The sequence below is a fragment of the Brassica rapa genome, chromosome A09 (assembly GCF_000309985.2).
Source record: "Brassica rapa cultivar Chiifu-401-42 chromosome A09, CAAS_Brap_v3.01, whole genome shotgun sequence".
NCBI lineage: Eukaryota > Viridiplantae > Streptophyta > Magnoliopsida > Brassicales > Brassicaceae > Brassica > Brassica rapa.
The window spans coordinates 26,379,610-26,450,425 of record NC_024803.2 but is presented as its reverse complement, the minus strand read 5'-3'; the positions used below and the strand labels follow the sequence as shown (position 1 = coordinate 26,450,425).

Sequence of the window (70,816 nt, the reverse complement as noted above, 5' to 3'; positions counted from 1 at the left end):
GTTTGGTCTGGTTAATTTGGTTCTAAAAAAATTTCCAACTGAATTTAACCATAATTAGTTAGGTTTGGATCGGTTTCGGTTCTGTTTGTATTCGGCTTGATTTGTGTTTCGGTTTCGTTCAATCGGATTCCCCTAGTTTAGTTCTTTTAAGAGAAATCATGTTTTAAAACATAAACCCATGGTCACGAAATCATCATGTTGGTTACTATGAAAAAAAAAATTATGTAAACTAAATCCAATGTAAAACTAAACAAAAATCTTTTTAAAACCCATAAAGTTTAGAAGAACACAATCAGATCAAAGTTAACTATCATAAATAGAAAATTAAAAAACATTGCTAATAATTTCTCTTAAAAATAAACTATGTAAATTAAATCTAATAGAAAACTGAAACAAAAACCTTAAAAATCATAAAAAGTTGATAAGAACACAATCAAACCAAAGTTAACTAAATTAAATAGAAATTTTTTTTAAATTTTTTTTTAATAAAGTTAACAGTGACTTTAGCTTTAAACCGAACTATTTAATAATAGACTTTGGTTTGGTTTGGATCGGTTTCGGTTCAGTTTGTTCGGTTTTTTTGCCCACCCATCCACGCATGAGCCAATATTTAAACTCTGGATTTAACACATGCCTTCATGTATTTATAGAAATATCTCATTAATTGTATATATATATATATATATATTTATTAAAATCAAATTAGATTTAATTGGTGAAATGTTAGAGTAATATAATGACTACTGTAGAAAATATTTCTATAGATACCCAAAAGTCATGAAGAAAAAGTCAAAAGTAGAAATATAAATAATTATTATTATCGTTTCTCTTTTTTTTTATCAACTATTAGCATTTTTCTCTAATAATGAAGAAGAAAAGTATAGAGTGGGTAAACATGTCACATGAATGCATAGGTATGAACATGTCACCACTCCTCTTTTCTTCCATCATCTTGCTTCTGTCGTTTGACTCTCTCCTCACATTTTTTGGCTTTTCAACATTTTTCCTAGAACTTCAATTGCTCTCTAATTTCAAAATTGAGACTCCAAAAAAAAAATTTGTATTCATCTTTTCTTTTCCATAGATCTCACTCAAAAGTAGTAAGAATAAAGTATTTCTAAGTTTCCCTTTCTCTATAATGACTCTCTTTTTCTCTTAATTTCCCTTTAAGTTTCACCAAAATCTCTGTCTTTGTACAAATAAATACATCGGATCTTAACCTTCAAACATGATCTTCCGGATAAAGCATCTCAACAAAAGCAGTAAGTCACTGAAACGTATGGAAAGAGGTGAGTGACAGAGTTATTGTTAATCCGTGTGATGTCAAACCTGTTAAACGAGAAGGTTGAACCCTCACATATGTTTGGAGGTGTTAAGCATGCGCGTGTTCACAGAGCCGTGGATAAGCTTAGGCTGTTTCTGAAAAACCATAAATTTAATTTGTTCATTGGAATTATCTTCTCCGATGATGAGCAGGTAAACCCAAAAAGTCGGGCTTCAACGGTGTTGGCACAACAACTGGCTTTCAAGTCGGATAACAAAAGGTTCAAGGTGGCTGTTTCAGAGTCTAAGGAGGATTGAGCTTCACGGAGGAACACATCCTTATTTATAGGACGTAGATCTTCATAGGACGACTCTGGTGATGCAGTTAGACGTAGAAGCTAGATATGATATGGTATTTTTGTTCCCCCAAATTTTCAACAAAACTTTGGTGCAAATTTTAGTGAACTAGATTATATTAGATTAATGATAAAGTAAGTTTTTTTTTTTGCTAAATGGTAAATATTCATTAATGAAAATGCTAGTTTCTACAAGCTGCTTAAGCCGCAAAGAAAATGGCAAAAGACTTTTTGGAATATAATGAATGAATATCATTTTCAAGTTGCTTAAGTTTTTTTTTTTTTGGAAACTAAGTTTGTTCATGTGTTTGACTATAACTGTTTAGGAATGGTATATGTAGCAGCCATGAATGTGAATAAGAATGGTTGGTTAATTTTCTTATGTCGAACTAAAATAGTCTTACTGAGCTTTATAAATAAAAGATAAATCTCAATGGCAAAAATTGTTAATTTAATTTGTTATGTTACTAAGGCAATGGTCAAACTATAATTTTTGTACAACATATTTTTATGGAGTAATTATTTTTTAATTGATAGAATAATTTAATGTATTTATAATTTGATAAATATTTTGACTATATGACATGTCTCAGTGACCTTCAATTTAGTTATTTTCATTTTATTGAGAAAGAGTAGGGATATTGAATACGACGTAGTGAAAATATTAGATTTAATGGCGTAACTGAGAAACTTAAATGGTGAATTGAAGTAGCAAATAAATGAAACTGCAGCCGTTATAGAGGAATTGTTCCGAGGCGTCATGATATTGCGGCTCTGCTCAGCATCTCCAACGTCTAAAAGATGGAAACTCTTGGTCCATTATAAAAGCCCAATAACTTACTAAATAGAACACTTGGTCCATTAACATAAACAAAAACTTGAGATGAATAAATAATGAGATGACACGTGTCGCGTTTTGGAACCCCCTTCGCTGAGGTGGCTTCATGAGAAATGAGACTTGTCAACTTTATTGTAATAAATATGCTTTGAATCTCCTAGTAGTCTAGTGGGCTAATTTCAATCATCACATCCACTTCACTATATGCATTATCTTTTAGATTATTATATTTTTTAGCTAGTGGGTTTTCCGGGATACACCAGGTTTTTTTAATATAAATTTTAATTTTCTTAATCTATTATACTTTTTTTTAATATAGATAATGCGCATTTATCTATTTTTACAAAATATAGTAATAAAATGAAGTTTAAATTACTAAAGTGAAAACGCTAATAATATTGAAAATATATATTATATGACTTAAAATGAAGTTTCAATTAATTCTTTTTTACTATTGCGATATTTTTATTGTTTAGAACTATTTTTTAATAAAACTAAATATTTTTATTGGTTCAAATTTTTTTGTGTATATAGATTGTAATTTTTTTTTTGTCGCCACTATTTTGTTGTGAATAGAGAAAAAAGTGGTTTAATAGATGATAAAACTAAATGTTTAAAAACAATGTATGATGTTTTAATTTTTGATTTTCATTACAAAGAATAATAATTAAGTTGAAAAACAAAGCCCAAATAAAAAAAAAACCCTTCAACAAATGATAACATGACAAGTGATAGAAGAAGCCTCCTTTGGAGAGAAAAAAACTATACTTTATTAGTAAAGATATCTAAAAAAAGAATATAAGTTTGCGAGTCTTGGAAAAAAAAAGTTTGCGAGTCTGATTTTTTTTTAAATAATAAGTTTGTGAAATAGTTTAAATATTTATACAGAAATTTGAGGATTTTAAAGTAAATTTAAGTAAAAATTTGTTCATAGTTTTCTGAATTATTTTTATAAACATTCTTCAATTTAGAATGTTATTGGTAATATATATAAACATGTTTCACCGAAGTTTGATGAACAAGCCGAGGTAAATTACGTCCAACAAATTAGTGGATAACATATTCTAATTGAGAAATTGTATAAAATATTCTAATTGTCTATAATTTAAAAAATATATTTAATCAAAAATACTCTAATATATGGATTAAAATATTAGTGATTACTACTTAAGGTTTAGTATTTAAGAGATATGATTAGATTTATAAACTTCTATAAATGTTTTATAAATTATTTTTAAACATTTATAAGTGATCAATTAATAAACGGAAAATACACACACACACAAACAAACAAACAAACAAAAAAACAAAAAAAAAACTGTTTATGCAAATGTCCCCAAAATATAGTGAAGTGAATTTTGCCAAGATGTCGATCGAACTTGACAGAAGCCGAACTCAAATTTAGACATCTTCGAACTAATAATAATTTATTTTGGGATAAAATCTCAGAAACTTCCATTTTAATATAAAATTTTACTGTTTTTACACTTTCAATAATATACTAGAACACAATTTTCCATCAATTATTCATTTGACTTAAATAAAATTTTACTGTTTTTACACATTAAACGCAATATTCGTTTGTGTTCTAGTATAATAATTGATCAGATATTTGTATATTAGAACATTAAACGCAATATTTGTTTGTCTTAAAGTTTTTATCTTAGTATAATTTCATTTGTAATTTTAAAATCTTCCATTGATTGTGTTGGTTTTTTTTATACACCAACTTTTAAATAATAATATAATATAGATCTAGAATGTATAATTGAGAGGTGGTAGATGCTGATTGAAGGTATTTGTTTGTCGCCACTATTTTGTTGTGAATAGAGAAAAAAGTGGTTTAATAGATGATAAAACTAAATGTTTAAAAATAATGTATGATGTTTTAATTTTTGATTTTCATTACAAAGAATAATAATTATGTTGAAAAATAAAGCCCAAATCAAAAAACACCCTTCAACAAATGATAACATGACAAGTGATAGAAGAAGCCTCCTTTGGAGAAAAAAAAACTATACTTTATTAGTAAAGATATCTAAAAAAAGAATATAAGTTTGCGAGTCTTGGCAAAAAAAAAAAGTTTGCGAGTCTGATTTTTTTTTAAATAATAAGTTTGTGAGATAGTTTAAATATTTATACAGAAATTTGAGGATTTTAAAGTAAATTTAAGTAAAAATTTGTTCATAGTTTTCTGAATTATTTTTATAAACATTCTTCAATTTAGAATGTTATTGGAAATATATATAAACATGTTTCACCGAAGTTTGATGAACAAGCTGAGGTAAATTACGTCCAAGAAATTAATGGATAACATATTCTAATTGAGAAATTGTATAAAATATTCTAATTGTCTATCATTTAAAAAAAATGTTTAATCAAAAATACTCTACTATATGGATTAAAATATTAGTGATTACTACTTAAGGTTTATTATTTAAGAGATAAGATTAGATTTATAAACTTCTATAAATGTTTTATAAATTATTTTTAAACATTTATAAGTGATCAATTAATAAACGGAAAATACACACACACACAAACAAACAAACAAACAAACAAACAAACAAACAAAAAAACTGTTTATGCAAATGTCCCCAAAATATAGTGAAGTGAATTTTGCCAAGATATCGATCGAACTTGACAGAAGCCGAACTCAAATTTAGACATCTTCGAACTAATAATAATTTATTTTGGGATAAAATCTCGGAAACTTCCATTTTTAATATAAAGTTTTACTGTTTTTACACATTCAATAATATACTATAACACAATTTTCCATCAATTATTCATTTGACTTAAATAAAATTTTACTGTTTTTACACATCACTACAAGAAAACAGCGGTATTCTGACGGACGGTCCGACGGAAAATGAATTCCTCGGAATATACCGAGGCATTTCCGAGGCAATTCCGAGGAAATACAAAATTTTGCTTCCTCGGAATTCCGTCGGAATATTCCGACGGAATTCCGAGGAAAACTCATTTTCGTCGGAATATTCCGACGGAATACCGAGGAAACTAGTATTCCTCGGAAAAAACCGATGAATTCCGAGGAAATATTATAGACGTTAGAGAGCCGTTGGAGAGCCGTTGGGGGATTTTAAAAATTCCGAGGAAATTCCGACGAACTAGCCGTTTGCATCGGAATTCCGTCGGAATTTCCTCGGACCGTCGGCAGGATTTCACCTATAAATACAAGCACCCCTCTTCCTCTTCATTCACACCATATCTTCATCCTCACTCTCACTTTCTTTACACACGAATTTGATTCATAAAAAACATGTCTTCTTCAAATTATTTTCGTTCTTGGATCGATCGACCTCATTTGGATCCGAACACGAGATTGCTTACGGAAGAATACCAACAAGGTATAACCGAATTCATGGGGTTAGTTCACCGACAACCGGAAGCAAAAACAGGTATGTTAAGATGTCCTTGCTCTAATTGTAAAAATAAAAAAGTTATTAAAGAATGGGATGTTTGGACTCATTTATATTTGAGTGGGTTTACACGAAGTTACAAAATTTGGTATCATCATGGAGAAACTGATTATGAACTTGGTAGTACTAGCGAACCTCAGCCAGCGGTTAGATTAGAAGATCCAATTAGAACGGATGTAGATTACGGTGTAGGTACTGAGCAGATGGTAAATGATCATTTTAGAGGGGAAGATTTACCCAATGCCGAAGCTAGGAGATTTTATGATATGTTGGATGCTGGAAAGCAACCATTGTACGAAGGTTGCAGAGATGGTCATTCAGCTTTATCATCTGCTACAAGATTGATGGGCATTAAGACGGATTATAATTTGGCTGAAGACTGTGTGGATGCGATTGCTGATTATGTAAAAGGTATTCTACCTGAAGATAATGTAGCTCCTGGCTCATACTACGAGGTTCAGAAACTCGTAGCTGGTCTTGGTTTATCGTATCAGGTAATAGATGTATGCAGAGACAACTGCATGATTTATTGGAGGGCGGATGAACAGCGGGTTTCATGCAAATTTTGTGGGAAGCCTCGTTATAAAGATACGAGTGGAAGAATTCCAGTACCATATAAAAGGATGTGGTATTTGCCTTTGACGGAAAGGTTGCAGAGGCTGTATCTGTCTGAACGCACAGCGCAACCAATGAGATGGCATGCGGAGCACTCAACAGATGGTGAGATCAGACATCCTTCAGATGCAAAAGCGTGGAAGCATTTCCAATCAAAGTATCCCGACTTTGCGTATGAGAGAAGAAATGTCTACCTTGGATTATGTACTGATGGTTTCAGCCCGTTTGGCAAGAGTGGAAGACAGTATTCTCTATGGCCAGTCATTCTTACACCATACAACCTACCCCCAAACTTGTGCTTGCGACGAGAGTTTTTGTTTCTCTCGATTCTCGTTCCCGGACCAGAGCATCCTAAGAGATCACTTGATGTGTTTCTTCAGCCACTAATATATGATTTGCAACAACTATGGACTCAAGGTGCTGAAACATACGATGTTTCGTATAAAGAAAACTTTCAAATGCGGGCAGTACTAATGTGGACAATAAGTGATTTTCCAGCATATGGTATGTTATCTGGATGGACAACGCATGGAAGGCTATCATGTCCATATTGTCAAGATAACACTGATGCTTTCCAACTAAAACACGGAAGGAAAACGTGTTGGTTTGACTGTCACAGGAGATTTCTACCACCAGATCATCCATATCGTAGAAGTAGGAATTTGTTTACGAAGAACAAGAGGGTGTTTGACAGTCCACCTCCGGAAATTCGTGGGAAAGATTTGAAGACACAACTTAGAGATTTTGGTGCAGAAAGAACGCCAGACGTCGGTGGACATGAGCATTTTCCGGTAGATGGTGTTGGAAACCTACATAACTGGCACAAAAAAAGTATTTTTTGGGATCTGCCATACTGGGAGGATCATCTACTAAGGCATAATTTAGATGTCATGCATATCGAGAAGAACTTTTTTGACAACCTGATGAACACGATCCTTAATGTTCAAGGTAAAACAAAGGATAATTTGAAGTCAAGACTGGATTTAGTCGATATATGTGCTCGTTCAGAACTTCATGTTGATGAGAGTGGTAGGGCTCCTTTTCCCATATACCGACTTGATGCAGCGGGAAAGGATGCGTTCTTTGATTGGATTTCAAACGATGTGGAATTTCCAGACGGTTACGCATCTAATTTGCGTAACTGTATCGACAGAAAGGAAGGAAAGTTTACTGGCTTGAAAAGCCATGATTGCCATGTAATGATGCAGCGTCTCCTTCCGTTTGCCTTCAAGGAACTATTACCACGAAATGTTCATGAAGCAATTGCAGGGATAAGTGGTTTCTTCCGCGATTTATGCACAAGATCAGTGACTCTTGAAGGTATTGAAAATTTGAAGACTAACATAGCTGTGATTCAGTGCAACCTTGAGAAGATATTTCCTCCCTCATTTTTTGATGTTATGGAGCATCTTGTTATTCACCTGGTAAGAGAATTGGAGCTTGGTGGTCCTGTGCAGTATAGATGGATGTATCTGTATGAGCGGTATATGTTCCATTTGAAGAAGATGGTGAAAATTTAAGTAGGGTGGAAGGGTCTATAGTCGCACAGATGATCAATGAAGAAACTTCAAACTTTGCCGAGTACTACTTTCCAGCAGAAGTTCAGACCAAAAACAGAAGACCTGCTCGGCATGATGATAGAGGCGAACGGGCAACATATCATTGGAAGGTTCCAGACATTTTCACAGACGTTGGACGACTTAGCGGAAAACCAAAAGACCGTCGACTTACTGATCAGGAGCGCAGTCATTTGCAAACATATTTACTCACCAACTGCGAAGATGTTCTTCAATATGAAAGGATTTTCATGGCAGAAAAGCGGTTAGAATATAGATACGCCACAGAGGACGAACTAGAAGAAATGAAGCAGAGAGAATTTGGTGGATGGATGTTTACCTATGTGAGTGATGGTTTGGCCAGAGGTGAAACATTTGACGATTGGATACGCGAGATGGTCGTTGGACCAAACTTTGTTGTGAAGTCATATCCGAGATTTTGTACTCGAGGATATGCATTCACAACTCAGAAGAGGAGACGTTCGAGTACGACTTACGATGCTGGTGTTTGTTCTGCATCAGGAGATGATGTATACTACGGACACATAAATGAGATTTTGGAAATCAAGTATTTGGGCATGGTTGGATTGCGCTGTACTGTTTTCTATTGTGACTGGCACGACAACACTCCAGATCGAGGTGTGAGAACAGATGCATTTGGTGTTACATCAGTAAATTCAAGACGGAAGCTGCAATATTATGATCCTTTCATTCTTGCTTCTCAGGCCGATCAGGTTTGTTATATCAAGTACCCCCGGGTAAGGAACAGAGATGATCCATGGGTTACTGTTACAAGACTCAACCCGAGAGGCCGAGTTCAGGGAAGTTCTGAGCTGGAAGACCCACTACAACCAAGCACATCCGGCAACTTAAGTGCAGCAGAAGATTTAGGTGGAGTTGGCCTTGTAGTCGATTTAACTGACTTCGGAGAAGAAGCCGCCGTTCACGTAGAGGATGAACCAGTGATTGGAGAGTTTCACCAAGATCCAGATTCAGATTCATCTGGTGATGACGACTCGGAAGAAGACTAGCGTCGACCTTTTTTTTTTTTTTTTTTTTAAGGAAAATTTCGAGGAAATTCCGAGGACAGATAGGTTTTCCTCGGAATTTCCTCGGAATAGATCTTCTCGATTGAAAACCCCAAGTTCCTCGGAATTCCCTCGGAAAATTCCGAGGAAATTCCGAGGAACACTTTATGTTCGTCGGCATTTCCTCGGAAAATTCCGAGGAAATTCCGAGGAGATGGGGATTTGATTATTGATTCTGTTTCCTCGGAATCTCCTCGGTATATTCCGAGGAAATGCCGACGAACATAAGGATTTCCTCGGCATCTCCTCGGTATATTCCGAGGAAATTCCGAGGAACTGGGGGTTTTAAATCGAAAACAACGTTTTACGGATTGAATAACACGTATATAACCTTCATTAAGTGTCATAACCAGATTATGATGTTTGGAACTATGAACTTTGGTGTTTTATCCAATAACAAACACTTTTACGATTGCATGAACGAAAACCACACAACATAAGAGAAACACTTATACACTTTAATAAACGGTAAAGGGAATACTTAGAATTATTTTTGAAATTGTGTTATTTCATGGTTTATGATCATCTATACAAAGAATCCTCAATGGTATGCATTATAATTGTATAAGAAATGAAATACGGCGAAAATAATCGATGTTTTAAAACCCCAAACCCTGGTTCCTCAGAATTTCCTCGGACATTACCGAGGGTATTCCGAGGAATCCGTGTTCGTCGGAATATTTTCATTTAACCGGGTAAACCAAGCCGCCAAATATTTCGGGAAAATTGAATTAAAGATTTCCGAGGAAATTCCGACGGATGCCTTAAATAATTCCGACGAAATTCCGACGGATAGTTTCCGTCGGACGCGTCATTTTATTAGGTCGAACGCGATCTTCTTCCCCATTTCTCTCCGCCTCACTTTCTCTCCCTTGCGATTTCCGCCGACTCCTCTCTTCTCCCTTGCGATTTCCGGCGATTTCTCTCTTCTCCCTCGTGATTTCCACTCCCATAATCATGTAAGAACCCTATCCCACTCTCTTAGGGTAGATTTGTATGGTTTTGAAGTAGATTTGATGATTTTGGAATGAGATTTATAGATTTTTGTTAGGGTGAATGGTAGATTTGTGTAAAATGGAGTTTGATTATGTATTTCACTTGATTTGGATTTTTTTTTTAGTTTTTATCAATTTTGTGGTTATAAAAATCGAATTTGAAATTATATATATATATATTGAAAACGTTTTTTGTAATAAAATCTATTTTTGCATTTTAAATTCATTTATATATTTTAAACATTTTTAAAATCTATAAAACTTTTTTTAAGATTAAAAATCATTTATATAATATTTAAAAACATTTTTTTGTATTTTATATGTAAAATATAAATTTATATATTTATTAAACATTTTTAAAATTTTTAAACTATTTTTTATTTATTAAAACTTTTTTTAAAATTAAAAATCATTTATATATTATTAAACATTTTAAAATCTATAAAACTTTTTTTAAGATTAAAAATCATTTATATAATATTTAAAACATTTTTTTGTATTTTATATGTAAATATAAATTTATATTTTATAAACATTTTTAAAATTTTTAACTATTTTTATTTATTAAAACTTTTTTTTAAGATTAAAAATCATTTATATATTTATTAAACATTTTTAAAATCTATAAAACTTTTTTAAGATTAAAATCATTTATATAATATTTAAAAACATTTTTTTTGTATTTTATATGTAAAATATAATTTATATATTTATTAAACATTTTTAAAATTTTTAAACTATTTTTTATTTATTAAAACTTTTTTATTAATTATTAAACTATTTATATTTTTGTGATTAAAAACTATGTTTTTAAACTATTTTAATTTAAACTGTTTTTTTTAATTAAAATTATTAGAACTAATTTTTAAATATGTTTTTTTTTAATTTACAGGTCTAATGATGATCAGATCCGGCCTCGCCAGCGTCGTAGCCGGGGTGGTATGGGGAGCCAGTCTCGGGGTTCTTCCAGCCATGTTCAGGATTCCGTTTCGCCCCACAGCTCATCCAAACATCTCCCTCTCCATTACTCGCTCCTGCTGCTCCCTCTCCCGCTGCTGCACCCGCTCCTGGTCCCGCTGCTGCACCCGGTCCTCTGGGAGTGATGAGGGTTGCGGAGTTGGTTCGACAGCCCGGTCGTGACCATCTTCCCTATCTCACTGAGTATCCACATGGACATGGTCAAACATGGTAATTTAAACTTTTATTTTTTAAACTATTTTTTATTTAAACTATTTTTTTATTAATAATTTATTTTTTTTGTTAGGTTCAACCGATCCGGGAACGGGATCAGCGCATGGATCAACCGTATGATGTACTCGGCCCTCGACAGCGGACATCCGACTTTCACTCACTTCCCTGTCGAGAAGCAGCATCTGTGGTTTCAGCAGTTTGCGGTAAGTATTCTAATTTTTAAATTATATTTTTTATATTATTAAAACTATTTTTTGTAATTATTAAACTATTTTCTATATTTATTAGACATTTTAAATATTATTAAAACTTATTTTTGTAATTATTAAACTAATTTATGTATTTATTAGACATTTTAATATTATTAAAACTTATTTTTGTAATTATTAAATTATTTTTTTAATTATTAAACTATTTTTTATTTATTAAAACGACGATTTTTGTAATTTTAAACTATTATATTTTTGTGCTTAAAAACTATTTTTAAACTATTTCAGCAAGAATTCAACTGGAATGCCGATGATACGCTCTCTATCTATCACCATTTTGTCCATAAAGTTATGGACAACTATGGGAAGCAGATGTACGAGTGGAAGAAGAAGTGGGAAGTAAACAAGGTAGTTTTTAATTTATTAACAATTTTTAATTTATTAAACTATTTTTAAAATTATTAAACTTTTTTTTTTAAAATTAAAAGGTCCCAAAGTCGATGAACGGCACGGTCTGGAAGGAGTTGTGTGCGCATTGGGATAAAGAAGAGACGAAAGAAACTTCTTCCACCAACTCCAACAACCGCAGGAGCGACCGTAAAGGAAAGGGCATCTACAAGCATAACTTGGGTGCTCAATCTATTGCCACTCTGGCGGATCGCATGGTAAGCTCAACCGCTTTTTCTTCAATTATTTAAGTTTCAGAATTTTATTTTTTTTGCATTTTCAAATTTCTAATGTTTGTCTAATTTATTTTTTTTCAAGGCGGAAGAAAATGAAGGCCACCCAGTTGATGATCTCGCCCTTATGAAAAGGGCGTATACCAACAAGAAGACCGGCCAGATTGATGATGGTCTTGTGAGGGACGTGGTCGACCTGGTCCAAACTCAGGTGTATGACGAAGTGTCTCAGCTTCAAACCGATGATGACGATTCGACGGCCTCGACCAACTTGTCTCGGGTTCGAATCAACGAAATCGTTGAATCGGTAAGTTTTTTTTTTTAAAAGTTCAATTTAATTATTTCTTGATTTTTATTTATCATCAATTTAAATTATCTAAACTTCGTTATTTATATTTCAGTCGGTTCCAAAGAAAAAGGGACATTTGGTCGGTTTGGGTCGTCGCTCCCGGTCGGCTGCTCCTTCTTCTGCACCACATGCGTATGTTGATCCAGAAGTTCTTACGGCTCAGCTGAAGGACAAGGATGATCGGATATCTGCGTTGGAGGCTCAGATGGCAGCTCAACAGGCGGGCTATGAGACCCAGAAGAGACTGAACGAGCAGATGATGGACATGATGAAGAGGATGTACCCGAACGAGACGTTCCCGAACATTCAAGACCCGTAGTTTTTTTTTTTCCAAAAACTCTGAATGTTTTATTTAAATTTGAATATTATCTACTATGTTTTATTTTATGTTTTATTCAATTTTAATTTTAAATTTTAAAAATTTTAATTTTTTTTTTAAAAAATTAATTTTTCAAAAAAATAAATTTTTTAAAAAAGAAATTTTTTCAAAATTCCGAGGGAATGGTGGTCCTCGGAAAATTCCGAGGAACTTTCATCCCTCGGTAAATTCCGACGAACTTTTGGTTCCTCGGAATTTTCTGAGGGAAAGAGTTCCTCGGAATTTTCCGAGAAACTCCACTCCCTCGGAATATTCCGAGGGAAGAAAGTTCCTCGGAAAATTCCGAGGAACATCTGTTCCTCGGAATTTTCCGATAAATATTCCGAGAAATATTTCGTCGAAACTTCCGAGGATTGGACCATCGGAATTCCTTCGGTATTTTCCGAGGAACCTTCCGACGAACTTTGTGTCCTCGGAGTTTCCTCGGAATTTTGTTTCCTCGGAATTCCGTCGGAATTTTCCGACGGAATTCCGAGGAATTATGAATTTCCGAGGAGTTATTTTCGAGGACTTGTTTCGTCGGTATGTCCTCGGAATAACGTTATTCCGACGACATACCGACGATTTTTTCCCTCAGTATCCCGATGTTTTCTTGTAGTGCATTAAACGCGATGTTCGTTTGTGTTCTAGTATAATAATTGATCAGATATTTGTATATTAGAACATTAAACGCAATATTCGTTTGACTTAAAGTTTTTATCTTAGTATAATTTCATTTGTAATTTTAAAATCTTCCATTGATTGTGTTGGTTTTTTTTATACACCAACTCTTAAATAATAATATAATATAGATCTAGAATGTATAATTGAGAGGTGGTAGATGCTGATTGAAGGGCACGGATAATCACGTCATTTATTGATTTGGTTTGCCTAACGAATCTTATTGAGAAACTACTTGTCAACCAAAAAAGACGAGTGAAGATTTTGTTTCCTCACACGTAATATAATCTAATTATCTCTTCAGATTTCAATCATGGGAGACATTAAAACATAATCACGTTTCTATGGACCCAATTATTAAATTATTTACGTAAAAAAACAACAAAAACAAGGCAAATACCATTAATGGAGTTATCATAAACTGGTAGCATTATTATTACTTGTTTATTTGTTTCTTGTAGTTATGATGAAGACAAAAGAGATCTACATATTTACGTAGGTACTGTTGATGTAGTATCACTTTGTAAAATTGATGAAGTTAATACTTTTCAGCAGTGTTTTGAAAACCAGTCGGACTGTGACTCGCTCTTTTAACCGGTTATGAGTTGTACTAAAACTGGATTTGAGTTAAACCGATAGATCTGGTAAAAAATTAGTCAAACTCGGTGAAACCGGTGACCCGATTCAATATTAAAACCCAGTTTTCTCAAATTCAAATTAAAAAAATATATTTAAAATTTTAAAATTTAAGAATCATATTTTCAAAAATATGTTTCTAAATTAAATTAGTTTTCATTATTTTATATTATTTTTAAAGTTTTTATTTTATTGATGTATCAATTTTAGTTAGATTCTTGTAATGATATAAAATTTTATAAAAAGAATTATATATATATATATATTTAATTAATTAATTTAAAATCAGATTGAAATTTAAAATACGGTTGAATCTAACCTGATCCAATAATTAATCCAGTTACAATGTTGAATTGATATCCGGTCCGATTTTCAAAACCTTGTCTTTCAGGTTTTATTTGTAAGAAGATTGCAGGCGTCTTGTAAAATTGGGAATAAAAATGGTTTTATGTACAACTGGAAATGTTCAATTCATATGTAAAACACAAAGACACCGGAGATGACAAATGACAACACATTAGCTCAAGACAAGCCCATCTTCCAACCAATCTTGTCACACCAACATCGATATATTACTACTTTTTAGCGAATCCAATTAATACACTTGTCATCACTAATTAGTATTGTGTACAAATATGCTGTAGCCGTAACATGGTCAGTTTTGTGATTAATAATGATAATCGAAATCGACCGTTATTTTGTGCGTAGAAAATGTGATCAACAATAGTGAATTAATATATTAATTTTATTTTAAAAATTAATATTTCAACTCTAATACAATTCGATCTGAAAACATGCATGTATATCTTAGGCAGAAAAACATGCATGTATATCTCTATAATCTAAATGAAAATGATTGCCCGCTAACTATAGTTTTTTTTTTTACATCGAACTAACTATATAGTTTATTATGTTAGAGAAAACTATAGTTTGTTACTCAAAATGGCCACTACGATATCGATATATCATTTTGATTATCGCTAGAACTATTTTTTTTCGTTAAAGTCGCTAGAACTATTATAACTTTTTAGCCTTAGAACAATTAGAACTTGCGTGTTAATTCTATTTTTGAATATTGAAATATAGTGCTTAAATATGAGTTTTAGTGCGACGAATATAAGTTTTCACCTAGTAATTTATAAATATATATAGGATGTAAGTTGTTTATATATGTGTGAAACATGTTGGATGGATGGTGAGGGTCCTAGGCGAGGGCTAAGGACAAAGAAAGAGGAGATGCAATAAGACAGAAGACGCATGCAACGGAGATTTCGGATTCGGTCGTATCCTTTTCATTTGTCTCAGCCATTAATTCCCAAACCCCATCTTCTCTTCCTCATCCATCCTTATGTTTTGTTTCTTCTAAATATTATTATATATTACACACAATTTAATGATTTCAATGTATACTTCATATATGATACATTGTTCAATTAACATTTTCGATATCTAAATGATTCTTTGACGATCGAAATCCAAAATTCTTTTTGACAAACAGTGATTTTGAGCATAAGATTTGATTAGGTATAGATGTCAAAAAAAAAAGATTTGATTAGGTATACTATTAATTTCATTTTGAATGAGTTCTTTCCTTTTAAAATGTTGATGAATTAGATTGGAAATACTGCAACTATTACAAATCTAGTCATATTTTACAATGTTACTACAAATCTAGTTATAGATTGAAATTAAGTTTTGACATTTAATTATTGTAAATAGCCAACTCATGTAGACATATTTTACAATGTTAAGGTGTTAAAGGTTTCATCATTTAAGCCACTTGTCCACATGGTAGTTAATAAAGAATAACCATATAACAAATTTAATACACATTTGTGGTCCATTTCTTTTGTTGGTAATAATCATCTGTGGTCCATTTATCCAAAACAAGCATCTGTCTAACGTGTATTACTATTTAAATAATATATATGTGTATATAAATGTGTGTGTGGGTGTGAAGATGCTCGATTACGATTACAAGTTGAGACACTTGTCGTCTCTTTTCTTTCCTTTTAATGTTTTGCTCTCTCCTCCCCCTCAAAACCCAACTTCTGATAACTAAAATTATCATTGGATAGCAATTCATATTCTCTGTATCTTCCGTAATTAATTAATAAGTTTCGAGTATATAGCTAGGGTTGATGTGAGATTTGTATATCTAGATGGATCTATTTCTATGTTGGTTTTGGGAGGCTGAAGCTGCCAGCATGATCTGGTAATCGCTACATACGACATATATACATACACATGATAATTTAATTTACTTCCACATATATCAATGTATCTCTCAAATAATATATAATCTTTTTTTTTTTTTTGCTAACATTTGGATCATATATAATCTTAGTGTTAAAAATGTGTTTTCTCCTCTTTTTCATGGATGCATGCATGTATGTGTGTGTATAAGTGTATAGATAGTGGTACCAGATCATCCTGCGGCTTCATTCACTCAAATCACCAACAATGAACTTAAGCTTCTTAAGAAAAACGATTCCAGTCGACTTTTACGACTTCCCTGGGTTATCATTAGAGGTAACAATACATTTGCTTATATCCTTCTACTTCCTTATAAATCGGGATCCCCTTATAAATCGAATCATTCATTCTTTTCTTTTATTTTATTTTTGGACGAGCGTCTTCAATCATTCATGCTTGGTGTATTACATCTTAGTTCTGGAAACTATACGCATATATGTATCTAATTTTATATGATATATATAATTACATATATACAATGACGCAACAGTGATATATGATTTAGTTACTGTTTATATATATGACCATGTCCACAAGCTCATGTTTGTTGGTAGGAACGCGTTTACATGTGACTGTGTTTGCCAAGACCTATGCCAAGCTTTATAATTATATATTCATATAATATATCAAGTGATAATAAAGAAGAAGGTGTATTATTTTGGTGACAAGACGCATTAGTATCCATCTTATTAGTAATTTTTAAGATTCCAGAATCAGAAAAATATGATTGTCAAACTTTCAATTTTTAAGAAGTAAAAAACAAAATATTGTTTTGATTCTAACTTAACAATGTTTAAAACATTGGCAGTTAAGTGTTTATTGTTTATCCAATACATCAGGTCTTATTATTCAACACGTTACTACTTACTACAAACAGCTCAAATAATAGAAAAGTTTGCTACAATATTTTGATTTAAGCGTTGTGTTTGCTATGCAATGAGAACTAATAGAGAAAACTTGCTTGGACGTATTAAGCTGGAGCTTATTTTGAAATAGAAGTTTGGGTCTTATAGTCCCCCATCTAATAAGATAGAAACGATCATTATACTTGGTTTCAGAAACACCTAAGAACAATCTTCCACACTATTACTGTTTTCTTTTTTTCTTGTTTGGCATTTGGAAGATCTTTATTATATATTGGACCAACGGAAATAAACGTCTACAATATCATGCATGTACCATTGACTAAGGATCAAGCCTTCTATAATATAGGTTGTGACACAAGTAACCAGTGGTTGGTATAGATTATCTGCGTTAATCAGCACAAGAACAACTCGCCAACTCCAGCCTTTGTTTCCAAGATCTTTCATTTGGAGCTGGAGAACACATGATCGATATATGGATTGTATTAAGATCATGCATATTAATTTCCTTACTTATACTTGCATCCATTATGTCTTTTGTTCATTCGTAAGGATTTAGTGGTTTGTCGAAACAATAAGTACAACGCCCTTTTATAGTATGTTTTAGAACTTTTTACAAAATTATCTATGCAAACTGTATACTCCTTAATTTTTTTTATGAATGTTTGTAATATGCAGCAGTCTTTTCTATTGCTTGAATTTTTTTGTAGGTATTACTTCACTGTAGAAACTTTATCACGTATGGCTTCATAATTTTAACGCTTTTAACCAAAAAGTCTTAATACAAAAAACATATGCAATTGCTTAACAGAAGAACAACATTGTAATCTGTATCACAATTCACACTATTAGTATATATTTTGTGGGAATATAAGTTCTGATCTCGTAACAATAGTAGACGGACACTACTCGCAGTTTATTGAAAATGATGTTGGTTTGACCTAAGTTTTGGACTTTTAATACAAAGATTTCTAACGCTGATAAAGAAAAATTATGTATCTTTATAGTATTATTTTGAGAAATCAGTTTCCTACGTGTTGCACTCAATTTAGTCTTTATGACAGTTAAATATAGAGATAGAATTTATGAATAAAAATTTCATTTAAACTCCAGACTAATTTTTAATTTAATAATATATTTTAATTAGATTTTTTTAGTTTAGTTTCTGTCTTATTTTTTCTAAGAACATTATAATAATAAAGGAAACATTTAAAAAGCTTAAAAACAAATTTTAAATGAAAATATATTTATATATGATGTGTTTTCATATAAAAAGAAGAAGGAAATTTCACAAAAATAGTCTTAATATTAATACACAAAATAATCTTCCCTTTAACACATAATTTTAAGAAACATAAAATATTTCAATTTGGTCATCTTTGCAATTTCCTATCAATCCTCGCTTTATTTTTTCTAATATTTTTTTTAAAAAATTGTTAATAATATTGCAAAAATATACTTAGATAAATAAAAATAATTAGAATTAACTTTATTATAATCAAAAATAGTTACACTACAATTTGAAGTTAAAATAATATATGTAGTTTAATATACTCACAAAATGAGTAATTCAACTAATTCAGTTTATTATATCCAAAATCAAATATCTAACTAAAATAATAATATACTATTTTATAATAATATTTTCTTTATTTTATAATTTTAATTATCAGATGACTCAAAACATGTTAATAATGAAAAATAAGTTATTAATCAGTTGTTACAATATAAATATATTATTTTTTTTTGTAAAATTTATATATGCATGAGATTTCAAAATACTGTCGTTATATTCATTTAATTTTAAATCAAACACTTTTTTTCTATTTCACTCTCAAAACAATATATATTTTGTTATACATAATCTTACTGAACTATATTTACATATCTGAGACAACAATCAATCAAAATGCAAAATAAATAAAGTAATCAGAATTTTAGTCTATTTAGAACAAAAAATATTATAGTTGAATTCAAAAAAATAAATAACTTTCAATATACCCAAATGATAACCGTACTGACTAGATATTACATATACAAAATCATATGTCTAACTAATACAATATAATACTATTAATTGAAATTATACAAAATAATTATAAATAATTTAAAACGAAAAATAAAATATCAATCTATTATTATAATACATTTATTTTATAAATTATATTCGTGGATGAGTACCGAAAGGATCACCTAGTTAAATATTAATTAACACTGTACAATTACAGAAGTTAGAGAAGTGAGAACTAGTATATTCAACAAAGTCATCCACGACAAACAATAATTTTTTTGAGGAATGAATGGCAAGAAATGTGATTGTATATCAAACATAACGTGACCAGTCACTTAGTAAAACTTTCTTGATCACTAAGTAATGTGCAGGTAAGTAGTCACATCGGTAACCACTTTTCTTAAACAACCTTGAAAAAAAAAAACCTTTTATATGTTGATTAAGGTGTCTAACCACCACATGTAATTGCCTTCAAAATAATAATTAAGAATAGTGATGGAAAACAGAACTGATATACTATTGTTTGGAGGATTTTAGAGATCTTCCTAACAATTATTTTGTTTTTCAACTAATATTAAATTGAACCATTATTTTATTTCACCGAAGATGATCGATTGCGCTTATGTATTCTATTAAAATATACTCATTATTTTTACCTACTATTGACAAGTCATAATAAAATTATTTAAATAATTACTTTAACATAATTGATTATTTACATGAAACAATCAAATATATTACATTTCTAAAATCTTAATATTTTTAATAATGATATTAGTAATAAAACTATAAATTTTAATTTTTTTAGTAGTAACAAAATCGTCTGAGAAACAAAATCTGACAAAAATTCTACTAATATTTTTAAATATGTTTATAAATAATTAATTAATTAATTTCGTGTTAGTAATATAATACTATTATAAATTAATGTTAATTAAAATTTTATAATAAGGCAAAAACAATTCTATGCTATTTGTTAGAAATTTATAACTATAATTTATATTATATTAAAATAGAAGTACTATATGAATTAAATATGAGAGAATATTAAATTGGTAAATTAATTATTAACCTATTATATATTTTTTAAAAATAGTTACATTTAAATAAATTATCATCTATATCTTATTAAAATAAAAGTACAAAGTAAAATTACCCTTTAGATTTGAAACTTATTTACACTTCTATGCCCCTAATATATTTAATGATTCTAAATTTAAGTTTCCTTTGTCCTTTTTCAGTTCAGTTAATGTACTAAAATAATTAATAGCCTACATTTTAGGATTTTTTTTTGTCTTTTTCTATTTAATTAATACATTTTCCTAAATCTAATTTTAACTAAAAATCATGGTAATAATTATTTAAGAAAATCAATTTGTAATTACTATTACTAGAGATTTTCCCGCCCGGGTTTTTTCGTATATATTAAATGAATTATATATAATTTTATCAGAGTATTTGAATATAAAATATTAATTATTTCTTTGTTTATTTTTTCATTTCCAAGTTAAAGTCCAGTAAACCAATGTATATCCGCCAATTTCATTTGCCAAAAACTTCAGCCGAGAGTATTTTTACTGAGTTGGACCACTTCAGCCGAGAGTATTTTTACAGAACATGAAATAGTTCATTCGGAGAGGAATATGAATTTATTTCAATTTTATATCGACTTTTATGTTTACTTCAACAAAGATGTTTTATATTTTATAATTTAGCAATAGTTCACTAATAAATTAAGATGAATAATGTTTGATCTTTTAGGTGTATTAGTTGAATTGGTTATTAATTAACTGAAATTGTTTTAGTTACATTGAAATGATAAAAATTATTTATAAATTTATGTACTTTATTTTATTTAAGTTTAACTATGTTTTCTTGTTAATCTTTTGTCTTTAACGTTTGCATATTTTGGTTTAATTTTTTTCTGTGTAGTGTATTTTTATATATTCATCTAATCGTATTGTGGAAGGTAAATACAATTTCGCAAATTGGTTCAAACTCCAATTTTTCATTTTATTTTTTAAAAAACATTTTTAAACATTTAACATACTATATGAAATCTGTAGGTTGTTGTTTGTCACAGATATTATCTAACAGGATATTTATGATTGATATAGTATCTTAAATTTTGTTTTTCCATTTGAATCTATATTACTCTATCTTTACATGTTTATTTATTTATATTTGGCTTATAGTTAATGGAATATATTTGATGCTTTTTATTTTATTTGGTTAAGCCTTTGTTATTACATGCCCAACTCTGTTTCGTGTCTGCCATAGTTAGACTTAAAATTGTCTCTCCTTGTAATGCTTTCAGGACACATATGTGTACTGTTTATCAATCATGAAGATCGAGTACATTGTATCATCGGACTAAGGAAAACGCAAACCTGAAACGCACTACCTCTCCAGGAAAAGATCTTCAAAGATTATCTATTCGCGATACATAGCTTTGATTATCTCCAGGCCACATATAGAAAAACAGTGAGAAGAGTATACATAAACAACAGAGAAATATTCTCAAAGTAGGAGCTCCCTTTAGTCTGTAGCAACCATTCTCCACAATTCATCCATATCGATCCTTTGATATTGGTTTTGTACACCATATGATGGTAACACATCATCTCTTAAATGTGTGATGCTATCTTTGACAGAAAATGCATAAGATTTGCGCCTTTAACAATGGTGTTGGCGATCTCGAAAAATAAGATTGAGATCTTATTCCATTTAGTCATCGTTGCAGAAAAAATACCCCATATAAAACCCTCGATAACTGCAACATGACAGGAAAAATACATTTTTAGGACAATACCAAAAAACTTATAAACTAATAGTCAAATACATAAGATGGTCTGATGTGAGACACACACTTACCATGTAATCTCCCAACAAAAATGTTAAGATACTAAGCTCCAAACCTTGAGAAGTCATCAACAATAGCATCATAGGAATAAAACCCAGAGTAAAATGTTCTACTATCAAATTGAGTGGCTACCTGAGTTGTATATGATTGTGAGATCTAATTCTGGAGTTGTATATGAGTGGCTACCATCCTATTGTGAGCTCCTTATCAAATCTTCTTCCAAAATAAGATTTTGGGCTCAGCTGAAACCAAAGTAGTTCTTTCAAAACTACCACGCTTTGCAAATGTTATAAGATAATAAATTTTCATTGGACCACTGGTTTTAGCATTTTAAGGTTTTTTGTAGCATTGTGTTCCTTAAACTTGATGGGTTGACAAAAAGGAAACTAGAAGTCAAAAGAACCACCAGTGATAAGCACATACAGCTTTGCATGCTGAGATGGAAGGGTTACTTTAGGCAGCCTCATATATGAGAGACATAAGGATCACTTCGGTACGGTTTGAGACGGACTGCTTGGACTTAGTGGATATGACTACAAACCCGATGGACTGGCCAGCATTCGCGACAGAGATCGAGGTGTTCCAGATGTTACAGGATGACTTCGAAGATGTGAGACTATCTCATATTCCTCGAAGTCGGACTGGCCGGGCAGACATGTTAGCAAACGATGTAAGGACCAGAGGTTATATTTTCTCCCATATAGATCAGACCCGAACAGATGGAGATGCTCCTCGGAGGATCGGCTTGTCTGTTCTCCACTTGATTTAGCCTAGATGGGTAGACGACAAAAAGAAAGCACACACAAAAATACAATCTGAAACTAATGTACTTAAATATTACGCATTTGCACGGATGAAGAATGAATATAATCGAAGGTAACAAAAGGATAACTTACTTGTTCGGAACTATCATAATACTCCTTTCCAGCCAGCATAGTAATGATTGAGAGCTGACGTATTGCTTCCCCTGTATTTCGAAGTATAACATAACACATTAAAACCACAACTAAACCAGTTTTGAAGAAGGTGGAAATTACCCTTTTATGTTAACATAATATATAGTGAGAGAGGATCGATATTGAACAGGCTGGATGATTTTCCTCTGTTATAGTCATGTAGACATTTTGATGAAGCATGGTATGGAAGACAGCAGTTACACCTGAGATTTGGAAAGGCAGTGAAGGTTTAGGGTTACATGGAAAAGGAGAGAGATGAAGCGGCTGGAGGCCTGTAAATCAGACGGAAGCGTAATCCCGAATCCAATGGTTTGGTGAGTTGTCATTGAACTATAGGGAAGCATGAGACTCACCTGAGGTTTGAACAGGTGTGAAGAATCGAAGTAATTTTCTAAAAATGATTTATATAAGAAGAGAAACAAAGGGAGGTAGAAAGATAGATAGCTCACTCATCAAGATAGGAGTTAAGAAAAGATTGAGAATGGATCAGAAACGGAGATTTTCATTAATAATTGGCAACAACGATGGAGAAGTGAAAGAGACAAATGAACGTGAAAGGTTAGTGTAAATTCCAAGTAAGGAAGCCAGTGACGTGGCAAATGAAATACATCTGATTGGGTGATTTAATTTGCTGAGATGGATAGCCTCAATGCTCTGGTTCAATCTCTTTTATATATTGGGATATACATATATTACTTATTCTTCACTTTCAAATATTAAGTCTAGTATCATTGATGTACATAACTTTAACTTAGAACTATCTTTGATATAAACCACAACAATTCAGGGTAATTACACAAATTAATATATTCGTACATATGTATTAGTTTAGTTATTTTGTACCCCAGTCGTTTTTGTAGTATTTCTAAGCAGAAAAAAACAAAAATATAAAAATCCAAACCAGAATATCTTTATTTATCCCTCCATAACGATAATTTATGAGAAATCAAGGGTCAAACACTACAAGAAAACGCATGCATAACGATGACGGTTTTCGTGGTTATTTCGTCGTAAAATAGAGTTTACGACGAAATAACTACAAAAGTCATTTCCTCGTTAATCGTTCGTCGTAACATGTATTTTCTCGCTAATTCGTCGTAAAGTTATGAGGAAAGGTTTAGTCGTAAAGTAGTGTCAATAATTTCATCGTAAAAGCCACGTAAACTATTTCCTCGTAAAAAACACGTAAACATTTTCCTCGTAAAGTACACGTAAATTGTTTCCTTGTAAAGTATACATAAAACGTTTCCTCGTAAATTCCTCGCTAACAATTTTTCAATTTCCTCGTTAATTAGACGTAATTTAGCTACAAATTTTCTTCGATTATTTATTTATTTATTTTAAATATAATCAAATTTATTTTTAAATTTATTTCAAAATTATTAAAAATGTAAATAATAAATCAATATAAAAAATAGTTTATAAATTTAAGTTTCAAATTTATAATACAATAAAAAGAAGAAGGAAAAACTAAGGGTTGTTGTTCTGCATCTCCTGGAAAAGGTCTTGACTCCTCCTCTCTGCTTCTTTCTCATCCTCATGTGTGCGGGGTGGCTCTGGAACGGGATTTTGTCTCCGCATCTCCTGTAAATTTGTTCTTTCTAGCCATCTGAAAAAAAAATTTAATTTTCATTATTAACCATCTGAAAAGAAAACATATAAATAGATTATTAATTAACATTTAAAAATCATCATCCAATATTATCAACAAATTCCATAAACCTATCTACAAATTCCCTACACTAACCACCTAATCAACACTAATTACCCTAAACTAACCACCTAAATTAAACTAGAGCGGAAGTAGAGATGAGTACCTTGCTAGGAGGAGGAGAGGAAGTGACCACGAAATGAGAAGTGAGTTTGTTCGGGTATATATATGGAATTATATTTCGTCGTAAAATCCTCTTGAAATTACAAGGAAGTAACAAGGCCCGCCTTTTCATTTTTAATTTTTGTCAGAAAGACCACGTAAATTTACGAGGAAATAACAAGGCCTGTGTTTTTTTACGAGGAAGTAGCAAGGCCCGTGGTTTCTTTTACGAGTACTTTAAGAGGAATATATGTAAATCCCTAAAACCTGAAACCCGAAACCCCAAACCCCCAATTGCTTTACACAAAATCAAATTATATAATTGATTAAACAAACTAAACACATGCATTTTTAATTTTCATTGTAAAGTCCATGTAAATTTACGAGGAAATAACAAGGCCCACGCTTTATCGTAAAGGCGTTTACGGGTAGTTTACGACAAAGTGTTTTTAAATTTCATCATAAAGGCGTTGTTAATTTACGAAGAAATAACAAAGACCGTTTTTTACGAGAATTTTATGAGGAAGATATGTAAATCCCTATAACACAAAACCCCAAACCCCAAGTTCCTTAACTTATAATCTCAATCTCTTCTTTCCAAACCCCAAACCCCCAATTGCCTTACACAAAATCAAATTATATAATTTAATTATCATGATTAAACAAACTAAACACATGCATTTTTAATTTTCGTCGTAAATTTACGAGGAAATAACAAGGTCCGCGTTTTCTTTTTACAAGTAGTTTAAGACAAAGTGTTTTTAAATTTCGTCGTAAAGATCTCGTTAATTTACGAGAAAATAACAAGGCCCGTGTTTTTCTTACGAGGATTTTACGAGGAAGATATGTAAATCCCTATAACCCGAAACACCAAACCCCAAGTTCCTAAACTTATAATCTCAATCTCTTCTTTCCAAACCCCAAACTCCCAATTGCCTTACACAAAATCAAATTATATAATTTAATTATCATGATTAAACAAACTAAACACATGTATTTTTTAATTTTTGTCGTAAAATCCACGTAAATTTACGAGGAAATAACAAGGCCCACGTTTTCTTTTTATGAGTAGTTTACGACAAAGTGTTTTTAAATTATGTCAAAAAGACCACTTTAATTTACGAGAAAAATAACAAAGCCCGTGTTTTTTTACGAGGATTTTACGAGGAAGATATGTAAATCCCTATAACTCGAAACCCCAAACCCCAAGTTCCTTAACTTACAATCTCAATATCTTCTCTCCAAACCCCAAACCCCCAATTTCCTTACACAAAATCAAATTATGTAATTTAATTTTCATGATTAAACAAATTAAACACATGCATTTTTAATTTTTGTCGTAAAATCCATGTAAATTTAAGAGGAAATAATAAGGTCCGCGTTTTCTTTTTACGAGTAGTTTACGACGAAGTGTTTTTAAATTTTGTCGTAAAGCCCTCGTTAATTTACGAGAAAATAACAAAGGCTGTGATTTTTACGAGGAAGATATGTAAATCCCTATAACCCGAAACCCCAAGTTCCTTAACTTATAATTTCAATCTCTTCTTTCCAAACCCTAAACCCCCAATTGCCTTACACAAACTCAAATTATATAATTTAATTATCATGATTGAACAAACTAAACACATGCATTTTTAATTTCGTCGTAAAATCTATGTAAATTTACGAGGAAATAACAAGGTCCACGTTTTCTTTTTACGAGTAGTTTACGACGAAGTGTTTTTAAAATTCGTCGTAAAGACCTCGTTAATTTACGAGGAAATAACAAGGCCCGTGCTTTTTTACTAAGATTTTACGAGGAAGATATGTTAATCCCTATAACCTGAAATCCCAAGCCCCAAGCCCCAAGCCCCAAGTTCCTTAACTTATAATCTCAATCTCTTCTTTCCAAACCCCAAATCCCCAATTGCCTTACTCAAAATAAAATTATATAATTTAATTTTCATGATTAAACAAATTAAACACATGCATCAAGTCTGAAAGTAAATCATATTTAAAAAAATACATCACCATTCAGATACATCATTGATATTCTCGTCATCACTAGAAACATCATCATTTTCATTAAACTCGTCTTCAACAGCTTCATTCGTAGTATCGATTATGCGGATCAATGAAAAGGATGTCATCAGTTTGTTGTTCAGGTTCCTCGACTCATTGATGTGTTCTTCTTGCAAATGTTGTTCTTCTCCACCAATAATTCGTCCACGAGGTGTAACTTTGATGAAGGCTTACCAATTTATTCCCGATTCTCTCATCCGAGGGTATGGAAGGAAATATAGTTAGTTAGCCGAAACAAAAAACGTGTTTACAACTAAAAAGTTGGTGCTGTCAAGATATCGATGCTAAATAGACGTAAAAAAGTGGGAGATCTTGCTCCTTAATTAGTTTAATTACGGTGTTCCATCACAGAAATGTTATATTTCGCCGTAAAGTCCTCGTTTTATTTACGTCTACTTTACGACGAAACCTTGTTTCCTCGTAAAAACCACGTTAAATTGCGTCGTTTTTATGACGAAACTTTATTGTCGTTATTTTACGACGAAATTACGTTGATTTGTTTTTTCCTCGTAAGATACTAGTAAAGACGATGTAATTTTACGAGAACTTTTTTCCTCGTTATTTTTCGTTGTTAAAGTTGTGTTTTCTTGTAGTGAAAAAACAAAATAAATTACTCGATATAAAGTATAAAATTACCGTGTTTAGAAATTTCATATTAAACTTTATGGATTTCTGTCCCTTTTTTTGTTCTCGGTCCAATATTTGTTCTCGAAAGTCTGAGTTTCAATGTACAACCCATTGGAGGTGAGGTGAGATACTCAATGAATGGGGTGGTAGATTCTGGTGCAGTGTCAATTGAGAAAGCAATTGTGACTCTCACCTTCTTATAGGCTGCTGGTCTTAAAGTGTCACTAACGGAATGAAAAGAGGAGTAATGCTTCCTAGTCGTTTCTCTCTCCAGGAATGCCTTACAGTCGAGCTCGCGAAGAGGAATTTCCTTTTTAAATATGTACATTTAAAAATTATATATTACTTTATATACAAAATAAATATTTATTTATAAAAAAAGTAAAAATCAAACTAGGGCGGGTGGCCGGGAAAAGCCCTAGTTCACCATTAAAATGGGTTAAAATTCGTAAAATTAGTTAAATATTTCTACAAAAATTGAAATAAAAATATTTGAAAAATATTATTCACAAAATATGCTATTAGAAAACTTTGAAATTTAATTAATTCAATAAAGATATTAATGATAAATCAATTTTAATTATAAACTTAATATTTATCTAAATTATAACAAAAATCTGTTAAGAAAAATATAAAAATCTTACGAAAATTTAAAATATTTTTTATAAAGTAATGAATCCCCTATATATTAATCTTGGAGCATTACAACATATTTTCGTAGCCACATGTTATTACGAGAATGATTCTCTTGTACACTTCAGATATTTTGGGTTGGGTTCGGATATTTAAATTTTGAAGAAAAAATAAATAAATTATTCATTGTTTAAATTTTTTGTATTTAAATTATATTTTAACTTAGCTGGTTTTCTAATTTTTAAAAGACTAAACTAGTAATAGGTTAGAAAGACAATAATTTGGTTGTTGTTTTGAAATTTTAGATTCAAGTTTTGTTAATACACGAAGCAAGAGCTTGATATGTATTTTAAGTGAGTAGCAAATGATTTTGTCCATAATTATATGTATATTATCTAATTTTGATCAATAAGCATCATTAATATAAATATTTTGAATAAAATGAGAGAAGTAAACTAGAAATATATGGTTAAGTATACTTATGCTTGATTATCTTCGGTTATCCATTCGGATTTGGATATTATCCGTTCGGATTCAGATATTACCCGGACTGGTGAAATAAGTAATTTGTTTTGTTGTTTTTGAATTAGATGATTTTTAGACCGAGCTGGTGAATATATACTTGACAAATATTTATATTTTGAGTCTGCAGTTATATTCTATAACAACTTGATATATTAGATTTGAACATTAACCTGTTAATATAGTTTTTCAGTGATTTTTTTTTCAAACTTTTGAGTCTTAGATATGTCTCTGAAGTGAAACAAATTTTTATAGATGTCTATTTTTTTATAATTGACACTTATATAATTCACTGAATTCATAGAATAAGTTAAAAAAAAAGAAAAGAAACTTAACTCATATCAATGAAACAAAGACGGAAACGAAAACACAATTTTATAGAGGTAGATAATGAAATCACTTATGGAAAGTCAATAGTAAACAAATCGAGAGCAGAAAACCTAATTCTCTTTTTCGTTATTATACAATCGATGTTGCCTATTTGGTTTTGGTGAGTTGTTTCAGCTGCAAAACTTAATTTTCTTTTGTGTATATGAAGTCTTAATAATAACTAAAATGAGATGTAACATGTTAACTATTTAACAACAATGATATATTTAAGAGACCAACATTTGTATTCGTCATTATATAATCGATAAAAATTATAGTGTTGCAAAATGTTAAAACCACTTAATAAATAAATATCTATACTATACTAAAAGTTGCATATCCTCAATAGAGAGAGTGTCCACCTCAGCTAGAAAAATCATCCAATTAGATACTTCTTTTTTGCCATGTCATTCCATCTTTACGCAAAATAGATTAAATTTGAAAATTATGGGCTGCTAAAAAAACAAAACGGCCCATATTCATCTGGCCTTACCCTAATGTTCATTATTATCGCATTGACTCTTCCACTTCGTCTTCATCGTCTCAACGCCGACTCGGTTACAACTCCAATAATAAACACCACCAATTAATTAATTACAAAACGAAATCCCTTCAAATTTCTTTCAGGATTCCACCATCATTACATAAGCCGACTGCAAATTCTTGATAGCATATCCAAGAAATAATTCCGAAGCACTTTCCGATATGAAGGCTCTCCGTTGTAAACAAGTGATGGTCACATGTCTGCTATGCTTTTGGGTGGCCAGGGACCTGAAGAAAAGCGGCGAGCTTATATGGTTTTAGCAGACGGAAAAGGTACGCATAATAAAGCTTAATTCATATTATATGTTGTTATTGCGTACACATTATCAACTTAGAAACATCTTCTTTTGTTTTTTCCCCTTTGATTCAAGGTTTCACTGTCGCTCACACATGCTTAAATAATATTTTAGTTGCTCTATAAATCTCAAAACCATAAAGTTGCATCTTTTACTTTTTATTATGCAGATGGTACTCGGAGAAGCTCGTGAAATGACAGTGGGGTAAAGAAGACCGTGTTTCTGAGTGGAACAATTACATAGACTCTCCCGGTAACTCACTACTCTACTTCTGTCCTTTAGCTCTATTCATGTTTAATCTGATGTTCCTAATCAATTCACAAGTTCTCTCACTGAGTTTCGTTTTTCTCGGTTTTCATGTATTCAAACAGGAGGAGTTATATGGAAAACTTCTCACTCATATTTTGGAGGTTTCTGGTGAACTGAATCCATCCAACTAAACAATCTGATGCAAAAGAATCCAGTTGATACTTGACTCTTAATGTTTCTCAATAACATTTTCTTTGAAACATATCAATTGAGCAACTTTTCATTTATAGGAAAGCATACGGAAATCTATACATAAGAAGGCAATCAAATTACAAGGATAATGTTGTATTCTTTATTTGGGAACCTTCCTCATCTTCCTCAAGCTAGGTATGATCCGTCAAAATATAAAAAAGCTGATGCAGTAAAGTTAAATAGGAATATTTTTTCTTTTATTTCACTAATTTATGGTGATTTTTTCGAAACTTAGATTTGTGAGGTAAATAGCAACGCCACCTGTAGTTGCTGCGGTTGGCACTGATAGCTTCAAGTATGAAGCATCAGTTAAAAAGGAGCTGAAAATAGAAACCATTTTAGACGTTTGGCATCAATTTCTCCAGGAGTGAGATCCTCTGTCTCAAGCAAAATGAAGTAAATAAAGAAGAGAGACAATAGTACTCAAGCTCTTAACAACTCCTGCAGAAAAATACCCGGAGAGCTAAAACATCCAAAACTCATCGTTCGAATGTTCATAGTGTTCTATTGCTCAGAAATAAACTTTACGTATGTTGTCCTATATCAAAATGGGGAGCCTCTGGAGACAAACAGAGGAGAGTCTCGGGGGATCTGTAGTACGGATCCAAGCCATTCAAGTCCAAGAAAGTTCAAGAGGAAGAAGCTCATGCGATCATCTTTTGCTTTTTTTTTCCATTTCCTGAACCTCTCAGTTTAGAAAAACACACGCAAACACACTAAATAACACTTGAATAATTGTAGAGTATTTGTTAATGGTTTGATGCAGTTGAAATATGAGTTAAGAGATATTTGATCAAATGGTGGCTATGTAGATGTCTAACTAAGAGAATTTGGTGGGGAGATGAAGGTTTGAAAATTAAGGTTATGTTAGTCTCATGACGACTACCTCTATAGGTTCTATTGGCTGTACCATTTTGACAACTTAGGAGAAAGAAGTCTTGGTATTAGACTTGCGTAAAGAGTTGAAAATATCTGATGACGAACATCGATAGCTTCTGAGCAAGCTCAAAAATGACGATACTATCCAACTGATAAAGTCAGACTGTTAATATTCACTAATACAAATACAAAGCACTAATTTGTGTAGTATATTTTTTTTTTGCAGTCGTTTTGTATTGCTGTTTATTTTAATATATGTATATATTTGTTTATTGACAACTCTTCCAAATAGACAATATAAATTTTTCCCACAAAAAAAAACTCTCAAAAAGGAAAATCACCAAAATAAATTTTATTAAAGAGCCAAAAGACTATTTTATTTCATGCTTATATATATAAGTAAACTAGGTGTTTTGCCCGCACATGCGGGTCTAATTATTTTACGCATATTTATTAGTTTATATCTTATTAGTTTAAATGTTCTCGAAAGGCTTCAATCAAACATCAAATTATTTCTATATGACAAATTTTTTTATCAAAACATATATACTTATTACTGAGTCAAAACTTTTAAAACATTCACATATTAAAAGTATTTTTAAAAATTTCTTTAAAGAATTTTTTTGATTAATATTTAATTATAAAATATTTTTATCTTAGTACTTAAATTTTTATAATAGAAAAAATATTTTTTTTCAAATAACAACAGTAAATATAAAAGAATTATCTTATAGACAAAAATATAATTTTCAATAAAAAATAATTCCTCCAATATTTTCAAAATATTTAGGAGACCTCTTATGTTTTAAAATATTCATTTTTTCTCTTTGCAAGTTTTTTTCTATATATTTCCCATACGACATGTAATCCAGTATTCATTTGGTAGCACATAAATATGAGCTTTTGTGGTAACACATATTAGCAAAATTTACAATTAGTAGAAAACATATTTTTTTTAAAACTAAACCCTAATAAATTAAAATCATAAATTGTATATGCTATCGATGACCTTATATTAAATTCAAAAATATATAAACTTTTTATTACCAAAAATATAGATACAATCCTTTCATGACATATAAGAAAAGAATATTTTGATATAATATTAATAAGATAATATCAAATAGTTGTGTAAATGATAATTATCATATTTTCTTAAAAATGTTTATTATCTAATAAAATATTATTCAATTATTTATTAAAATAATTGATTCACCTAAAATCAAATAGAAATTTTAATACATTAATAAATAAGATAATATCAAATATTTGCATAGATGAAATATGGTAATTATCATGTTTCCAAAACTGTTTATTATTAAAATATATAAAATTAAGAAAACTGTTCACTTAGCCAAAAATTATAGAAAAAATGACAAATCAGCAATGTGCGGACATAATCATTTTGTAGATGATATCAAATATTCATGTAATCATGAGACTGAAAAAATACATGATAAATGTATTAAAATATTTCATATGGTATTTATTTTGTTATAAGAAAATACAAATATCAATAATTAAACTAATTATTACAAAATGTTAAAATAACTTAAATTTATTAAAACATACTTTATTTTTTATTATAAATATTTTTACTTGCTATTCAATACGTTTTAATAACAGATTAACATTTTATAAATTTTAAAACAAATTATAGAATAAATTTATATACAACATAACTATTTAGCATTAAAAAATTACTGCTATTTATTTAAATTTTAAAATGGTATTATCACATAAATTAATAATATGAAAGTCTTAATTTTGTAAATAACCAACTAAAACTCACTTTGTCAGTTAATGACACTTTTTGTGTTTTAGTTTTTTTTTCTTTTATTCTGCAACTTCTTTTTTATTAGTAAAATATTTGCAGAATCGCGTTTAAGATGTCATTCCACCATTTAGCAAGGTTACCAATCAAAACCTGAGTAAACGGAAAAAGGCACTTTCTAGAATTTGGTGGGAATATGTAGATTTCTATAAGCGAATATTTATATAACTAGGTAAATCTCCGTTGTTGGTGGAAGAAATGTTTATATGAATGTGATCTTTGGTCGGGTTTTTTAAGTATGGAGTTATCGTTATCAAAAACCTCTGCTACCACCAGGGATCTCCCATTTCCACCGGTTATATTAGTCGACTAAATAGGTATATCGGTTCTATCCATAACAACAAGATCATTGTCTCAGATTTTTATTTTTTATTGATAATCTTAAATATTTTGTGTTAAATGTATGACTTTTCTTTAATGGAATGAATAGAACATTGAATAATAGGTTAACACGACTCCGTTTAAACTCAAACTAGCACTAAAATAAATCCTGAACTGCATGTAAACAAATACAAAATACATTTTGTATTATACACACTGCCACCATACACTAAACTAATTTCATAATCTCGCTTCTTTAAAACTAGCGGATCCATTAACCGATCAATAATTTAACTAATAAAAAGAAGTACGTCAACATAGAAAACAACTACAAACGTTGATTTTCGAATTAAAACAAATGAATCTAATGACAAATGCTTTTTGTTAAAAAATACAAATGGCAAGCATCCTGCGCGTAGCACGGACAAACCACTAGTTATTATAAAAATTTACTACGTGCGCGAGTTATCATCTAGTTAGTTTAATAAAATATATAAAATTTAGAGCCTTTATGTTTATGTCGTCGTCATCATCACGCAAGTTTCTCTTTCACTAGTGAGCTGAGCACAAAATTGATGTTAATAAGTGGGCTTGGTTCTAATAATATAGAGATATGGGCTGACACCACAAAAAGCCCAAAACCAACTAATGAGTTGAAAATAAATGAGTTGGGTGAGCGATGAGACGAAAGATTGAAAATCAGAGGAATGAGATCTTCTTCATGCGATCGGTTGCAGGAAGCTTTGTTGCAGTGCCATCGTCGGATGCCGGAAGGGCCGGCGCGGAGGTCTGGATGCAGACATCTGAACAAAGCGTTGGCGGAGTGCGTGGTGGGGGAGGCTTGCCCTGAGGAATATGAGGCGGTGAGGTCGTTCTGCTCAAGCGGGGGAACCAGCTTGAAGCGGAAACAGTGCGAGGAGGCCCAGTTCTCACTATCTCTCTGTCTTTCTCGCCATCAGAGAAACTTTGAGCCTTAGTTAACGAGAGAGAGAGGATGAATTGGCATTGTTGGATCTGGTGAGCTTGGAATTAGGGTTTAGTGAATTTCGATTGAATATTTGATCTCTTCAGCTTTGTGTTTGTGTGTGTTGAGGGAAGCTTTTTACCACATCCAAATGGTAGAGAGTGTGAAGGATAATTTTAAGAGAGGATCAAAAGTTGAGCTGCAAAGTAATCCTTTAGATTGGTTTGAGGTTATATAAATTGGAGGGAAATCAAGAATCTATTGTGGTGGATTGCAATGAAACTTTCAGTCTGCAATGATTGAATCTTGTAACGGTATTCAGCTCTGTAGTTGGGGATGATGTTGCTTTCTGATGGATTTGTATGATTAGAATATTACAAACATTGCTGCTTCTGTCTTGTGTAAGTATTAGAATCAAAGAGCTTTACGCTCGCTCTACTACGAACGTATGATCACAGGTCTATTGTTTAATGTAATACGTTTTGTTCTCCGTTGTTGGGAGAGGATGAAGAAGAAACTTCACACGACACCTTTGTTTTAGTATTTTACACTACAAAAATTCAATATTTTCAGATAAACACATGTTTTTTTTTCCTTTTCTATCAGCTTTTTGTTTACACTATCACTCTCTTCCATCCACTCACTCGGCCACGTTGATATTATTACAAATAAAGCTAAAAGCCACAAAATAGAATTCCATTTTGGAGTGATTCTCCGGCGGCGATAAGCAAAAGAGAGAAATGGGAAGGTTACTAATTTTCTCGGGAAGCATGACAATGAGAGTCTCTCACTTATCCAGATCATCTCTCCCTCTGACAAACCCATTTTCAAGCCGGGCAGTAGTAACCAGAGATTCCCGACATGGGTTGTTGTGTTCAACGATTTCGTCTAACAGCTCCACGACAAGACTCCGAACAAAAGCTGTTCTGTCTGATCAGAAGCAGCATTTCCCCAGAATCGGAGCTAAAACCACCGGACCTATATCCCCGGCACAGCTCCTTCAAGTCGTCGAGGCCGCCGCTAAAACCGGAGCAGAGGTTCGAATTTCATTTCTTTCAACTACAGTTATCCGATTTGTTGTTTGTTTTATTGTAGAACTGATTTGAGAAAAAAAAAAAACCATTGATGAGACTTTTTGGGTTCATGGAATTAACAGAAAAACAAACTTGAAGTGATTAAACTTGACTTATTTTAGTTTGTTGTGATTTGTTTTGTAAGGTGGTAATGGAAGCTGTAAACAAGCCAAGGAATATCACTTATAAAGGCCTTAGTGACCTTGTAACTGAGTAAGGATCTGTGCTTGTGTACATTCAGGAGGTTCTATCTGTGATTACCTGAAGCATTCAAAGTGATTTTTTTTTGGTACAGTACTGATAAAGCAAGCGAGGCTGCTATTTTGGAGGAAGTGAAAAAGAATTTCAGTGATCATCTTATCCTTGGTGAGGAAGGAGGTATCATCGGCGATTCCTCTTCTGATTACCTCTGGTGCATCGACCCTCTAGGTTTTTCCTCTCTCTCTCTCTCTCTCTTCTTCATGTTATGCGTTTTGCTTTAGAGTGAGAATTGAGTTTAAAAAAGTCTCTTCCTTTTTATGCACAATAGATGGAACAACCAATTTTGCTCATGGATATCCCAGTTTTGCTGTCTCTGTTGGTGTTCTCTATCGTGGAAATCCAGCTGCTGCTTCTGTGGTACACATTCCACAAACTAACTCTTTGTTGATGCTTTGGTTAAGTAAGTCAAACAAACAACTCTTCATGATGGTAGGTAGAGTTTGTTGGTGGTCCAATGTGCTGGAACACTCGAACCTTTTCTGCTTCTGCAGGTACAATGTGACAACTTATTTATGCTCATAGGTTATTTATTTAAGATTTGTCTAACTAGTTCACCTCTTAGGCGGTGGAGCTTTGTGTAACGGGCAGAAAATTCATGTCAGTAACACCGATGCTGTAAGTTACTTAATCTGGAAACCCTTTGGTTTGTACATCTTGATCTTCTTACACATGATATTCGTTGGTTTCGAGTGTAGGTGGAGAGAGCACTTCTTATCACAGGGTTTGGATACGAACATGATGATGCATGGAGTACCAACATGGAGCTTTTCAAAGAGTTCACTGATGTGAGCCGAGGAGTGCGAAGGCTCGGTGCTGCAGCAGTCGACATGTGTCACGTGGCTCTCGGGATTGCCGAATCTTACTGGGAGTACCGTTTAAAGCCATGGGATATGGCTGCTGGTGTTCTTGTAATCTTCTTGCTTTTTTCTTCTTCTTACCAAACTAACTACTAATGTTGTTGAGTTTAAATCTATCCATGTCTGAAATTTTTGAACACAGATAGTTGAGGAAGCTGGAGGAGCTGTGACTCGAATGGATGGAGGGAAGTTTACCGTGTTCGATAGGTCCGTTTTGGTGTCCAACGGCGTTCTTCATTCCAAGGTCTTAAAATGCTTTTTTTTTAAATCTGTAATGCTTTAGAGATATTTAGTCTTAACATGTTCTCTGGTTTTATAGCTTCTGGATAGAATCGCACCAGCTACTGAGAATTTGAAGACGAAAGGAATCGATTTCTCCTTATGGTTCAAGCCTGAAGATTATCATACAGAACTTTAAGTCTTTGCTTTTGTTCAAGAAAGGTATCATTTGCTATATGGCTTACCTCTTTTGAGTTACATTATTATATTATATGAATAATCGGTGGAACTTTAGTTACAATAAGATTTGTGTTTCCAACAATGAGCTTACACTTGTTGAAACAAAGGCTTCATGGATCAACAAACCGGTCTTCCATCGTCCGGTCCACACCTCATACAGACCAAACTGAAGCTTGGTGTCTTGGTTATCCGCTGTGGGGCTAACCCAGATTTCGAACTGGCCTTCAGATTCGTCAGGTATATTGACCGGTTCGGACCCGCCTTTGTTCTGGTCAACAGATTTGATTTTTTTCCACACCGTCTTGCCCTTCTTTCCGATTTTAGCAGACATGACGAGTGGGGCTCCGTTCCAACCGGTAGCATCCGGTTTAAAGGAGATTTTGAAACCGATTTGGTATGCTTTCCCGGGTTCAGTCTCCTCAAACGAACCGGTTACTTCTAACCAACTCACCATTTTCAGCTCAGCAGGCACCCTAAAACCAACAGTCAAATGAATCAGTTGAGACTTTTGGTATTAGTTAGTAACCCACAAAGTTTGTTCATCGGTTTAGTCGGTATAAACCGTGGTTCTTTAGGGACAACCCAATATCTTGAGTCACCTCCCCAAACGAAGTTAAGATCACTCGGTTGAAAAATCCATGCTTTTCTATTGGTCTGCACAATTTTAACAGAAAAAGAATCACAAGCAATATCAGCAGCAATTTTAATCGGAATGTAGTTTATTATGTATTACATCGAGTTCCATCTTGGAGTCTGCCTTGTAATGCGAACTCTTTTGTGAGGACATTGGCTTTGAAAAAAGAGAAAACATATCTCTCGAAACGAGACTTATATAGGAAAAGAAAAGAAGAACAAATATAAAAGAAAGATTGTGACAGAAGAAAGAGAATTAGTAATTTACGCAAAATCTTTAGCGATTCTTCGGTTGGACGAGGGACAAAGTAAAATAAAAATGCTTGAACAAACAGCTAATGAAAGGCAAAGCATATATCCACAGCTTGCTGCACTTAATCTCAAATGCGAATCTGAGAAACAAACAATGTACTTTTCTAAAACCACCTGACACTTTGACAGTGTTATTTGTTCTGTTATACATTAATTTCTTCTTCGCATACTCTCTCAATCATCAATCACTTTGTCGCTTCCGGTTGTTTTACCAGCAGCTTTCGAACTAGACTTGTCCCATTCCTTCTGAGCTAGAGGCTCCAACGAAACAGCTTTCTTGGGGTAATCTTCTGTCACCTAGAGTCGTTCATCACAGCAATTGTGTTTTTATTTGTTTTACTTATACAAATATTCTCAAAGAAGTAAGCCAAAATTCAAAAGTTCATCGGATGATTTGTTTTTTCCCTATACACAAAATACATTTCGCACATTCATTTAGAAAAAAAAAACTTTCCAAACGGTCAATAACCAAACTATTACATAACACAGACTTTTAGATAGTGCTAGAATCCGACCGTTGCAACCTCAATTTCAATTAACGGTAATATTATCAGCCATTTTACTTATTTAAGCTAACTTACACTCAAGTTATTTGTCCTAACCCAATTGTCTCTCACTCTTATCTCTCTTTCTAAAATGGAGTCTCAACAACCCAATATCGAAACACCTCTCAAAACTCAATCCGACAACCTGCACGAAGTCACCGTTTTGAACTCACCTCCCAAAACTCAATCCGACCACCACGAAGTCACCGTTTTAAACTCTGAATCGCTGCCTCGGCCGTTCCCTGAAACCGACAAGAATCAAGAATCTCCTCCACGAGCCTCCATCAACGATCTAATGAAGAAAATCGTGACACCGGATCGTCTCAGAGTCCCTGTAGCTTTCAAGCACCCAGAGAGGTAATCTTGATTAAGTGAAATAACCGGTCTGACCCAATTCAAAACCAGACCGATCGGTACAGTGATTTAATTTTATATTTTTTTATTAATTTCTCAGGTATAGAAGTCCAACAGACGCAATGATGTCTCCAATTACGCAAGGTCTTCTCGCAAGAAGCAGAAAGGCTTCCGGTTCTCTTATTCCACCCAGCTTTAATCTATCCAAAGCTTAATTTTTCAATCATATACCAAATCGAAAACCGGTTGCTGAAGATATTGTGAATTTGTAGCTTGAACCGAATAAAGTTTTTGCATGGTTTTGTTGGTTAATGTATTTCTTATGCTCGTGTTAGTTTAAGAGAAATTAATACAAATCCTTTCTCCCCCGCTGATCCTTGTCGAGGGTTTCGACTTCTTAACTAGAGATTTTTTGGCTTAAATTTGTTAAAATTTGTTAAATCTGTTAAAATTTTTAATTTTGATCTAATATGCTAATTTATTTTCAAAAAAGTAGAATTCTAGTATATGTTTTTTCCGGAGTAAGTATGAGTTTATAGACTTTTTTACTGTAAAATAAAAAATTTTATACTCCCTCCATTTCATCATATATGATGTTTTAGAAGAGTAACACAATAAACTGAAGCCCAAAAGCCAAGCAAATATGAAGAAAACATTACAGAATTAAGTAATTAGACCATCTCCAACCACATTTCATTTTCCACTTTTTACTTCATTTTGAAGAAAGTTTTGCTCTAACCCTACTTCATTTCTTGCTACAAAATGAAGAAGTGAACAGTGTTACTTCAAATTTGAAGATTTACCGTACATATCTTCAATTTTTTAAGATGAACTTTTCTAATTACATATTGGTCCTTAACTTTTATTTATTTTTATCTTTTGCCAAAATAAACTACATGCTTTAATATAATCCAATTAATTTCTAATTCCAGTTATTATTTTCATCATACTAATTTAAAATATTAAATATACTTAAAACTTATACTAATAATTGAGGATGAACGTGATCTTAATGCACCAATCGACATTGCCAGAGAAGCTCCACCTACAGAGGTTGATATCAAAGAACATGAGAATATTCGTTTTCAAGAATTTCTTGCTCGATTTTAGAAGAATTAAAGATCAAGAAGCTCATTTCGCACTTTGAAACGATTTAATTGATCACTTGTGGGAAAAACATATGTTTGGTACTACTTTATAAAATCTAATGTTTTTGTTTATTTATTTATGTTTGGTGTAATAATTTTATTATAAGATAATGTTGAACATGTTGGATTATCTTAAAAAAAATAGTTGGGCAAATTTAGTAAAGGTGAGAAACTAGAAGGTGTTATTAATAATTAGTGGTAAAGTGGAGATGTATATTTGAAATATTTATTTTACAAAGAAAAAATGAAGCAAACCATTAGAGTGAATGTTGTTTCATTTTGAAAAAAGTGAACATTTGAAGATAAAAATGAAGCCAACCATTAGATGTTCTTATAATAACATATTGTTTTGTTACGAATAGGTCTTTGTTAGTTGAATAAGTTCCTAAGTTTGAGGGATACTCTAGCTAGTAGTTGTTATTTGAATTAGTCTTTTAGTTGTTCCACTTTGTTAGGAACTTTCAGTTTGCACGTTTTCACGTTTGCTTGTAATCGGCTATATATGAGCCTTAGTTTCCTTTCAATAAAGACACAGCAATTCTCAGAGCTTTGATCACTTTTACATTTGGTATCAGAGCAAAATCACAAAAAAGAGAGAGAGAGAACACTATGGCTACAGAGAGAGAGATGACGCTTAGCATCCCAAAGTTTGATGGAGATTACGAACATTGGGCTATGTTAATGGAGAACCTATTGAGATCAAAAGAGTGGTGGAGTCTCATTGAAGAAGGGTTCGCAGAACCAGCAAGAGGGACAGTACTCAACGGGCAACAACGTTCAGAGTTGGCGGAGCTGAAGCTCAAGGATCTCAAGGTCAAAAACTATCTGTTTGCAGCCATTGACAAGACGATCCTAAAGCAGATCTTGCAGAAGAACAGTTCCAAGGAGTTATGGGACTCGATGAAGGCAAAGTTCCAAGGGAATGAGCGTGTGCAGAGTGCACAGCTCCAGAGGATGCGTAGAGAATTTGAGATTCTCGAAATGAAAAATGGAGAGAGTGTAACCGAGTACTTCTCAAGAGTCATGACGGTGGCCAATGACATGAGAAACCTTGGAGAAGAGATGCCAGACTCAAAGGTGGTGGAAAAGGTGCTAAGAACCTTATCAGATCGCTTCACATACATAATGTGTGCGATAGAAGAGTCCAAAGACATACGGAACCTCTCAATTGACGAACTTCAAAGCTCTTTGCTGGTGCATGAGCAGAAGTTTAAGAAGAAAGAAAACGAGGAGCATGTTCTGAAGGTTGCTGAAGAACAAGGAGATCAACAGAGAGGAGGAAGGTGGAATCGGGGCAGAGGAGGATACCGAGGAGCCTACAGAGGCAGAGGAGGGAGATCAGGAAGAGGATCACCCAATAAGGCTCTGGTTGAATGCTACAAGTGTCACAAACTAGGACATTATCAGTATGAATGTCCTAACTGGGAGAATGGGGCTAACTATGCTGAGTTTGATGAAGCTGAAGAGATGGTGTTGATGGCGTATGCTGAGACCAAGAAGGAAGAGCAGGTGTGGTTTCTCGATTCTGGATGTAGCAATCACATGAGTGGAGAAAAGCAATGGTTCAGCGACTTGGATGAGGAGTACAAACATCATGTTAAGCTTGGTAACAACTCGAAGATGGATGTCATGGGGAGAGGAAATGTCAGAATGCTCATCAAAGGTGATCCACACATCATAACAAATGTGTACTACATTCCTGAGTTGAAGAACAATCTGATTAGCATTGGACAGCTAGCAGAGAAAGGGATCTCATTTGTTATACAAGATGGAGCATGTCGACTCTATCATCCAGCCAAAGGGTTAATCATGGAAACGCAAATGACTTCCAACAAGATGTTTGTAGTCACGGCCAAGATGATGTCTCAAGGACCCAGATGTTTTAAAACTACTACAGAGGACACATCGTACTTGTGGCATTGTCGATATGGTCATCTGAGCTACAAAGGATTGAAGACACTGAAGTCTGGGAGCATGGTACGTGGCTTACCTGAGATAAAGGCACCAAGCAAGCTGTGTGACAACTGCATCACTGGAAAGCAACAGAGAGAAGTCATTCCCAAGAAGAGTAACTGGAGAGCTTCTCAAAAGCTTCAACTGATCCACTCTGATCTGTGTGGACCAATCACTCCTGAGTCCAACAGCCAAAAGAGGTATATCATTACGTTCATTGATGATTTCTCGAGAAAATGTTGGGTTGAGTTTCTCTCTGTTAAATCTGAGGCTATTGATGCATTTAAGAAGTTTAAGGCTCGTGTAGAAAGAGAAAACAGCTTGCAGATTCAGTGCTTGAGGACAGACAGAGGTGGTGAGTACAATTCAAATGAGTTCAAGGAGCTATGTGAGAGCAGTGGCATTCGGAGACAACTCACCACAGCTTACACGCCACAGCAAAACGGCGTTGCTGAGAGAAAGAATAGGACCATTCTCAACATGGTTCGCAGTGTGTTGGTTGGGAAGAAAGTCCCAAAACGGTTCTGGCCAGAAGCAACAAACTGGAGTGTGCACATCTTGAACAGAAGCCCCACCTCTGCCGTACAAGGTATGACACCAGAGGAAGCTTGGAGTGATCAATCACCATCAGTAGAACACTTCAAGCTCTTTGGATGTATTGCTCATGCGCACATTCCTAAGGAGAAGCGCAAGAAGCTTGATGATAAGAGTGTGAAATGTGTCCTGTTTGGCACAAGTGAGGAATCCAAAGCCTACCGGCTGTATGATCCAGTGGAGAAGAAGATCATAACTAGCAGAGATGTTCTGTTTGAAGAAGATGCTGAATGGGATTGGAAAGAGGAGGAAAAGAATGGATCAAATGAGCTTGAAGTGGATGAAGAAGTTGCTGTTGAAGCAGAACACGAAGGAATGCCACGATGTGAAACTGGTGACTGCAGTCGCACCAACGCTGAAGCTTCTGAAGTCACTCAAGAAAGGAGATCAAAAACCGCTCCAACATGGATGACAGACTATGTAACTGGGGAAGGACTATCGGAAGGGGAAGAGGAGCTGGAAGATCTGGTCATGTTCACCGAGACAACTGATCCTGTCCTGTTTGAAGATGCCGTGAGAGAAAAGAAATGGAGAGAAGCGATGAATCGTGAGATCGAGTCTATTGAAGCCAATGAAACATGGGAGCTATGTGAGCTACCTCACGGTTCCAAGACTATTGGAGTCAAGTGGGTTTACAAGACAAAGTTGAATGAAAATGGAGAGATCGACAAATGCAAAGCCAGGTTAGTTGCAAAAGGCTATGCTCAAAAATATGGTATAGATTACACTGAAGTGTTTGCTCCAGTAGCAAGATGGGATACCATTAGAGCTATCCTAGCTATGGCTGCTGAAAAGAATTGGAAGATTCATCAACTTGATGTCAAGAGCGCCTTTCTGCATGGGGAACTAACCGAGACAGTCTATGTTGATCAGCCACAAGGGTATGAGAAGAAAGAGGAAGCAGTTAAAGTATACAAGCTCAAGAAGGCATTGTATGGGCTCAAACAAGCCCCTAGAGCTTGGTACAGTCGCATTGAAGGTTACTTTACAGAGAAAGGATTGGAGAAGTGTCCCTATGAGCCAACACTATTCGGCAAGGTTGATGATGAAGGTAACACTCTGCTTGTTTCTCTGTATGTGGACGATATGATTGTTACAGGAAACAAAGCAAGTGTTATTGAAGAGTTCAAAGAAGCCATGAAGAGTGAATTCGAGATGACTGACTTGGGGCTGATGAGATATTTTCTTGGAGTGGAGATAATTCAAGATGACTCAGGCATATACATGAGTCAAAGAAGATATGCAAGAGAGATTTTGGAGAGGTTCAAGTTGGAAGAATGCAACTCGGTGAGAAATCCCATTGTTCCAGGAACAAAACTGGTGAAAGAAGACGGAAGTGGGAAAGCAGATGGAGTTGTATACAGACAAATGGTGGGATGTCTCATGTACTTGGCGGCCTCAAGACCGGATTTGATGTATGCGATCAGCCTGATCAGTAGATACATGGAGAATCCATCTCAAACTCACATGGGAGCCGTGAAAAGAATTCTCAGGTATGTTAAAGGTACTATCAATCTCGGTGTTCACTATAAGAAGAATGGAGGCAACGTTCTTGAAGCTTATTCAGACAGTGATTATGCGGGAGACTTGGATACCAGAAGAAGCACTTCGGGTTACGTATGTTTCCTAAGTGGTGCTGCCATCTCGTGGTCTTCTAAGAGACAACCAGTGGTCACTCTATCCACAACAGAAGCGGAGTTTGTGGCAGCCGCAAGTTGCGCGTGTCAAGTGGTTTGGCTGAGAAGGATCTTGGAGAGCATTGGAATCGCACAAAGGGAAGAAGAAAGCACAGTCATGTACTGTGATAACATGTCTACCATCAAGCTGTCAAGGAATCCAGTTATGCACAAGAGAAGTAAGCATATTGACGTGAGGTTTCATTTTCTTAGGGATCTGACTAATGATGGAGTCGTGGAGCTAGTTCATTGCAGCACTCATGTGCAGATTGCAGACATTTTGACAAAGCCTTTGAAGATGGACACTTACGAGAAGATGCGAGGCATGTTGGGAGTATGTGATGTTCCTGGAGTAAACTAGAACTGGATGTTTTAGTTTAGGAGAGGCTGTGTTACGAATAGGTCTTTGTTAGTTGAATAAGTTCCTAAGTTTGAGGGATACTCTAGCTAGTAGTTGTTATTTGAATTAGTCTTTTAGTTGTTCCACTTTGTTAGGAACTTTCAGTTTGCACGTTTTCACGTTTGCTTGTAATCGGCTATATATGAGCCTTAGTTTCCTTTCAATAAAGACACAGCAATTCTCAGAGCTTTGATCACTTTTACATGTTTGGCAAGCAGAAGCTCAGTAGCAAAGAAATTGCATATCTGTAATTAGCAAGGAAAGATTTGAAATATCATTAGCGTAATCAACTGGTTAGGATTATAATGAAACAGAACGGTGTGCTATAAATTCTGTTTTCTAAAGACTCATTAATAATCCATGTTGGGAAACTCATTACGCGCTATCCGTGCAGTAAGCATCTCTGGTCCGAAGCCCCCCCCCCCCGCTACATGCAAGTTTATGTATATTTTTTTATAACTTTCATTAAGAGAGGGGCAAAAGCGTAAATAACACTTCGTCTTCTTCAACTTGAAAACCTAATTCCTCTCCACGGCCGCGATAAACTTTTCTGTAACATAATTCATTTTTGGAGTATGCTTTGCTTTATTGATTTTTCACAAATAAACATGACAAATCTATAATAGAAACATTGATTTTAACAAAATCTCAACGGAGCACTGCCGTGGAGCGATTTAACGCCGTAGAATCGGTCAATCCGCCCGAGTTTTAGAACAGAAGCCCCGGCGACTACACCGTCGAACTTAAGATTGTTTCAGAATGGTATCACGGGTTTTGTTCTCAGGCCAACTCACCTTCCCAGCGAAGCCGCCACGAGAAGCCCCGATTGCTCCGTTAACGCCTTCCCGGAACGTTCTCTCCTTCTCCTTGCGAAGTTCTGTAGACCGATTCGCGATGCGGATTGTAAAAGCTGCATCCTTTACTCGGACGGTAGCAAAGGTTGACGAAGAAGCAATAAGTAGGAAGAAGCTTGCTGTCTTTGTGTCGGGAGGTGGTTCGAATTTCAAGAAGATTCACGAGGGATGCCTTGGTGGTTCAGTTCAAGGGGATCTTGTCTTATTGGTCACTAACAAGAAAGGTTTCTTCTTTCTTCTTCTTCACATTGTCAAGTTTGGATTTGTGAAATTTTGGTTACTTCAATACAGATTGTGGAGGTGCTGACTATGCAAGAAGCAATGGGATTCCTGTCTTACTATTCCCAAAACCGAAACGAGAATCATCCGATGGACTCTCTCCTACAGAGCTTGTGGATGTTCTTAGGTCTGTGACTTGTCTCTCTCTCTCTCTATGCTTATTTATATATTAGTCCATGGAGTGAACCATTTGCTTTAATGAACAGGGAGTATGGTGTAGACTTTGTTCTGTTAGCTGGATATTTGAAACTTATACCGGCTGAGCTCGTCAAAGCTTTTCCTAAACGGATTCTGAATATCCATCCTGCTTTACTTCCGGCTTTTGGAGGTAAAGGGCTTTATGGTATGAGAGTGCATAAAGCTGTTCTAGCCTCAGGAGCTAGGTAAGTGTTACAATGTTACGACGGTTTGTGTATTTCTTTCTACTTGGTTTCTTATGGTTTTTTACGTACGTTAGGTATTCAGGTCCAACCATTCACTTTGTGGATGAAGAGTATGACACGGGGAGGATACTTGCTCAAAGTGCTGTCCGTGTGGTTGCTAATGATACACCAGAGGAGTTGGCTAAAAGGGTTCTTGATGAGGTACCCACTACTAAGATAAATACATTTTGAGCATTTAGGTTCAACAATTTCGAAGATTTCATTTGCTTCTTTTGGGGTTAGGAACACAAACTGTATGTGGAGGTGGTTGCTGCCATTTGCGAAGAGCGGATTAAATGGAGAGAAGATGGTGTCCCCCTCATTCAAAGCAAAGACAACCCTGATGACTACTATTAGATCCTCCACAGAATGATCTTTAGGTTAAACTGAATCGTGTCTCAGATTGGTTTGAAAACAGTGTTTCAACCTAGTTTATAGTCTTCGGGAAGTAGAACAAGTTTTTGTCCGAAGTTTCAGATTGAGATATGTTTCTGAAGCTAAATTTTTGTTTCTGTTGGGTTGAAATCATGTGGAAGCAGTGTTTTTGTTGTATAAAACCATCTTTTTATTTTTAATTCCAGCCAAAAGCCCTTATTTCATAGGAGGCTCCGAGGCTAAATGGTTAGAGCCTTGCGCCATGACGTGCTAAAGAGCACCTTACAGTTGTCATCATGATCATTGTAATTGAACACCATATCTCCATCATCACACAACACAAAGAATAGGGCAATTTGTTCTGTTGTTTGCCACGGAAGCCAAGAAGTCAAACAGGGTTAGAGAGATCTTAAAGCTCAATATATTCTCAAGAAATGGCAAAAAGTAGCTAACGCATCAAAACAAGCCAACAACAACAAGAATGGCAACAAAGAAGACAGCAACAACCTCAACAAAACTGGAAGTAGAAACAAAAAACAAGTTTTCGAAGACTGTCTCCACAAATGTAACAGTTGTTCCTAAAGGCTACTTAGCTGTCAGGTGAGGAAGGAGAAGAGATACAAGAAGCTAACAGACTACTGTACCCACCAAGAATCTACAAAGCATCGCCTTGTTGGGCTTACTGCGCCTCGAACTTCAGCCAAAAGTGCACCATGGCAAACACTTTATGGATGTCACCTCGCCATAGAAGCATAAGGCGTTTTGCTCATAGCCATAGTTGCCCATGGCGCAAAACGTGTGCTTTTAAAACCAAGATAAGGATGTTTAATGTTTTATTCCATTGAAGTTTGATTTCTTCTATAAGAATCAAATTCTGAAACGCAGATAACAGATGCTAGCTTATAAGAAACATTGTTTTGATCATTAGATTTGTTCCTAAAAGAAACAAAGCGTGACTTAAGACGGAGCGCCTAGATAGAAAGCAAGGCGGAGAATGTCACTGAAGATTCCACCGGCAGTGACTTGAGCACCAGCACCAGGTCCACGAACAATCAAAGGCTGTTCTTTGTACCGCTTGGTTGTGAAAGCGATGATGTTATCAGCACCCGAGAGCTGAGCAAACGGATGATCTTTCTTGTACCGTTTCAACTCCACTTTTCCCTTTTTTGCTACCGCATCAACAACTCCGACGTACCTCAATACCTATAAAACAGACACAACACAATATATTCGGGAATGAGTTCTTTTCGAGATGGTGCATATTGGTGTTTTAAAATGAGTTTTGCTAGGAGGCACTACTTACCTCTCCTGCTGCTTCAGCCTCTTGTCTTTGTTTGGACAATTCCTCGTCAAACTGAGGTAGCTTTTGCATGAACTCTTCCGCTGATGCACAAGCCTGTGATCAACAATGGAATATTGATTACGTCGAAAGGATTGTCCTTATGGGTTTATTGTGTGATTATACAGAGACTTACTTGTAGAGGCTTTGGCACAAGACTCTGGACTGGAAGGCTGTCAAGATCCAGTTTTAATCCTGATTCTCTTGCAAGAATCGTCACCTGAAGAAGTATCATATACAAGAAAATTCCCTATTATTTAATTGGTCCAACATAGGTGCATTGACTTGATTTGAGGACAAGAAACCCTACTTTTCTGGCGACATCTGTTCCAGATAGATCATCTCGTGGATCTGGCTCTGTGAAACCTGCCTGCTTTGCTTCTGCTACAACATCACTGAAGCTTCTGTTGCCCACAAAATTGTTGAAAAGGTAACTTAAAGTCCCACTGCAGCAAGGCATCAAACCAAGAGTTTAGTTGAAGGTGAAAAAAACGACAAAGCCAGCATATTCTCTTGTATCTAAACAACTTGTTGCGGTACCAAGCCGAACAGGAGATACCTGAAAATTCCCTCAATGCGCAGTATTTTATCCCCTGTCTCGAGAAGACCACGTAAAGTGCTGATAATTGGAAGACCAGCTCCAACGGTTGCTTCATAGAAGTAATGTGTGTACGATTTTCTTTGAAGATCTCTTATCTTTAGATACTGCATTCACAGGGGAGAGTGTTACCAACTAGTCTCTCTGATCATCGAACCATTGAACCTCAACAAGAAAAGATCTGTAGCTTCCTATTGAACAGTGATTTAATCAAATATCTAACACTTACCTGATCAAGTGGTCCTGAGTTAGCCTTCTTGTTCGGGGTGACCACATGAATTCCTCTCAGCAACCAGTCGTAATAACTGCTTGCAATATCAGCATCAGCCGTACAATCAACGATAACAGAGTTTGGAATGAAATGATTTCCCTTCACATATTGGGTGAACTTCTCAATGTTAGCCGACTCTCCCTCTTCCTTCATAAATTCTCTCCATCTTGATAAGTCGATTCCCCTAGAAGATTATGATTGTGTAAGGAAAAAACAGCAAGGCAACTCACCTACAAGCACTCTAACAAGTTCATTGACTTACGATTCACTCAGCAACATTTTACTTGAGCCAGTGATCCCTATAACACGCAAGTCAATCTTAAACTCTTCTTTTAGCACTGCAGCCTGTAAAATTATTTTGAAAGATGAGTTAGCTTGAACCTTGATAAGTATGCCACAATAGTCTCACACAGCTACTCACCTGATCTCTAATCTGATCAAGTAAGGTTCCACCGATTAAACCCGGTCCTACGATTCCCACTGCCAATGTGGTTCTCGAAAGGTAGAATCTTGAGTGCACTGCTCTTAATGCTCTAATGCAATCTTCACGTTTGACGACCACGGTAATGTTGAACTCGGAGCAACCTTGAGCTATAGCACGGATGTTGATATTGGCCTGCAGGTATTAGGGCAAGCATTCTATCAACAAAGCTTCTTAGCAGAGAGATGGATGTTCTACAAACACACTTAATTTACCTTTGCCAGCGCATTGAAAAAGGTGGCAGAAACGCCAGGGGTGCTCGCCATTTTCTGGCCAACTGCTGCTAAGATGCTACAATTAGGGATAATTTCAATCTGAAAAGAAAAGCCACAGTTTGAGAAAATTAGGTGATGCATAAACAAGATCCTGCTGCTTTCTATAGGGCCCTGAACATGCGATCATTTACAACAAAGGTCGAAAGAATAGCAAGTTGCTATCTTCTGAAAACACACAGAGATTTAGGGCACCTGGGAAAGGCGTCCACCAGCTAAAGCTTGACGAAATCGTGAGTTCAATGCTTCAGAAACGGCTTTCACTTCCTTCTCAGGTACAGCAAAGCACACAGAATGCTCGCTACTAGCCTGCACTTATGTAATACTACTAAGAACACACAATTGACAAGCGAAAACAAATCGATAAATCTGCAGAAAAGATAATAAACCATATACCTGTGAAATCATAATCACATTGGCCCCAACTTCCTTGACAGCAGAAAAAATGGCACTGGCAGTACCAGGTACACCAGCCATTCCAGTTCTGCAAAGAGAACACAACGTTGATATAATAAACACTAAGAACCGAGTGTGTAACACAATATCCACAATCAGCTCACCCTTCTACGTTCACAAGAGCCAAATTGTCAATCGTCGCAAACCCTTTGACAGGAGCGTCTAGTTTATATCCATCTTCATCTTCAATCTGCCGACATATCATTGTCCCAGGGGCAGAGAGGTTGAAGATATTCCTTATAACAATTGGAATGTCATATTTCATAACTGGAATGATGGTCCTAGGATGTAAAACGTTAGCTCCAAAGTAAGACTGCACAGGCACATGAACACGCACGTTAGGGAGTAGTAAAATGACTATGGAAAATAAGGCATCAAAAAAAATGTACGAGGTTGCAAATTTACCATTTCCCAGGCCTCTTGATATGAAAGAGTCTTCAGTATAACGGCGTCACTAACTGCATATATAATCATCTTTGTCAGCCTAACAATAGAGAAAAGAAACTGATAAAAATCCCTGTCACGGCTGAAAAACTAGTCCTTATCTTGCAAAATGTAGTTGTTCCACATACCTTTTCTTGGATCTGCACTGTATACACCATCAACATCTGTCCAGATTGTGAGTTGGTGAGATCTAAACAGAGCACCCATTATAGCTGCAGAGAAGTCACTCCCATCCCTCTTGAGAGTCGTTGGAATGTTCTCCGGTGTACTGGCTATGAATCCAGTTGCGATGATAATCTTTGCCGCCGAGTTCTGAGAAAACCACTTTTCCAATCTCTTTTCTGATTCCGCAAAGTCAGGATCAACTTGACTAGAGCTATTAGGAACAACAACAAGGACATCCCTTGCATCCATCCATGTGCAGTCCAATCCACTCTATGATCAAAACAAACACAAGCATATGATGAGAAGATAAATAGAAGTTCATCCCTCTTAGGACTTACAAGCAGCATATCATATATGACACTCATACCTTTCTCACAACAGCAGCTAACATCTGAGCAGACCACAACTCTCCATGACCCACAACGAAGTCCGAGAAAGATTCTGTTGCATGACCAGCTAGAGAGATACAAGAGAAAAACTATTTCAGAAGAACATACACAAAACAAATTCAATTACTTTATACACAGAAGACCATCTGTACCTATGTAAATGGCACGGAGCATAGCTTTGAGATTGTTTATATCATTATGCAACCGAGCCGAGAAACTGGCGAGTTCATCTCCATCAAGCAACTCAAGAGCCGTTGCTCGGTGCTTTTCAAGAACAGCATCCAAAGCAGAGAGGTAAGAATCATCCCGAGACTGTGCTCTGTGGATGAGATCATACATCATATCGGTAACCTTCGCCATTGCAGAAACAACCACCAGCTTCCTCGAGGATCCATCGTTAACTACAACATCAGCAACATCTTTGATCCTCTCAGAGTTGCCAACACAGGTCCCTCCGAACTTGTGTACAGCCCACGAATCTCCCTTGGGAAGGTGACCATTCTCGACGGAATTATCCAACGATAAATCTATAAATACACGAAAGAAAACGCAAATCAACATCGACGTAACAAGAGAATCAAACGTCGGATTTTCGAAAACCTGTGACGGAGCCAAGGACGCGGGGACTCTGCAATTCGCTTCTCACGCGATGACTTACAGAGCTCCGACGCAAGGAGACGCGATTGGACAAGAGTCGTTTCCCGTAAATGCAAGGAACGCGAACGGTGAAATCTCCCGCCGTCACGGCCGGGGAAGCAGCAATCTTAGCAAGAGAAACCACCGGCATGTTGTGTATAAGCTCAGTGAATCGCTACCGGAGGTTTCGGATGAGAATATCCGCCGGGAGAAAATGACACCACCGAGATCGGCGAGTCGAGAACAGTGGCAGTTTCAGTAAATGTTGAGAAGGAAGGCGACTTGTTTTTGTGTATATATGAATCGTAGTGGGGTTAACAAACACACCATCGCCGAGTGGAACGCCACGCGTACGTTCTTTATTGCTTCACTGATGCATCAACGGTTGATATTAGTTTTCATCTTTACATAAATAATGTTAAGAAAAAGACTGCGAAAATGTGTCTATCCATGCCACACTAGAGTCGTCAAGTTGCTTAAAAGCCATTAGAAAAAAAAAAATACTTGAAATTTGGTAAGAAAGAAAACACACATGATATTGCTTTTTTTTTTCCTTTATATACTTGAATTTTCGATCCACCAACCTATGGGTTTATAAAAAAGTTTTCTCTGCAACAGATATAAGTGAAACAAATAACTAAATTGTTTGTTATGATCAACATTTTTTTTTTTTGATAACCGAGTGATCAACATTTGGGTGTGAGGGTATACAATGATGACAACATAATAAGTTAAAAAAGGACAACATAATAAGAACTTGGAACATCAAATTAGTCCAGTTGCCTGTATAAAACTATCTAACTATTATTTTAATCACCTTTTAATAGAACTAGTGAAATATATATGTTGATAGTAACGTCCATCAAATTTCAAATGTATAAAGTAAGCATCTTTTAGATTTTTATGACCAAGTTTAACATTGGCTAACGTCTAAAGATCAATCAAATTCTGCGAGGTTCAATATTCGTTTCCATTGTTTTGAAAAATATAAAAACACAATTCTATCATTTATAGATTTGAAACTTTATATAAAATAAGCTCACAGAGGGAATCAAATAATTTCATATTAATCGTTTATAAACTCAGATAAAGGAGAACCGAGACAACTATAGGCGCAGCTCGTGTGGTATAAACCCATTATATTTTGCACCAATCCTCAATAGGACACGGGTTCGAATCCAACCTTAAGCGACCTTGTTTTGAAATTTTTTTCCCTCACCGGGTAGATGATGTGCTACATATCCCACTGGCCGGCATCAATATCGGCACAGTAGATGTATTCTTCTCCAATTTTCTTCTTAACCTCAAATTCACCTTCTTTATTATCCCGCCACCGTTCCAATCTGGTATTACTTTTACAAGAGCCTCCGCCATTGCTCCAATCTCGTTCCACCTTAAATCTCACACTCGCTCTCCTCAGCGGTAAACGACCGCCGCTTCTACCTCTACAACTCTCAACTCCGGAAGCCTCCGCAAAAGTTTCACGTCCAATAACAGAATCCGGTAAACGATCGGATCTCTCCTTCGCGTATCGTTCGCGGTAAAGGCTAGAGTCCGGGAAAGGCGGAAGCCAAGCTGGAATTGATCTCATCTCCGGTGATGGAGCCGTACGTGTCGAATCTCCTCCGTATGATCCGCTGATTTCTAGCCTGGGTAACGGCTTTGCGAAAGGGATCTCAAAGGCGGATGCGACGAAATCGGAGAGGTTACGGAGAACAGCTGATTTGATCAGGCAGAGCGATTCGGTGTTGTGCAACGTGGATCCGCCGGGAAAACAATCGGAAGTAGATAGAGCGGTATCGTGGAGACCATTGACGATGTCGAAGAGGTTAGCCTCCGTGCGATTAGCTGAGTTTGAGAACGACGCGGCGAGTTCGGCGATGGATTGCAAGAACTTGGTGGTGATTAGGGTCAGAGTGTTGAGGGTGGAGGAGGTATCGGTTGATGTGTATCCAACGGAGAGGCAGATTTGGCTGACGGCGACTCTGGTGAGAGAGAAGGAGAACTCCGCCGCTGATTGGTCGTCGGGTGCTTCAGAGTTTACTCTGGCTTTACGCCGTCTCTTCATTGGAGGTCGAGATCTTTTAGAGGATCGAGACTCGAGAGAGAGAGAGAGAAGGAGGCGAATTGCAATTGTTTAAAGAGGGAATTTTAAAAGAACCCTAAATTCACAAGTTTCGAACCGCCGCCCCTTAGGTTAATAGTTTAAAATCCAGCATGAACGAACCACGAAACCATTAAAAGTTTCTTGTTTACTTTGTAGAAAGAAAAGGCAAGTCAATGGATAAACGCCCCATTAGCTATGGGCATTCCGTTCTCAATTCCGATTTGATTATTTGGTTATATAGGTATAGAATCCATTTCAGTATTTACAAAATTCGGTTCGCTTCCAGTGGTTCAGGTAACAAAGTGAGGAACCAACTAATATCTGAGATGATTTTTTTTATTTTTAGATTAATTCGAGTTAAAAAAAAATTAAAAAATTCAGATTTTTATTAAATATCAGAATTTTTAAGTTTTCAAAAAATAGATAATTCGGATAATTTTAAATATTTTAGATAAAATTATTATGATAAATCGGGTTTTCTGGTTATTTCAGTTTATAAATATTATTTTTTAGTTATTTTAAACTAAATATAATCAATATTTATAAATAAATAAATGTACTATAGAAATTTGGATATTTATTTGTTTTTAGTTTGGTTCTGGTTTCCTAGAACATTTTTAGTTCTGGAGATATAAATTTCGCTTGGATAATTAGTAGGATCTAGACCCAAACTGAACTTCTTTTTGTGATAAATGTGTCTATCCCTATCCCGTACCAAGCACAATCGTTTGAATTTTGAACATCGTTTATCAAAGTTATATCCCATATTCATAAGCCTTTGTGGAGTTACGAGAAGCCCAATACGAGCCGAAGCCTATTTTGATTAAAGTTTTTCTGTAGAGATTTAAGTATTTCTTATAATTATTATAAGAGCATTTTCAACCATGGTATATCTTTTATATAAAAATACTTAAAATAAAAATATAATAATAATTGGGTATATTTAAAATTTATCATATGAAGTCTCAAGAAACTCAAAAAAATACTATGTTAGGAATGCTCTTACCTAGTAGATATAGTAGCATTATCTTGGTAAAAAATATTCTAAAACGTTGTTAATAATCATTTTCTTTGGCATTAAATAAAAGTTCAAATAAACTATCACTTTTCTACTGTAGACATTCTTCAGTGTTCAGTGACATCAACAGTGGAGCTCCCTTGTTTTTTTTTTCCTTGTAAAATTTGTTTGATTAAAGGGCCAAGCTCAGAATATTACAAAACCTAAATCATTCAATTTAGGCCCACATACATACACCAGGCCCACTCAAGGCAGCCCTAGCAACAACACTAAATGCGGCGCCGCCGCTTCGATCCGCGGCCTCAACCCCGCTTCAAGTCACCGCCGGTGAACACCCGACGATTCACCAGGACAAGACAGCACTCACTACCTCCACAAACTCATGATCGCAAACCCTTTCCACCCAAGTGTGTTCAATATAGGAGAGAATCAATCGGTAGACCGAGATCTCATCCGCCTCCATGCATCACCAGAATTGGGAAGAAAACTTCGCCGAGACATCAACCTTAAACACCAGAGGGCTTCAATCGTCCTAAGACGAAGCTCCTCCATCAAATCCAGCCCAAAACCACATAACCTAAGACAAACCCAAGATAAAAAAAACATACCCTAAAACGGAACTAGGGAACCCAGAGCCGGCGACGCAAGGCAAGGAACGCCTTCACCCCCCCCCCCCCCCCCCGGAGACTAGAGCCGGCGATAGCAGAGCTTAAGAAGCCTCCACCTCCCGGAAACAAGGCCGGCGGCGATGAAGCTGTAGAAGCCTCCACCTCCCGGAAACGCAACCTAAACTGACAAACCGACTTCACCCCACCAAACCCTCCACACGAACGCTTCTTTACTCCATCCATAGCTCCACCAAGGATGTCGATTCACTCCCCGAGTTTTCACCGACAGATGGGGACTGGACCAGAGCTCCGACAAGGCGATCAGGAAGAGGAGGCGAAAGAGAAACATGAGGATTATCTCTCTCGGAAGAACAAAGGGTTCCGGCGACGGCACGCTCGCTCACGCGCCGGCCGTACGCCGGACCTAAAGACAGATCTACTTTCTCTCTCTAACTCTCTGCTTCGTATCAATTTTACTAAAAAGGGAAGCTCATGTGAAGCTTCTACATTCTAAGAGCTCCCTTGTTATGGGCAGGCATATATAGAGCATAAATAAAATAACTAACACTAATCTTCGGCTGTGTTTAAATCGGTATCACGCCAAGCTTCTGAATGTCTGTGGTGCGCATCGTTTCCTAAAATCATACCCCAATTAAATAGAATTATGAATTCTGTAATTACTAGCATAATATTCTCATATAATTAATTAGGTTATGATACTATGTTCATTGAACAAGATATGAGTGCAATACAATTCTTCCAACATATCTGTCATCACATTCCTTCAATTCCTTTTGAAGGCTGATTTCATCCCGTTCCAAATCCGGTTTAAAAATCCGACCCAATAGCTCAAAGACCCAAAGAGAACGACATGCCCATAAAAACAAAGACTCATCCCCAGCTTGGAAAAGAGTTAATACCTAGAGTCAATACAAAATGTAAAGAATCAATTGCTCCAGTGCTCCTGCCCGAAAAACAAATTATCTACTACTTCTGCCCAAAAAATTATTTAAATAAAACTTTATTAAAATCTAAAAAATAGGTAAAAGACCACGAAACCAAAAGAAACCTGCTTATTACAATCCAACTAAAGGCATGTCGTGGACTATCTAGACCCGATCCATAAAATTCAGATCAATTTTTCCATAACTTCTGAAAAATTAGTAAAAGTTGGTGTAACTGTAAACATTTGGTTTACAGTGCAACTTAATAAAACTTTAACCAAGTCGCACTTTTAGTAATTGTACAACTTAATAAAAGTTCAACTAATTTTGATTGTATCTTTTACATTGGCAATATGTTCTATTTGGGATACAGTGATTTGTTGATATATTTATTGAAGTTAAAATAAACAGAGATAATTTTATAGAGGAAGAGTAGAGACATTACATTATGAAATGTATTTTACATAAACTTAGTAAAAATAGACAAAAATTACATGTCATAACTCATAAACACACAACTAATCTTCAATTGGCCAGTCACGAGCAGTCAAATGAGTTTCATTGCAGAAGTCCCAAGCTGCACATTGCCAGAAACAACGATCGCATTTCCATCGTGTTCTTGATCCATATATGGAGACTACAAACATTGGTTCTATTATTGCGAAGCACCATCAATCATATGAGACGTTGCGATCTATTCTTCCCAATAAAGACATAAAAATCTCAGGTTTATCGTAACTCCGCTGGCCAGAGAGTGCCAAACTAGTAATCATGCGATACATCTGATCAACATATTCACAAGTAAAAGCATGATAGTTGTGAACCAATCCTCTATGATCAACGCTAAAAGCTAAGTTCATCATACCATCTACATATTTGGCCAACATGCATCCTCTCTCACCAGCAAGATGAATTTTTTCCCTTCCTTTATCAAGTAAATGTAGGATGAAGTATTCATACATACCTCACAAGTAGATGGCCTCTAGATTACCCAGTTGGTAGCACCTAAGCCTGAATGTATTTTGGTAACTTTGTGTGGCTTCTGGGTTTTAATCGGTCTTGAAATATGCTTGGCCCACGTTCTGGCATCACTGTCGATCGACACCAATGCTGTGTTATCGATCGAAAGTCCTTCATCTCCTCGACAGCTTCCTCTCGCGAGGCAGACTGACCACACTTCAATAAAACAGACATAACTTCTGCTACAGGATGCTGATTGACCTCAAACCGGTGGCATTAGAAATCTAACTCAAATCTCTATCTTGTGTCAAAAGATGGGCTCAATCTAATGGTGGAAAGGTTTCCAAACATAGCTAAACATATGACGCGTTTGTGTAGCTCTGCACATCAAAAGGCTAGAAAAGACACCAAAATTACCACATTCCTCCAAATCGTCTCTGAACCTGTAAATACTCTAAATAGACTCTATATAGTACTAAATCCCCTATATATTAATTGAGGAACATTTGAAAAGATGTAACCTCAATTTTGTAATAATTAAAAACTCTTTGTTTATGTGTCAATCAATTAGGTAGTTACTTAGTCATACGTGTCAGCCTCACATTGAAATTGAAAAACATGTTGGTTCAATTCGATTTTTATATCTCACTAGAAACATTTAATACCAACTATATAATATCATTTGATATTAACTAAAGCAAGGTGACTATTTATTATATATTACTTATGATATATATAGTAATTAATTATTTTAAATAATGAAGATTTGCTAATAATCTGTATGCTCTCTCTCTCTCTTCTTCATATTCTCTCACTAAAATCTTTCACAGGGAAAGAGAAGAGATCAAGTTTTTTGGTCTAAAGTTCTGATCTTTCATTAGATCAGATTTTTTGTTTGTAAATTACTTTCGATCAATCGATCGAACTTTTCTTTCGGGTTAGCCGATGTTGTTCTTCGCTGTGGCGATTTTGTTGTGTCTTCTCGGTTCTTCCTTGAAGCTAATCTGCAAGCTATTCTTCTATCTTCGATGGAGAATGATCAAAGTGCTTTCCGCAGATTTTAACTGAATCCCGTTGGCTACTGATCGGATATTTTCTCTTACTGATTCATCTAAATCACTTCTCAAGAGAATCAGTCTTTCTCTATTATAGCTATATATGGCGTTTGAAGAAAGCATCTCTGTATGGGAACTGATTGGATTTAATGGAGTTCTGCAGTCATCTTGAAAGAGATCAAGAAGAGTTGGCGTTTACAACGGTCCAACAATTGTTCTTTTCTCAAGCTGACTAAATCCTCCTTGGTTTTAATCATCGGTGAAAGTGGAATCTCTGGTCGGAAAATTGTGGTTGAGGTGGAAAGCAGAACGAGTTTGGGAAGAAATTTGTTAATCGCGATGAGGCACTAAACCTGAGAATGGATTGGCACTGAATCAAATCAAGACGAAGAAGAACTGTAGCGGTGGATCAGTGGCTGAGCGGTGCCGGAGCTTGCGACTGGTGCATGAAAGCCACATGTCCAATACGTGTCACTGGAAGCCCTAGAGTCAAGCACGTGTCTTGAGTTGTGTCGGTTTTTTTTTATAAATGGGTTTAAAGTTGTAATTTATTAGTTTCTTTTGGGCCAAAATCCCGACTCTTTGTAAACATGCCATTAGGCTGTTATAATCAAATGAGTTGACAAAAAAAATTCTTATACAGGAAGGTTTCTTAATCATATTATTACGGAGAAAACAGAATGAAATTTATTTATATATATCATCTGCATCAGTGAATATTTAATCCGTCATAATTTTAACAAATTTTTGATCAACTGATCACATAACTTGGATAGTATCATTTTGGTTACATTAACTATATATGCTATGAGTCCATAATTAATGATGTAGATCAAGCCCACTTAGCCATGACGGCCATGCCACCGGCACCAAGCAAAACAGCGGCATAAGACTTTAATTGAAGTTTGATGCTCCGTTGCATCTTCTGTCCCATAAAATCAGCAGCGAGAAGGTCGACTAGAGCCATGTAGATGAGTAGTCCAGCCGAGGAAGCGTTGAGAAGTCCAACGGTAATGAGCGAGTCAGGGCTATTCTCTTTGTACGTTTTAGATAATGCCATCCCTAGAGCCACTCCAAAAGGTGTTGTCACCGCGAAAAAGAAAGCCATCACCCCTTTTTTCACCCATCCGTATTCTGCCTGCGCGTGTTCACAAGTTCTCATCAAATGATTTAGCAAGTTCTGAAGAAACTTATTTTAGCCATATACTGGACATGACTAAACCGGACCTAAATAGTTACATGGAAGGGATGAATTCACCTGGAGGATGCAGCCACCTAGACCCATGCCTTCGAACATTTGGTGGAAACAAAGAGCAGCGACGAGGCCTTTGATGGTGCAAGTATTGTTAGTGGCTCCTACAGAGAGTCCTATCACTATCGAGTGCACCACTATTCCTAGCTCCAGTACCTGTTCCATTTTTGCTCATTTCAGCTACTCACTTGTCACAATGCTCATGCCGCAGTGGCTGCAATCAGTCTCATGATACTAATCAACTCTGTTTTGCTAGATTTTTTTTTTCTCCAAGGTATCAAATTTTTAGGCTCTACTTTGAAATAATATTTACCATTTGGAATAAAATAAAATGTATTTTAAATCATAATTAGAAATTTAAAGATGGATTGAAAATTTTCTAATCACCAATCTACTATATAAAACTAATTGATAAAAAGACTGATGGATGTATGAGTGGTCCAACTTCCCATACCCTTCAACTATATTTTCTAAAACCATTTTAGGCAGTTAAACTGTCTAATATTACTACTAAATTATGTCATTTTTATGATCAATTTTTTAAATGTCATTTAAATTAAGAAATCTCAATCCAGTACCGCCGATTGGAAAACTATATCAAACAAAATTAAGCTACTGAAAATAAAATAAACCAACTAATTATTTTAATTTTTTTTGGTAAAATGTCAAAAACGATAAAAAAATTTGCTAAAAAGAGACTAAATTCAAACTGAAATAGCAAAATAAAAATCATATTATCAAAGATACTTGTGTCTTTTTTTTTTTGAGCAAATAAAAGATACTTGTGTCTATAATTCATAAATAAAGTAAAATAAACAAAAAAAAAGTCAAACCCGAGAAGCGGGAAAAATGGACATATTAAAGCCGTATTATGTGAATATTAATCACTCTAATTCATTTCTTATCGGATGTAGATCTAAAATCGCTGACTATTTTTAGTATTTTAATTTTTTTTTTTTTCAAAACAACAGAAATTTTCCCAAGTGTTAGATTAAAAATGGATCAAGATCAAGTTAAGAGGTTTACTTTTGAACTTAAAGAAAAAAAAAGATTGAAGAAATACTAACAATGGCAATAACTCTATATCGCAGAAGCTGTAAGGAAGAACCAAGCTCCTTCTCATTGTCTCCACGAACGTCATGATGAAGACCATGACCGTGGCCATGATGAAGACCATGACCGTGGCCATGATGGGGTGCGTGAACCTGCACGTGCCCTATCTCTTGGTCAGGAGTCTCAGCTGACGTCACCTCAGGGCGCAAGTCCTTCCTGCCAGACTTGGTGAAAACACTAGTGGTGATAGAGTCAACCATGAGTGTGAATATGGCGGAGATCATAGCGACGAAGCCAGTGAAAGGAAACTTGTGCCAGGGGTTATCGCCAAGACAAGGAGACGAGAGCATATCAAAAGAATCAGGCAAGACATGCATAAAACCAGTGGAGAGGATGATTCCAGAGGCGAATGATTTGACGATGAGGAAGTGAGATTTCTCGGGCTGAAAAGCGGGAACGGACCGGGCGAAGAAGGGAAGGCAAACGCCGATAAGGCTAGTGATAAGGATGCTGAAGATTGCTATAAGTTTGAGATCTAATGCTTTGTTTTTGTCGATACATGTGTTGTTGGACACAGGTTTGCAATCATTTTGGGATTGAGATAGAGCTACGGGGAAGTGGAAGATGGAGAGGAGGAGGAAGATGGCGATGGTGACAGAGAAAATGAAAGGACTTTGAGTCTTTCTCATTTTTGCGTTCTTGAATGTGATAGCATATTTCTTGTCATCCTTATATAAGAGAAATTTGAAGCATATCTCAATAAAAGAGAATGTCGACATTAGTGACATTGCTATTTAATTAATTACAACATGTTTTGTTTAAAAAAAAGAAAATTGCATTTTAAACACTCAAATTATCACTTTCTGACACTTTAAACACTGAACTTTTTTGACTAGCATTTTAAATCTTCAAAGTGACATTTTTATCATAATAAACCTCCAAAAACGTTTTCATGTTCATAGACGACCGGTAATGTTCATTTTAAAAGTCAAAATAATGATGTGTCAGTTTTTCTTTTTAAAAAAAAAATACAGAAAAATTCAAATGAAATTGGAAAAAATTGCAAAAAATTCTAAACAAAATTAAAAACAAAGATCTAAAAATTTTAAAAAAGTAAAATTAAAATTTCAAACTTAAAAATAAAATAAAATATTCAAAATTCTAAAAATTCAAAAATAAGATCTAAAATTAAAATGTCAAATTAAAAAAAGAGAAAATAAAATTTTACAAATTCAAAAATTCTAGAATGAGAGCTAAAATATTAAAAAAAATTGAAATTTTTCTTTATTTTTTGTATTTATATATTTAGAGCATAAGAGTATTTTGCATCTTTAATGAAACATTTTGGTCATTTTCTTTCTTAGAAAATCTTTTTGGGACAAAACTAAAAATAATCTATTTGAAAGAATTATTAGCCCTTTGTAGCCACCATCAATTAACATGGGGTGAAATTGGCAACCCCCGAGATGCTTTCTGCGAAGTGTACTTAGGCGTTAGTCGGGTTATGTAAGGTGTCAGGATATCTGAATTATCAAAAAAAAGTTTTTGATGGTAGCAAGTTTTGATATATTGTTTTTGATGATATATTGTTTTTGATGGTGACAAGTTTTGATATCATCATAAATGACATTCACTTTCATTGGATGGAATTTTAAAATAAATATAATTTTTTGGGTTAAATATTTACAATTTTAATTTTTAAGTTTGAATTTTTAATTTTAGATCTTATTTTAGAATGTTTAGAATTTTTAAAATTTTATTTTCTTTTTTAAATTTGACATTTTAATTTTAGATCTTATTTTTGAATTTTTAATATATTTTTTTAAGTTTGAAATTTTAACTTTTATGTTTTTTGAGTTTTTAGTTTTTTTTAAAAAAATTTGTTTTGAACTTTTTATAATTTTTTCCAATTTCATTTGAATTTTTATGTATTTTTCTGTTTAAAAAAAACCGACACATCATCATTTTGACCTGGAAACTGAACAGTGTTGGTCGTCTATGAACAGAAAAACGTCTTTAGAAGTTTATTATGATAAAAATATCACATTGAAAATTTAAAGTGCTAGTCAAAAAAATTCAGTGTTTAAAGTACTAGAAAATGAAGTGTTTAAAATGCAATTTTCCCGTTTAAAAAATATCGAATTGCTAGCTAACAGCGGCAAGGCATGTTCTCGACAGACGCATATCAACTATTTGAATTAGCTCTCACTTGGAAATAGCACAATCAAGAACTTTTAGACGAATTAAGAGAGAATATCTTTTGCCTTAAGAGTTTTTCTTTATTAGTTTAAAAAAAAAAAGAGTTTTCTTTAAACTTGTGAATAATATTTCAAACCTTTTAGATTCTTTCATCTAATAAAAACAACATCTAAAATGAAATTTCCTCTCCTTAGTAGGAACGTATTAAAAAACGTATTCCATCCTTTACCAGTTCTTGTGAAATTCTATTGAAATCATTTAAGCTCTAACTAGTGATTATTAAAAAAATTACAAAAAAGTGATTATTAAAAGAATAGCAGAGTGAAAGCATCGTGACCTAGTGGTTAAGGTTTAAAAGCTTCTATATCCAGGTCTAGGGTTCAAATCTCAGACAATGCAATTTCTACAGGAAAAGGTCCGGGTTTCAATTCCCGAAGAATGCGAATTATTCAGAAAATTAGAGAAAATGCATACAAGAGATCTTCAGCATGGCGCAAGGAGTACCGTCAGAAATGGATCTCATAGGGCTACTCAGGGTGATGCAGTCAGACATGAATTCTCATAAGGAGTAGAATTGCCGGCTGTAATATCGTCTATGTAATGTTTCTCATACATAATAGCATAATTAACGAGACAAAAAAATAATAGCATAATGAAAAGAAAAAAGAAAGAAAAAGCATAAAATAATAAAAATGAAGAGAAATATATAGGGAAAATTCTAAAATACCCTAAAAGGAGTTTTTTTTTACTAAAATACTCAAATAAGAAAATGACCAAAAATGTTTGAATAAGGAAATAAAAGACACTTATACACTTACTCTATAGAGATATAAATATAAATAAATATATAAAAAATTCAGTTCAAAAAAATTATCGATTTGTTTTTTATTTTTTCAATTTTATTTAAAATCCAAAATAAAATTGGAAACTATTTTATAAAATTATTATTTTAAATTTTACTTTAAAAAAAATCATAACACCCACCCCAAACTTGCTCATTAAACTCTAAACCTTAAATCTATATTAGTGTACTATAGGGGTATACGTATCTTTTGTTTCTTCAATAAAACATATTTCGATCATTTTGATTCTTATATGTTATATTCGTAATAAAAAAATTTGTATTGCTATCCTATGGTATTTCTCATGTATATTTTCAAAAGAAATTGACAAGAAATTTAAGAGACTACTCAAATTTGTCGATAGTAATTTCGTGGTAAGAACTAAAAGATGAAACTTAATCAACTTTATGGTGTGATGTTTAAAACCAATTATTACTACCGGAAATTGTCATTGAAATTGTAATTGAAATGAACAAACCTAAAACAAATCTATAAATTGACGCAACGGATTAGGTTTAGTGGGCGGAATCTTGTTAAGCTAAATTTTTTTTGTGGTCGAAATGTTAAATTTGTAAGCTAAAGTTTGATGGACTCAGGTTTGAGATAAAATCTCACTATGTTGACAATGCCAGCAAGAAGTAAATCACAGAGGGTTATGAGATTTACGATGGATACCCACCAACTAGGTCGCTAGTAAAGGCGCCGAGATCAGTGGAAGATGTACATCCAACAAGCATTACGATGTAAAGGAGCCAAGATCAGAGGGTTATGAGATTTACGATGGATACAGGATACCCACCAACTAGATCTGCCCCTATGCATTTCATTAAAAAAAATTGTTTACTATTTATAATGGATTTTGGAGCGATTGGTCAAGTTTGTCTCCCTTAAAATCTCAAACGTAATTGCCATCACTCTAAATAAACTTAGTTCGCTCATGATAAATGATTTGAAAAGAGTAAAAAGAGGGTTCAGGTTTGCTCTCCAAATTCTTCTCCAAAGCGTGTAGAAATAGATCCTTCTCCCTTGCAAGATTGTTCAAAATTGCAAATTTTTCAAGTATCTGTAAAGTAATGCAAAAACAAAAATGTCGCATAAAAATAAAATAGAAAATAATATATTGCAGGTCTGTGCGGCTTTAGGGAATGTAGTATCCCTAGGTAAAATCCCAGATATTTGAAAACTTCCTTAAAATCTGGTTTACAGGCGCAGACGCTCCTTTCGTAAATCAGGCTGAGAATTTTCCAAATGCATTATTTTCTGTCTGTTTTTCTCCAAATAATGCACATACCCAAAGCCAACTTTAGACTTTTAATTACTTAAAAAAACTCTAAAAAGATTTGAAAACACTTTAGAAAACATTGTAAGAATGTGTTAATAACACAATAAATCATCTGGATCGCTTAGCTTCTAGAATCTGCTTACCACTTTTAAAAAAGTTTTGGTAAAAAGTTAAGGATTATTTTGTGTATTTTCTGTAACATTATTGATTGGTTTAGTTTTAGAATCTCTTACTCTGTCGTTCTAGGCCTCTTTTATTTGAATAATGATTCTCATTATTGTACTACTTAATGTACTTGAGGATAAGCCATTCTCCGTAGTATATTATTTTAATATATGCTGTTCTCATTTCCCAAGTATATGAACTTGTACGATACTTAGTCGTAAGTTGACTTCCAAAGAAAAAATCCATATTCTATGTTAGGTGCTAGTCGGGCGGTAATCTCGGACCTAACGAATTACCAAAAAATTGGGACGTATTAGAAAATTACACGGAACCTAATTTCAAATACAATTTCATATATTTATAATATATTTAGTTATTTTTAAACATGATGACACATGTTCTTAAGCATAATTATATAATTTTTATATAATTTTAAATATATTCTTTCGATTCGTCGAACATTTAGATTATGGTGAGTTTGGTATAAAAAATCCTTAAATAAAGTAATTATGTTTTTGTTTTGGGTTTGATAGCTAATTATAATTATTTAGTAATGAATAATTACACAAAATCTGTCAATAATGAATAAAAATAATCAACTGTATCTCAACTTTACATGGACAAAAAAAAAACTTAGGCGGTCTAGGCGGTCAACGCAGGAATTAGGCGGTCTTACACGGGTCAACGCGTAGCTACACCAATTTGGGCATATTTGTCACGGTCAACCTCTGAACAACGTATAGATGGCTAGGCGGCCACGTTTTTGAACAGGACGGCCTCGTTTTTGAACAGGGCGGCCACATAGGCGTTGTTCATAAAACTTAAAATGATTGATTTGGCTACCTATATCATCAAAGTTGATTTATATTTTCCGTCACACATCCGTTAAGAACTCCAAAGTTAAGTGTGCTTTGGATGGAATAGTGAAAGGATATGTGACATATCGGGAAGTGATTCGCGATACTGTGCGAGTGAGGTCACAATACGAGAAAAGGTCGGGAGGTAATTGCAAGGTCAGTAAAAAACGATTTTGAACCTTAGAAAAATTAGCGCACCAGCCGTTGGAACGGGATGGGGCCCACGGTCAGGCGTGAATATCCCATTAGTTGTGGACGGTCGGGCGTTATAAATGGTATCAGAGCTGGCTAGCCATCTCGGTTCTGACCCGAGAGGCATCTTGAGATTTGTCGTGGGGCACAACGAAGACGTTGCATTCATTGAGAGGGAGTGAACCGTAACATCCCAAGTTGTGATATATGAATTTTTTTAAAAGGATTTGAATTGGCTATCTATGTCACCAAAGTTGATTTACTCACATCCGTTAACAACTAAGCGTGTTTGGGCTGGAGAAGTGAAATGATGGGTGATCTATCGGGAACTGATTCGCGATACTGTGCGAGTGAGGATGGGTGACCTATCGGGAACTCTAAAACACGGGAAAAAGTCGGGTGGTGATTGCATGTCTGTAAACAATGATTTCGAGCTTTGGAAAAATTAATGCACCGGCTGTTGAAACAGAATGGGATCCACGGACCGAGAGAACGGACGTGGATGGCCCATTAACCATGGACGATCGGATCGTTACATATTTAAGTTTTGATATTTGATTCAATTAGCGAACTTTTAGACCCAAAAAAATGAAGATTCAGTTTTTTTAACGAAAATCTATAACATAATAGATATTATTGTCAACTAAATATTAAATTTGAAAAAAGTTATGTGCGCCTCATTAACGGTTAACTTTTATATGTATAGTACACATCAATAGCAGCCCTACATATTTTATTTCGTCAACGTTTACACAAATCAATGGTTGGGCATAAGAAGACAAAGACGTTCCAACGTCAAGATAGGTTAACTCTTTTCGGGTTAAGATTGGTACAACAGGTACTTAAAACTATGTCATATAAGTCTGTTATTAGGGGAGAGAATCAAGATATAGATAAACATAGTAAAATGCAAATGGAATACTTCCAGTTGACCAAAATATCAAAATAATTCGAGTCCAATTTCTATAGATGGACACATATCGAATATCCAAGTTTTTTAAGGTATTCAAGATCTGATCCGTTTCGTCCGAATAATCAATTATCAAATTCTGATTTGATCTGTATAAAAAATACTAATATTTTATAGATATGTACTTTTAAAATTCTAAGAACTAAAATATTAATAAATATAAATATTGTAAAAATATATAAAATATATTATTATATAATTAATATATATAATTATTTAAATATATGTATATATATGTATATAACGGATCAGATCGGATATCCATTCTTAAAAATATTAGTATTTGAAATTTGTTTTGTTTCTTACGAATATTGCATATTAGTGTTTGCTTTGTTTCGTAAAGTTATGGATACCCATAAATTTTGGTTCGAATCAAGACGAATAACAAATTGATTCAAAATTTACGGATATTTTAACTAGCCCTACCAATTGGTGTATGTTAATTACTTGTGCATTAAAAAGAGAATATGTCTTGAATAAGCTACCACTTTCCATACTAAATTATTGGAAATCTTTTTGTTGGGTCTTAGATCAATTTTATTGTAAAGGTTTTCAAAATGGGTTATAGACAATATAATAAAATATTTTAATTAAATTTAATTCAAATTAAAATTTAACATTGAAAAATAAATTGAACCACTTAAAACAAGACAATTGTGTTGAGAGTTTTCATGAGGTTCTTATAAATTCTCATTTGAAAACTCTTTCTTAATTTTTTATTATTGTTGAGATACTTAGTGAGATTTTTCCCATTTGAATATTCTTAGAGACGATGCTATCTCGATCTGAGATCTCAGGAAGAGGGATGAAGATACCTCGCTCCAAAAAGTATATGTCATGTTATATATCGGATGTGGTTTTTATTTAGTCACTATTATTATATTTATATATGCGAGTGCATTAGTTTTAGGACTTGAATCGGGATAAAAAATTTGTCTCGACCCTTCCATAGGTTCTTGGGGATTATTCTGGATCGTTGGAGATTAGTCTGGGTTCTTGGGGATTACTATGGGCCTTTGTAAATGAGATGTGTTTTTCCATAGATTTTACATACTCCCAGGTTAACCAAAAACATAATCGGGATAATTTTTGAAAATTATATTCATCTCCGTTTTAGATCTAATAGAACTGTTCGGATTAAAAGAAGTTTCATTAACTGTAAAAACAGAGTATAGCAACACTTCAATAGTTAAATATAACGAACAAACAACTAAACCAAACAAATAAACTAAACGACTCAAATTTTATATAACCAACATTAAACTGATTCATGTATTTCATTACTCCCCCTCAAGATGGAGAATAAAGGTGATGAATTCTCATCTTGGACAATAGATGATTGAACTGAAACCCAGTGTAAAGTTTGGTGAGTAGATCAGGGAGTTGATGTTGTGTTGCCACATGAAGTGTCTTCAAGAAACCTGAAGCTACTCTTTCACCAACCATATGACAATCTCTTTCAACATTTTTGGTGCGCTTGTGAAAAATAAATTATTTGCAATGTGCAAGGCTGATTGATTGTGACAGTAGAGAGTGACCTTGTCTTCAAGTGTGATCTGCAAATCCTTCAACAAAGAATGCAACCAAATGGGTTCGTTAGTGTCTTTATCCATGCTGCGGTATTCTACTCCAGTTGCGGTCTAGCTCACAATGTCCTGTTTCTTGGATATCTATGATACTAAATGAATCACCTAAGAAGATACATATTCATGAGATTGAGCAACGAGTGTCTATACAAGTTCCCTAATCTGCATCAGCAAAATCTCTTGTATGCATCCTTGTCTCATTTTTCTTAGTGGTTGACGCAAAAGGTGATGAAGATTCTTCTAGTACGTCCTTTAAACCAGTGGCTAACAGATGCGCTATCATCCTCTTCTTCAACAATGATAAGTCTCCCTTCCCATCAAGCAACTCCACCTCAATGCTTGTGTTCACCATTTAAATCGAATAACACTTGAGATCTAATACCACTTGTTGAGACTGGATGGCTGATATAGTTTGACCTATAACAAGAATCAAACTCACAAACTCGATGACACATTCTATAGTGAGCTCGTCAACATTTGTATATTATAAGTTTGTAGAATTGAGAACAATAGAAGAAGAACGAGAAACATTAGAAATAGACACAATGCAATTGTTTAACTAAAGTTCACTTAGAGTGGCTACATCTATGGATCCTTGCAAGAGGTAATCCACTGTAACCGTCAGAACAAAGATTAAGCACATCTTCTCTTTCCCTCAAGCTTAAAAATTGGCTTAATTGCATAAAGGAAGAAGAGACCACACAAACTTTTCTTATAAGAAACAAAGGAAATAGGGCGGATCTCGATGATATAATCATACAATTAAGATATCTCTAGATTTGGAAGTTTCAAAATAATCATCAGTTTTTGATTCGGTATGTTATCTATATCACTCTGGTTTAATGTGGTGGATTTGGATTTGGGTGTGAAAAGATTTTAGTTTCCGATTTAGTAAGATTATGGAATAGAGATATGATTCACTGGAATAGTATCAATTACGGAACCCCATTGTTAGTAATGTGTCATCAAGGATCTAATGGATTGAGGGCAAGAAGGAAACCGTAATCGAAATCAAAAATCTTCAAGATTTGATTGATGATAATATCTTTATATGGTATCTTGGGTTTTATTGGACCAAAGGGATCTTGTCTTTAGTGGCTCTATTATATACAGAGATAGTAGTGCAAAGGTTTTTCATATCACTTTTCATAACCATTATATCTATTCTAAAAGTTCTTACATTTTATTTTGCTTTTGGTTTTGTTATGTCTCAAGGTCAGTGGATTGCGAAGTCTGGGAGAAAAAAAAGTGAAATGGTAAAGCCAAGTTTACGTGTTACAATTCCACAGTTTGATAACTGCCAGGGATTAGGTAGTAGTTGGACTTTCAGTTATCTAAGAGAAATTTGGTCAAAACATAAACCAGTTTTTCTTTTTCTCTCGGAAACAAAGCAACAATTTGATTTTGTTCAATCAGTTCAGTTTCATTTCGGTTATAGTCATCTTCATACGATACATCCCTGAGGTAGAAGTGGTGGTCTAGCTCTCTTTTATGATTCTTCCAATAAGTTTAACATTATTTCACCAAGCAATTGAATTATTGATGTGGAGACAGAGTATGAAGGGAAACAGATTTTTATATCTTTCATATATGGGGAACCTAACCAAAGTCTAAGGGACCACGTCTGGGAGAGAGTAACACGAATTCGCATCGCTCGCGATGAACCATGGTTTACTATTGGTGATCTTAACGAGATTACGGGAAATCATGAGAAACAAGGTGGTGTTCTGCGTCATGCAGATACTTTTTTGTCTTTCAATAATATGATTGAAAATTGTGGTTTGCTAGAATTTCCAGGTTTAGGTAATACCTTGTCATGGAGTGGGACGAGAAAGAAGCAAGTGGTAAAATGCCGGTTAGATCGAGCACTAGGGAATAATGAGTGGCATAATCTGTTCCCATGCTCCCAT

General features: G+C 34.3%; 8 protein-coding genes and 2 long non-coding RNA genes across 11 annotated transcripts in view; 6 read left to right on the top strand and 4 right to left on the bottom strand.

Moving 5' to 3' along the window:
• Nucleotides 1-3,776, top strand: part of LOC117128374 — a 6,294-nt gene extending 2,518 nt beyond the window's left edge. Inside the window, exons 1-2 of the long non-coding RNA XR_004451678.1 lie at nt 1-1,289; nt 1,477-3,776. The exon at nt 1-1,289 is cut by the window's left edge and continues 2,518 nt beyond it. This is a non-coding gene — a long non-coding RNA (uncharacterized LOC117128374). The remainder of the gene's footprint in view (nt 1,290-1,476) is intronic.
• A 10,487-nt stretch (nt 3,777-14,263) lies between these two features.
• Nucleotides 14,264-18,079, top strand: LOC117128108. Its single transcript, XR_004451286.1, has 2 exons — nt 14,264-15,782; nt 15,815-18,079. It is a non-coding gene; the product is annotated as an uncharacterized LOC117128108 (long non-coding RNA).
• A 12,060-nt stretch (nt 18,080-30,139) lies between these two features.
• On the top strand, nt 30,140-35,097 carry LOC103840266. The gene has a single exon (XM_009116765.3). It carries the CDS (start codon nt 34,314-34,316, stop codon nt 34,581-34,583), a length of 270 nt encoding a protein of 89 aa, XP_009115013.1. The 5' UTR covers nt 30,140-34,313; the 3' UTR covers nt 34,584-35,097.
• A 113-nt stretch (nt 35,098-35,210) lies between these two features.
• On the top strand, nt 35,211-37,302 carry LOC103840263 (phosphatase IMPL1, chloroplastic). The gene is made up of 9 exons (XM_009116760.3): nt 35,211-35,607; nt 35,789-35,856; nt 35,939-36,072; nt 36,173-36,261; nt 36,338-36,395; nt 36,467-36,519; nt 36,600-36,812; nt 36,904-37,005; nt 37,081-37,302. The coding sequence occupies exons 1-9, from the start codon at nt 35,311-35,313 to the stop codon at nt 37,177-37,179; spliced, it is 1,113 nt and encodes a 370-aa protein (XP_009115008.2). The 5' UTR covers nt 35,211-35,310; the 3' UTR covers nt 37,180-37,302.
• On the bottom strand, nt 37,222-39,056 carry LOC103840264 (protein PHLOEM PROTEIN 2-LIKE A9). Of its 2 annotated transcripts, none has more exons than XM_033279786.1 (4): nt 38,884-39,056; nt 37,954-38,462; nt 37,783-37,874; nt 37,222-37,693 (listed from the first exon to the last, which is right to left on the bottom strand). In XM_033279786.1, the coding sequence occupies exons 2-4, from the start codon at nt 38,029-38,031 to the stop codon at nt 37,276-37,278; spliced, it is 588 nt and encodes a 195-aa protein (XP_033135677.1). In that variant the 5' UTR covers nt 38,032-38,462; nt 38,884-39,056; the 3' UTR covers nt 37,222-37,275. The 2 variants fall into 2 exon arrangements, with proteins under 2 accessions (XP_033135677.1, XP_009115010.1); XM_009116762.3 differs by lacking the exon at nt 38,884-39,056 and adding an exon at nt 38,747-38,829.
• Nucleotides 38,555-39,460, top strand: LOC103840265. Its single transcript, XM_009116764.3, has 2 exons — nt 38,555-39,067; nt 39,165-39,460. Exons 1-2 carry the CDS (start codon nt 38,802-38,804, stop codon nt 39,277-39,279), a joined length of 381 nt encoding a protein of 126 aa, XP_009115012.1. The 5' UTR covers nt 38,555-38,801; the 3' UTR covers nt 39,280-39,460.
• A 5,842-nt stretch (nt 39,461-45,302) lies between these two features.
• Nucleotides 45,303-46,989, top strand: LOC103840262 (phosphoribosylglycinamide formyltransferase, chloroplastic). The gene is made up of 5 exons (XM_009116759.3): nt 45,303-45,913; nt 45,981-46,095; nt 46,175-46,351; nt 46,426-46,552; nt 46,634-46,989. The coding sequence occupies exons 1-5, from the start codon at nt 45,595-45,597 to the stop codon at nt 46,745-46,747; spliced, it is 852 nt and encodes a 283-aa protein (XP_009115007.1). The 5' UTR covers nt 45,303-45,594; the 3' UTR covers nt 46,748-46,989.
• A 592-nt stretch (nt 46,990-47,581) lies between these two features.
• Nucleotides 47,582-52,246, bottom strand: LOC103840260 (bifunctional aspartokinase/homoserine dehydrogenase 1, chloroplastic). Its single transcript, XM_009116758.3, has 17 exons — nt 51,781-52,246; nt 51,333-51,707; nt 51,159-51,247; nt 50,755-51,061; nt 50,588-50,640; nt 50,287-50,495; nt 50,123-50,210; nt 49,922-50,035; nt 49,670-49,768; nt 49,395-49,589; nt 49,236-49,318; nt 48,932-49,157; nt 48,664-48,809; nt 48,415-48,550; nt 48,241-48,324; nt 48,069-48,161; nt 47,582-47,968 (listed from the first exon to the last, which is right to left on the bottom strand). The coding sequence occupies exons 1-17, from the start codon at nt 51,965-51,967 to the stop codon at nt 47,723-47,725; spliced, it is 2,730 nt and encodes a 909-aa protein (XP_009115006.1). The 5' UTR covers nt 51,968-52,246; the 3' UTR covers nt 47,582-47,722.
• A 553-nt stretch (nt 52,247-52,799) lies between these two features.
• Nucleotides 52,800-54,516, bottom strand: LOC103840259 (transcription initiation factor TFIID subunit 8). Its single transcript, XM_009116757.3, has one exon. The coding sequence runs from the start codon at nt 53,882-53,884 to the stop codon at nt 53,051-53,053; it is 834 nt and encodes a 277-aa protein (XP_009115005.1). The 5' UTR covers nt 53,885-54,516; the 3' UTR covers nt 52,800-53,050.
• A 242-nt stretch (nt 54,517-54,758) lies between these two features.
• On the bottom strand, nt 54,759-61,982 carry LOC103840258 (probable zinc transporter 10). Its single transcript, XM_033279777.1, has 3 exons — nt 60,828-61,982; nt 59,767-59,916; nt 54,759-59,646 (listed from the first exon to the last, which is right to left on the bottom strand). Exons 1-3 carry the CDS (start codon nt 61,599-61,601, stop codon nt 59,341-59,343), a joined length of 1,230 nt encoding a protein of 409 aa, XP_033135668.1. The 5' UTR covers nt 61,602-61,982; the 3' UTR covers nt 54,759-59,340.
• Nucleotides 61,983-70,816: the final 8,834 nt, after the last annotated feature.

Coding starts and splice junctions, on each gene's coding strand:
- LOC103840266 (XM_009116765.3), top strand. CDS start 34,314: ATGAGATCTTCTTCATGCGATCGGTTGCAGGAAGCTTTGTTGCAGTGC.
- LOC103840263 (XM_009116760.3), top strand. CDS start 35,311: ATGGGAAGGTTACTAATTTTCTCGGGAAGCATGACAATGAGAGTCTCT. Junction 35,857..35,938: donor CTTAGTGACCTTGTAACTGA/GTAAGGATCTGT, acceptor TTTTTGGTACAG/TACTGATAAAGCAAGCGAGG. Junction 36,813..36,903: donor ATATGGCTGCTGGTGTTCTT/GTAATCTTCTTG, acceptor TTTTGAACACAG/ATAGTTGAGGAAGCTGGAGG.
- LOC103840264 (XM_033279786.1), bottom strand. CDS start 38,031: ATGTTTTCTCTTTTTTCAAAGCCAATGTCCTCACAAAAGAGTTCGCAT. Junction 37,875..37,953: donor ACTCCAAGATGGAACTCGAT/GTAATACATAAT, acceptor AAAATTGTGCAG/ACCAATAGAAAAGCATGGAT. Junction 37,694..37,782: donor GTTGTCCCTAAAGAACCACG/GTTTATACCGAC, acceptor TGTTGGTTTTAG/GGTGCCTGCTGAGCTGAAAA.
- LOC103840265 (XM_009116764.3), top strand. CDS start 38,802: ATGGAGTCTCAACAACCCAATATCGAAACACCTCTCAAAACTCAATCC. Junction 39,068..39,164: donor GCTTTCAAGCACCCAGAGAG/GTAATCTTGATT, acceptor TTAATTTCTCAG/GTATAGAAGTCCAACAGACG.
- LOC103840262 (XM_009116759.3), top strand. CDS start 45,595: ATGGTATCACGGGTTTTGTTCTCAGGCCAACTCACCTTCCCAGCGAAG. Junction 46,096..46,174: donor GAGCTTGTGGATGTTCTTAG/GTCTGTGACTTG, acceptor TTTAATGAACAG/GGAGTATGGTGTAGACTTTG. Junction 46,352..46,425: donor GTTCTAGCCTCAGGAGCTAG/GTAAGTGTTACA, acceptor TACGTACGTTAG/GTATTCAGGTCCAACCATTC.
- LOC103840260 (XM_009116758.3), bottom strand. CDS start 51,967: ATGCCGGTGGTTTCTCTTGCTAAGATTGCTGCTTCCCCGGCCGTGACG. Junction 50,211..50,286: donor GCTCTTGTGAACGTAGAAGG/GTGAGCTGATTG, acceptor TTCTCTTTGCAG/AACTGGAATGGCTGGTGTAC. Junction 49,319..49,394: donor TTGATCAGATTAGAGATCAG/GTGAGTAGCTGT, acceptor ATAATTTTACAG/GCTGCAGTGCTAAAAGAAGA.
- LOC103840259 (XM_009116757.3), bottom strand. CDS start 53,884: ATGAAGAGACGGCGTAAAGCCAGAGTAAACTCTGAAGCACCCGACGAC.
- LOC103840258 (XM_033279777.1), bottom strand. CDS start 61,601: ATGTCACTAATGTCGACATTCTCTTTTATTGAGATATGCTTCAAATTT. Junction 59,917..60,827: donor GATATAGAGTTATTGCCATT/GTTAGTATTTCT, acceptor AAAATGGAACAG/GTACTGGAGCTAGGAATAGT. Junction 59,647..59,766: donor TAGGTGGCTGCATCCTCCAG/GTGAATTCATCC, acceptor GAACACGCGCAG/GCAGAATACGGATGGGTGAA.